Genomic DNA, 68,923 nt, shown 5'->3' on the forward strand with positions numbered 1-68,923 from the left:
GCAGAGTAAGACAGAAATTGAGAAAAAAACATGAGAACAGGCAGGAGGAGAAATGATGCAAATAAACATGAAATGTAACACTGATGGGAGGGCAGCTCGCTAATGCATTTTTCTCATTCAGAACTTTGCACATTTTTTGTGAAGTTACGTATGTCTATAACATCCCGGTCTCTAGGGGGTTTTTATAGCTGAGCTCCTAGAAATGCTGTACCGCTATAAAATGTGAGGAAACCCCGACCTGCTCTTTGTCTGCTTGTTTCCCTGTTTTTTCTCTTGTGTGCATTACCAATGAAGAAGAAAAATTACAATATAGAAGAAAAATAAGCAACAGGTCGTTCATGTGGTCCTAAAGTTTGTACTACCACCCCTCTCGCAGTTCCTTTATTTTCATCCCAATACAATGTAAAAGGTTTTGAATAATCAGGAAGTCCTGGCTTTAGTATGAATCCCAGATATTTCACTTGCTGTTTGCAAAACTGCCATTTGGACAGAGATGCACCGTGCCCCTTGTTAACAAGTCGGATACACAGATATTCAGTGTCTCTAATACAGTCATCCTTAGATTTACTTGCCCATAACAGGTCATCAACATACTGTATCAAAACAGACTTATTTGAAAAAGACAGATCTTGTAAATAATTTTTCAAAATTTGAGAAAATACTGTTGGAGAACTAGTAAATCCTTGTGGTAACCTAGCCCAAGTTAACTGCTTCCCTTGCCACGGGAAGGCAAAGAGTGACTGGCTTTCTTCCGCGACTGGGATGCTAAAGAAAGCTCCTGTAAGATCAAGCCCTGTGAAATACTGTGCCCAGGATCTGTGTTAAATCAGACTCGGATCTGGTACCACAGGGTGTGAAGCAATTACATGTTCATTTGCAGCTCGGAGATCTTGAGTAAATCTATATTCAGGATCTCCATCTTTATCTACTTTATGTTTACTAACTGGTAAAACTGGAGTATTATAAGGACTACGACATTCCTTCAAAATTCTTTTTTCTGAAAAAACGTACAGTTGGTTTTTCTATACTGGGAATGGCCTCATTTATAATGGGATATTGCCAAATGGAAGGAGGATTCCCTCCTTCTGTTTTTATCACAACTGGCTCAGCCAGTGTTAACCATCCCACTTACTTCAGAGTTCTCTGGGAACTGCAGCCAATTCAAATCGTGTATCATGCACATCCTGTGGGTTTTGACCTCCCAGTTCGATTATTTCTGAGCCCATTAAAACCAACTGAATCTCTGTTGGAGCCAAGGAGATAAACGGACCAAATTCCTGCAAAAGGTCTCGTCAAAGGGGTAGATAAATATTTTATCTGTTCCCCTGCTACTGCCCGTACTATCATTTGAAATGTGGGGAACTTCAAAATTCAGTACAGGCCCAAAGGGCCAGTAGGGGAACTGGAAGAGATCACAGATTTACCCCAAAGCAGTTTTTACCTCTGCAGAAATCTGACCGTGCTCATCTACCTTGATTCCACGGGGGCCCGTTGTTCCTGCAGTTCCCAGAGAAGATGAGTATCATTTTCTTCGCTGTGATGAGGTCGAGGAGGTCTGGCAGGGACAGATGCTCTTGTGCAGACACGGGTCTCGGCGGGCACTCTCTCTGCATGTGTCCCCAGTTCCCACAGCAGAAGCATCTGAACCATTAGCATATGGAGAGAGAAGAGGAATTCTGCCTCGCGCGCCCCTTCCCCTGATTCTGCCTCGGGGAAACCCCCGACCTCTCCCCCTTGGGTTATAGGTTTGGGTAACTGCTGCAGCCAGCAACACAATTTCTCTTTCTTTCTCTTTTTGCTCTGCCTTTTCCTCAACTTTTAGCCTTTCTCCTTGCTGCTTTTCCTTTCATCTCTCCCATCAAAAACAAAAGCAGCAATGCTAAGGATTTTAGTTAACGTTTTCCCTGTCCAGCCTGGCATCAATTTCTACACAAACACTAATAGCTGGTGGCTCTTGGAAATGGTCACGGGTCACACCCCCATAATTAAAGTAGCCTTCAGCCGGCCCCAGTAATCACCTGGGTGCTCGTTGCATTCCAAAACCTTTGTCCAATTAGTTATTCTCTTGCCTTTTTGGAAAATCTTTTCTCTTTTCTCTGCTTGACATCGTTCTCATCATAAAGTTTGCATATCATTCCAATTAGGGGTGTAATCAGTGACAACTCCCAATAACAGTGGAGCACGTTTTCCAGCATCAGCCCGTAAGCGAGGCATTTTTGCTTGCCAGGTGACTCAAGCACCTTGCTTCCAAGGTTCGTGTCCCATCGCTGCTGTTACTGGAGAGACGGCGGCGCCTGCCCCAGGGCCCGCTCCAGGCTTTGGGCTGGAATCCAAACGCCTTGGGCACACGCCAGCACTTCTAAAAGGGAATTCAGTTGCTTCAGCTTCAGGAGCTGCAGGAAGTCAACTCCCTTTAGTTTTTATCCAAGAGCTTTTCTTTCTTTGCTGACCTCTATTATACCAACTATACCAATAATCAGTATCTTGACTCTCAGAATCCTCCAAAATTATTCTTAGAAATTTTTACTGGTGGGGTTTGACTGTTCCTTTCGGAGGCCATACATCCATTGGCCCTCCTCCATCAGTTTCCTTTTCTGTGAGGATTGTGCCAAAGGTATCTTTCCTCAGTTTTCTGAAACCTCAGCAAGGGGCGTCCCCCTTTCAATGCTGAGTACTGTCCCCATCTTCTGTACATCTCTTTTATCTCTCTCTTTGCAAATTTCAGCACGAGAGTTTCCCAGTATAATTCTCTCTGGAATTACCCGTGCCCAAGTCTCTTAGGTGAACTCACCTCTCATTCCTTGGCCGGCAATTTGAGTATGGGCAACGGCTTTGTCCAGAGGAATATCTGACTCTTGCTCTCTTGTGTCCCAGAGTCCCATCGGGGTGGCCAGTTCTGTTAAAGGGTTTCCCCAGACTGCGGGTACCTCTGGGCTGGCTTTATTAACAGCTCAGAGCTGGGCCATCGCCTCAGGGAGTGGCCACAGCTCACAAAAAGCGCCCTCTCTAGACACGATACAACATAGAATACCAAGAGTCTCTGGGGATTTTCCAGGAACTTTCAGCTCTCAGTTCATCATCCATTTCAGAAGTCCACCGTATTCCACAGTTTCGCCGAGTTTCCATCGTTCCGTTCCAGTTCCTCTTCGGACACCGCTGCTCACGGATGCAGTCTCCGCTCATCGTGGTTCCTCATCTTCTGAACAGTCTTCATCATCGTTCACTTTTAGACTTCTGAGAAAAGACTCAAAATGTTCTATTTGACATATTCTTAATCTATGCCTAGCTTTTCATTGCTCAGCTTTTCTAAGTTGCTTAAACTGTCGGTATTGTTCCTAGAGCACCTGTGCTCTATTAATGAAACCACTAAACCACTGTCTCTTTATTAATTATTCCTGCTATTAATAATATCCTGAGAGAAAACAGTTTTCTAAGGCTTGTTCCTTTTACAGTCTCCCACCACTGTGATGCCCACTTCATTCATCATCTCCTTGTTCAGATCCACCAACATGTTCTTTTGGATCCTGCAGCGAGGAAAGACCTGGCTTAACGAGGTCTCCCCTCGAGCTCTGATTAATTAGGACCAGAGTGAGGTGCACCACAATAGCCACAGCACAGGTTGGGACACCACCACCCTCCTAGAAACAACTCTGATAATGATGGGGAAGCTCAGCGCAGGCGAGCAACTCATGTCACTAATTAAGGAGCGGGATAACGAGTTAAGTCCTTCCTTCCCCCTCGGGAGGGGGATCTTTCGGTGCCGTTTTCCCCACCGTGACACGGTGTAAAGGTGCCCCCTCACCTGTTATCCACAAATGTAACGTTGGGGAAAATAGCCCCTGAATGGGACCTTGAGTGATAACACCCTGCTGCAATTGATGCTGTTTTAAGGAGGGAGGGAACTGGGATGAAGTCTCCTATGCAGACATGTTTCTCACCCGCCGAGACCATCCTGAATATCAAATAGACCGTGGCCTGGCACCCCCACGAGACCCACTGGTGCTGGCACCGGACAGAGAAAATATGAAGGAAGGGAAAGAAAAAGGGGCCAAAATAAAGATTTCCCAGAGTACTATAAACCGCCGGTAGGAAGCCGGCAGGAGGAGGGTGAAAGTTTGGAGGAGCCAGAGGCAGGCTCCCCCCTCACAGCCCCGTGTCGCAGACAGAGACGGGAGAAGCGAGCGGCGGTGCCGGCTCCTCTGAGAGAGGCCCTAGGGCTGGATGGGCCCTGCCAGGGTAAAAGTCCCGTTCACTTCCTTCCATCTGGCACCTTGGAAAAGTGCAGCGAAGGGGTATCGAAGCGACTGTTGGGGTGACCAGGCATTTCCAGTTTCTAATAAAACACCCGTGCTGGAACCCCAACACAGGAGCCCATATGAGGTTGTGGATGCAGATGGAGATTGGAGTGTCAGGGGCATGGAGCGGGCTGTACCGAAAGCAATGAACTGCTCGGCCCTATATGCCCTTCGGCAGGGACCTAAAGATACTCCCTCAGAATTCCTGGGTAAGCTGCGGGTACCGTGAGGCGACACACCCCTTAGATCCAGGGTCAGGGGTGGGAATACAACAGTTAGTGTCGTTATTTATAGGGCAGTCAGCACGGGGCATTCGAAAGAAGTTGTAAAAGCTGAAAGTGCCAGAGAGTTGGAATGTGGAGACCTTGTTAGACAGAGCACAGGGAGCATATAGCAAGAGGAGGGGAGGAGATCTGCATCCTGCTGTAGCAAACCCATATGCACTGTTAATTAGATGAGTACCGGAATTGCCTTGGTTTACCGTGCTGGCCCTAAAAGACCCCTTCTTCTGCTTGCCTTTGAGCTCCAAAGTCAGTGATTGTTTGCATTTGAATGAGGAAAGATGGAGTCCAGGAGGAAGATGCAATTAACATGGACTGTGCTGCCCCAGGGGTTTAAAATAGCCCCACTCTTCTTGGAAACCAAGTAGCTAAAGACCTGGAGCAATGGGAGCGGCCGCATGGAATCGGGGGTCCTGCAGTATGTAGATGATTCCTTAACAGCCACAGAGACTAAAGAAATGTGCATAACATGGACTATTAGTTTATTAAATTTGGGGTCTTAATGGCTATCGAGTCTCTCCACAGAAAGCTCCAGCAGCTCAGCAGCGAGTAACCTGCCCTGGAGCCGAGGTCACGGCTGGGCAAGGGACCCTGGGGACTGCAAGGCCAGAGGCCCCTGTCGGAGCCCTCGGGCACAGCCAGCTAAAGAGCTCTGCGCGATCCTAGGAACGACCTGGAGGTGTCGCCTGTGGGTATGTAACTACGGACTCCTGGTACAAAAAATCCCTCGGTGAGCTATTAAAATCAAATCGGAAACCCTCACTCGGCACGGAGAGGCGCTCAGAGCATTCCGTCAGCTGAAGAAGCAGCTGATGGATGCCCCTGCTCTGGGTTAACCAGACATCACTCAGCTGTCTGGTTATTCTCCCTCGAGAAACGGGGAATAGCCCCAGGGGTCCTGGCCCAAAAATTGGGACCAGATAGAAGGGCAGTGTCGTACTTCTCTAAACAACTTGATGAAGGAAGCAAGGGATGCCAGCTGCCTGCTGCAGGCCTTGTGGAGAAATACCCTTGCACCCCGGCGCTGGAGTAACCACCCCTGCCGTATAACTCTATTCGTGTTGGAGAGTCTGTTTTCCACAAGTCACCGCACCCCTGCTGGACCCACTGGAGGACTGGGGGACACATCCCACCTGCTTCCCACCGAAGGAAACTCCCCTGCTCTGCGGGGGCTGGCTTCGGTGCCAGCTGGACCCGGTGCCATCCCTTGCTGGGTGCCACCAGTCTCGGGGGAGCCTTTAAACCCCGTCAGTGAATTTATCCCTTCACTTCGGGGCACTGACGGCCCCTCTCCATCCCAGTGCTCCCGCAGCACGTTGCTTTCCACCGTCCTCCTCAGCCTCTCGGTCCTCATCTTCCTCCTCCTCTTCAATCTCTGGCGGAGCTCGGCCCTCCGGGGCGATGCCGGATCTTGGGGTGACACGTGCCGGTAAGACGAGCTCGTGGGGGGTGACGCTCCCCCGAGACCCTCGGCATCCTGGCGCTACCATCTCCCTGTGCTGCATCCCCAGGGCCCCCCGAGCATCCCCCATCCCTGCCCCGCATCCACCTGTGACGTGCTCAGGCTCGGCCAAGCGGCCCAGGGCAGAGCTGCCCCGTAGGTGAATCCTGTAGATGTGATAACTGATACCCACCGTGCTCGTGGGTGCTGCACTGAGGTATCACCACCCGCCTGTGCTGGTGTAAACAGTGCTCAAGCACTGAAATGCTGCAGCCTGAGCAACAGGCCCCGGGCTGAAGCCTCTACCTTAGCATGTGGTCATTAATAAAGCAGGGAAACTCGCCAGGGAAAGAGGCAGCTTAGACACCAGATATAATCTGTACGGAATGTGTCAGGAGACAAAGTATCCAACTTTCCTTTCGCATCCTTGTTCAAGGCTGAGGACCCACGTATTCCGGCTTGGTAGAAATTTCTTTGGTCTCAGCCCCCGAGCCCTGGCCAGGCTTTGGGTGGAATGCAACAAGAAAATGATAACATGAAATTTACTGGGCCAGACAAAGGTGCCAGTTATTCTGGCTTGTCAATCTCTGGTATACAAGGGCGGGCCCGCTCCCAGCGACTCTGGAGGCTTCAGCTCCGGGTAGAGGCACCGCGTAGGATTTCCCCCTGCCCGGGCCAGGCTCTGCAAACCCTCGCTGGAACCGGGGCTGCCCGCGGGGCTGGAAGATGTCATCCATCTGGAGAAGGATCTTTTGTACTTGCTGCTCTGACTCTCAGGTAGTGATGATCTGACGCATTTCCCTATATTTTCCTCTCGTTGCTTTAGCTGCACTCTTCTGTCTTTTCTTACTGCACGTTTTCTGTATTGCACTGTTACATTATTTGGTTTTCCCCAGCAAAATACTCCTGCTCTTTTCACTCTGGTGACTGAGTTTAATTGGTATACCTAATCAGCAAAATAGGGGGAATCTCCCCGAGCATCCCCAATCCCTGACCTGCATCCACAGGCCCCCACCAAGCATCCCCCTCAAAATCCCCTCATAACCCCCCTAAAATCCCTACAACTCCCCAAACCCACCTTGTAGCCCCCTACTCCCCCCTAAACTCCCTACGACACCCAAACCCTCTCATAGCCCCGCTAGGACCCCCAAAACCCGCCTTGTAGCCCCCCTACACACCCCAACACGGCCTTCTCTCTCTCCCCAGGACAGCCCCAGCCCCAGCCCGGTGGTCAACAGATCCAGGACACCTACAGCCCCGCAGATGCGGCGGTACAACCGCCACACCCCCGGCTCGGGGACCGAGCAGAGCTCCAGCGACTGGGTGACCACCAACATCTACGTGAAGGTCCGTGACACCTACCCGAACAGTCAGGTGGTGGGACAGATCGGCGTCATCCGCAGACTCATGGTGAGACCCCCCCGCCCCGGTTCGGGGGTGCTTTTCGGGCTGTGAGGGGGTAACACACATGGTGATGCTGATTTCCCCCCCTCTTTTTCTGTTTTTGTAGGGCGGGATGTGCGCTGTCTACCTGAGGGACAGCGAGGAAGTGCTGAGCATCTCCAGCAGGCACCTGGAGCCTGTCACTCCCGTCTGCGGCAACAAGGTAGGGCCCCCCCCCCAGCCCCCCCTTTGTCCTGGGCCCCCCAACACTGCTCCCACCAGCACGTGCTGCTTTGGGGACCTTCTAGATCCCCTCAGGTGCTACCCCAGCTCCGCTGGGACCCTCCACCAGCCTCCTCCGGGCTCACTCTCCCCCCATCTGCACCCCTCCTCTGCCTCAGGTCAAGGTGATGATGGGGATGCACCGTGAATACACCGGGACCCTGGTCTGCAGGAACCGAGAGTACGGGATTGTCCACATGGATTTCGAGGACAGGTACAGGACCTTCAGGCTCCACTTCCTCGGCAAACTGATGGAAGATTGAGGGGGCCCACCTGTGCCCCCCGCCCCCTGCTGCCCCCGTTCTCTTTGTGTCCCCCCGTTCTCTTTCTCCACACCCCTTTCCCCTGCTCAGTGTCGGCGGTTGGAACGAGGTTTAGTTGTCAATAAACGCCTGTGGGTGCAGCCGGGGGGATGAACCAGGGCCCCGCGCCCCCCAGGGCTGGGGAAAGGGCGGTTAAATGCCCCCCCGGGGCCGAGAGAGGGTTGCAGCGGGACCCCCGGGGGTGGGGGGTGCTGAGCCGGGACCCCACTGCGGGGCGGGGGGAGAGTGAAGCGGCTTCAGCGCCGGCCGCGCTCATGCTCTGCCCTTACACCCCGCCTCCGCTTCCTGCTCCCATTGGCTCTGCCGCCGCCGGGCCCGCCTCCCCGCCGCCGCCATTGGCCAGCAGCCGCACCGCCATTGGAGACCGGCCGTCAGTCACCGCCCCTCCGGTCTTGTTCCCGCCCCGTTCCTCCCGCCCCGCCGCCGCTCATTGGCTGGAAGCGGAGGGAGGGGATTGGCTGCGGCGGCCGCGCGTGCGCCCTGTGGCGCGCGGTGCGGGAAGATGGCGGCGGCCTGTGAGTTCCGCGGCGCCCTGGGAGCCCGCCGGGCCGGGCCGGGCCGGGCCGCCAGCGGCACCGGCGGTACCGAGGCGGTGCTGCGGGAGCGGCTGCGGCGGCAGCAGGTGGGGCCGCGAGGGGACTGAACCTGGGCCTGAGGGACGGGCGGGCGGGAAGGGGGGGCACGGGGCTCCGCGGGTGTCCCCAGCGGTGCCCACCTGTCCCCGGGCTTCTCTGGGCGCCCCGCGCCTGGGCCTGTCTGTCCTCGGGGGTCCCCCGCCCTCCCCGGGAGGCGCCGGCGGGCTCTGACTGGCGCTGGGTGTTCCCAGAGCTCCCCGGCTGTCGCTGGCCATCCTCGGCCACCTCTAGGCCTCCGGGGCTGTTCCCGGGGCCCTCTGGCTGTCCCTGGCCACCCTCGGCCCCGCCAGCACTCCCTGCCTGCCCCCGAGTGTCTCTGGGGCTCTCTGGGCGTCCCTGAGCATCCTCAGACATCCCTGGGGGTCCCTAAAGGTCCCTGGGGCTCTCGGGGTGTCCCTGACCATGCCCAGAGCTTCCTGGGGGTCCCCAAGTGTCCCCAGAAGTTCTGGACTGTCCCCGGGGCTCCGCGGATGCCCCTTGCTATCCCCCACCCTCCCCAACTGTCCCCAAGCCCCTCCTCCCGCTGTGTGCCCCCCCCCCCCCCCCCCGTGTCCCCTCGCTACACAGGTGACAGAGGGACCCCTGGGACACCCCGCGGGCCTGGAGGAGGATGAGGAGGAAGAGCACAGCCCCCTCCAACCGCGGCAGCCCGAGTTTTTGTGGAGTTTGCGGGGCTGTTCTCGAGGCAGGGGGCCCTCTGCGCCGCGGCGATGGAGAGCGCCGGGCCTTTGCTGAATGCCGTGCCGGCAGCGGGAGGGAAGCCGGGCGCCCCTCGAGTCCCGGCGGTGCCAAACCCACCCCGGCAAAGAGTCAGAGGAAACGCTTGGCTGTCGGCAAACCATTTACTGGGGGATCACTGCGAAAACCGGTGCCGAGAGCGTGTGGCACAGCACATCCTGGGGCATCCCTGGCTCCGCTCTTCTCTCCCGGCGTGGAGCCGGGTGTTGCTGGTCGGGGTGGCTGAAGGTGAGGAAGAGGAGGGTCTCTGGGCAGCTCTTCTCTGCCGGGGGGTTTGCCAGGGTTGCCGCGGTGGCTCAGCAGGGATGTGGGTGTTCCTGGCTCTGTGCCGGGAGGAGTGTGCCAGGCACAGTGGGGGAGTCCCCGTCTGTCCCCTGGGGCCCATCCTTGGGGACAGGGATGGCGCTTGGCCGCTTGGGGTCGCGCCGCGTCACCGGAGCGTCCTGCGGGGAGAAGGATGGGGGGGGTGAGCGGCACCGTTACAGAGGCTCTCAGATAAACAACAACCACCAACAATAAAAAATTATCAACACCATTAACTAGCTCTCGGTGAATCACAGGTGCGGATGTCTGTGAGAGGAGAGCAGATCGACTTTCTGGGGTCTAAGGGCAACCCCAAACGCTCTCTCGCTCACCTGACAAGTGAGGGCTCTCACCCTCGAGGACCTGCTCAGGGCAGCGTCCCGACCCAGGGCCCCTCGAGGAGTTTCCTTGGGCAGCGTCCCGACCCCAGGGGAGAGGCCTCGACCGCAGCTGCTGCTCCAGGGGACGAGCTCCAAAGGGCTCCCAGGGGACTCCATTTATAGCCAGGTGACTCTGGCCTGTAGCCAACAGCGGCTCCCGTTAGCCAAAGGCCCCAGTTACCGCCAAGCCCCGAGAACAGGCAGCCAGGAGCTGCTACGCTTCAGCAGCCAAGAAGCTGCTTTCACTGGGGGGGAACCTGCCACAGGCACCCATGGGTGGCATCCCCACCCCTTGGACCCTGAGCACCCCGGGATTCTGGGCACTCGCGGTACGGGGGCACCAGGGACCCCCAGCACCCCTGTAATGGTGGCACCAGGGACCCCGAGCATCCAGGGCCCCAAAGCACCGGGGGGACGCAAAGGCCCCGAGCACCCGGTGTCCCCGAGCACCCACGCCCAGGAGCCCCCCCACGGCTGTACCTCGGCGTGGGACGAGGTGTTCGCTCTGCCAGGCAGGTTCTGCTCCACGCCGCTCCCGGCGACCACGCTGCCATCGGGGCGGCCACGCTGTTCCCGGCTGCCGGGGGCCCCCGGCACCGTGGAGTTACCGGCCGCGCGCGTTGCCCTGGGCTGGCGCTGATGCTGGGAGCGCCCGGTGCCGTGGCGGGTGGGGACGGGGGCTGGGCAGACGTCCCGCGGGCTCGTGCCGCTGCCGTACCCGTGAGACCCTGCGCGTGATCCAAGAGATGAGCAGGGAAACCCCTGAGCTTCTCCCCTGAGCCCTGGCCAGGCTCGGGGGCAATCTCCTGTGAGAGCCAAACCAGATATTCCCGCTCCAAACAAAGGCGCCGGCTCTCCTGCCGGGCTGATTTTGGGGCCAGAAGGCCGGGCCCGCTCCCAGCGCCTCTGGAGGCCTCAGCTCCGGGCGGAGGCACCGCGTAGGATTTCCCCCTGCCCGGGCCAGGCTCTGCAAACCCTCGCTGGAACCGGGGCTGCCCGCGGGGCTGGGGGCTGGCAGCGGGGGCAAGGGCTGAGGGATCTGCCTTAACCCCTGTGCTCTCTCTCGGGCAGGGATGCTCTGAGGCGTTGCCCTGTGCTCTCCTGGTTGCACTGCTCTCCCTTGTCTCACTCCGTGGGCTCTGTATTATTCCCCACACTCTGGAGTTATTTGCAGCAGAAGACGCCGGCTCTTTCCACTCTGCTGTCGGAGGTTAATCGATATCCCTAATCAGCCAAACAGGGGGACCCGGGGGGGCAGAATGTGTGGGGGCCCCCCCAACGCCCTCCCCCATAATCTCTTCCCCTCCTCCTCTTCCTCCTCCTCCAGCCGAAGAGCGTGAGGAAGGCAGCGAGAGCGAAGGGGGAGAGGGCAGCGAGGAGGAGGAGGAGGGGGCCGAAGGCTCCGGGAGCAGCAGCGAGCGGGGCGGGGGGGCTCGGCCCTCAGCGAGGAAGAGGATGAGGCCGAAGATGAGGAGGAAGGTGGCTGGGGGGACCTCCGGGGGGGGCAGTGACACCGCCCGGGCCGCTCGTGACCAGGGGGAGATTTTGGGCAGCAACAGCGACGAGGAGGAGGGAGAGGAAGAGGAGGAAGAGTCCGGGGGGGGCAGCGAGGGGGGGACCCCGCACAGCCCCCGCCTGACCCCAGCGAGGCCTCGGAGGACGACGAGAGCCCCAGCGACGCCTCCGACTCCTCCAGCGACAGAGCGGCGTGTCCCCCCTCCCCGTTTTGGGGAAAAACCAGGCACTTTGGGGGGTGTTTCTGGTTTTCTCTTTAATAACGTAGTCAGGGTTAGTAGCCACAGCCGGAACTAAAGTTATTCCTAACAACTTGTGTCTAAAATAACGTTTTCTATCGCAGAGGGCCGCGGCGCTGCGGGTACAAAGGGGGGGCGGGGGGCTGTACCGACGGGGGAGGGGTCCTGGGGCATCCCCACCCTGGGGGAGGGGAGGGAAGGGGGGGCATCGCCGTGTCCCTCAGTTTGGGCTGTAAATAATAATGATATTATTAATGTGTATTAATATACGTTAATATCATTTGGGGTACTGATACAGTAATGAAGAGAAAAGGAATAAAAACTGAAAAACCCATCAAAAGCGCAAAGATTTGGGGATTGTTAAAAATGGTGAAAACCGACAAAAATGGGGGAGGGGGGTAAAGGGGGGGCAGGGGGTGTCTGTGTTAATCCCCACCCCCCCTCCCCGCCGCTTATTTTGGGGGTGGGGGGGGTGGAACCGAGCGAGACTGGTCATGGAGGGGGTGACACCCCCCCGTGGAGTGGGGGAGGGGTCATGCTGGGGACCCCCCTATTTGGGGAGGGGGGGCGGCGCCATCAGATGGTGAGGTCTTGTCTGAGCCTGCGGGGGGATGGGGGGTGTCAGAGGGTACTTGGGGGGGGCCACATCCCCTTACACCCCTCCCCTCCCCCAAATCCCTTCCTGCCCCCCCCAGCGCCCCCCCCGTGCTCCCCATCCTCCCCCGTGCCCCCAAATTCACCCTGTCCCCGTGTGTGTCCCCCATACTCCCTCCTGCCATGGCTCTGTCTCCCCCCGTGCCCCCACCCTGTCCCTGGACCCCCCCCACATCCCCGGACCCCTCTCACGTCCCTTTGCCCCCCCCGGGCCCCCCCTCACCGCCCAGCACTTGCTCCACCATGCTGAACAGCGACTCAGGCGTGGGGCTGATCTCCAGGTCCGTGCCGGGGAGGGGACGCTCTGAGGGGGGGCGGAACAGAAACTGGGGTAAGGGGGGCCCCAAGATTTGTACCCGACCCCCCCATCCCTCCTAGGGAGGGGACCAGGCACTCTGAACCCCCCAAACCTCCCACACCACGACCAGAACATCTTCCCCCGCCCTAGTGGGATGGGGGGTGCGGAGGGGAGGGGGGGAGCACAGGTTCCTCCCCCCGCTCAGGGGGTGCCCCAAGGTTTTGTCTTCCCCCCCGCCAAGGTTTGGGGGGGCCCGTGTCCCCCCCCAAGACGTACCCTGGGGGAGGGCGAGCAGGGCCTGGGGCGAGCTGTCGACGGGCACCGAGTGAGAAGCTGCGGAGCAGCCTCTGGACCTGCCACCACCAGGAGCGGAGCCTCCTCTTCTGTGTCTCTGTGAACGCCTGCGGGGGGAAGAGGGCACATGGGGGGGTCACACAGACCTATAGTCTGCCCCCAAGCCCTACAGGCCCCCCAAAGTCCCCGCAGCCCCCCCCATACCTCGTGGCTCAGGCACTGCTCCAGGAGCTGGAGGTAAATGGTGATGTTCTCCTCGTCCGGCCGCGACATCAGGAACTGGATGTAAACTGGGGGGTGTCGGGGGTCAGGGAGGGACCCAGACACCCTGATTCCACACACACACCCCCCCAGAACCATGGGACCCCCCCAAAAATGGAACCGGGGTGTGTGTGGGGTATCTCACCTTTGCCCATGACACGGGTGAACAGCCTCGGGATTTTAGACGCCGCCGGTGACGGTTTTGTTGCCGTACGGCTACCGGCGGCGTTCCTGCGACCCGGTCGCTGGGTGGCTGCGGTGACGGGGACCGGTTTGGCTTCCGAACTGGTGGCTTCCGCCTTGACGGTCCCTCCCGGCTCAGCGCTTTCCTTAGGGGGAGGTTTGGCGAGTTTTTTTAGGACGCCAGCGTACTGGAGCACGGAGCAGTCGTCGTCGCTCTCGGAGGCTTTGTCCCCATCGGTCCCCAAGGCATCGCCCAGTCTGCTGAAGACCCCCACGGGCTGGGAGACAAGGTGAGAGGAGCCCGTCAGCACCCGCACCCCCATTTACCCTCCCCTGACCCTCTGCCCCCCGAAATCTGCCCCTGGGATGGAGACCAGATGGATACCAGCCCTCTTGGGATGTAACGATGCAAAATGCTGCCTGCGGCAATTAATGACTAGGCTATAAAGCAGGTCTCTGCATCACCCATAACATCATATTCCCTCGGATTTGTCTCGAGGGGCTGAGTCTGCAACTTGTTTTACACCCCCAAGACTTCCGTGCTGAGTTTTTTGGCTCCAGAGGAGAGAAAAAACCTGCTGAATCCCCCCCACATTAAAGGGGTCAAAATAGCAGCGCAGATGAGGATCACCCAGGGATTGGGGATCCACTTGCCTTTGGTGGCTCCCTCCTGCTTTTCCCAGGGGTTTCCCCACCACTGCCCCGTTATTTCAAGGCTCCTTCAGCCCTTCCGCGGCGAGCGGGAGGCTGCAAATCCCGATATAATCCTGGGGGAGAGGACCCTGATGCCGGGATCCCGGTGGGGTTTGGCCCAGCTGCCGAGAGCGACGGCTACACGGAGCCGCAGCTGAAGACCCACGTCCTCTCACCTTCCCTCCTGTGGCCGTGTCCGCTTTCGCCTCGGCTCCCAGCCGGTCGAAGACAGATGTCCTCTGCAGACCTGCAGTTTTCAGGAGAACGTGGGGTTTTTGGAGGTTTCCCTGGATGGGGGCTTTGAAAAGCCGGATGGCTGGGATCAGTCTTAGAGAGGCACTAAAACACCCAAACCTCGAAATGTGAAACAGGATGGACTTTGGCCAAAGCACCGAAAATCGGGCTGGTTATGATCTGCCCTGTCTCAACACGCAACAAAAACGCACCGGGAACAAGCAAAACCACAGCAACTCCCAACTGCTGTGGCTCACAGTAGAACTGGTTTAGTTTGTAGGTGGGGGTTTTTGCTTGGCTTCTTACTGCTTTTTGTCTTTTTCATGAATGCAGGTGCGGACACACACCCTACACAGCACAGAGCGCATCTGAGCGGCTGTCAGGACACTGGCTAAGCACCGAGACCCACAGGTACCATCTCAAGTACTTTGCAGCACCGTGCCCACTCGGGGGCAGCGTGAGCGCACCCTGATACGCCACCGAAGTGCAGAAACTGTACGTATACAGTCGGAGAAGCAGCGACTAGTTTCACAGTGCTAGTGGCCTGGACATACACGTTATCCCTGACCCCACACAGGGCATTAGGAAGCACCTGCCCAGGCATCCCATGCTGTCCTGAAGCAGCAACACTCAACCAACAGATGTCCAGCCCTTTCTCCATCAAGGCTTTGAATTTAGAAGCTGTCCAAAGGCAGGAGCACTCTGCCTGCCAGGCAGAGCCCGCACGGGCTTACTGATCACGCACGGGCACGACCATCCACGTTCTGCAGTGACTCATTAAGAGCAGCAGAGCAAAGTCGAGTCAGCAGCCTGAAAATTAACAGGATCTCACACAGAGCACGAGCCCCGTGGCAGGGAAGTTCTCCTGCAGCTCACCATGCACAGACACAGATGGCACTAGTTTTCTATCTCACCATTTACCAAAAAAACCGGATTAAACCATCACACTAGTGGTCTAATGGCTCCATGTCTGCATACACCGTTGAACACAAAGGCATTTTAAATATGGCATTTGCAGTAACTGCAGTAGCACCGCTCCCACCTCTCACTGGAGTTTCAAGTGCAAAGGAGAAGGGCCAAACCACAGCAAAAGCCAAGAGGATTGGAAGTTACTAGAGCAACTTCAGCTGTCCCCGAAGCGCTACTCAGGCTCACAGGCCTCCTAAAGCAACTCACTACGTCTCCTCTCCACTGGCACAAGGAAGAACACCAATACTACGAGTTTCGTGTCACGCAGAAAGCAGGAAATGGGAGGCTGAGCAGCCACACTCCGCAGCCGCTTGGGACACCGCGGGTACAGAGCGGACAGAAGCAGCTCCTGGGGCCCTCCGAAAGCCCCCGAGGTCCCTGCTGAGGAAGCCACACACACACGTGGCCATCTCCCCCCACCACAGCCCTCCCCACCGGCTCGGGGCGAGAGACGGAATAGAGCGCCAGGCGCTGAGACGAAGGAGAAGGATACGCGGCACCAGGAGCGGCAAAAGGCCACTTCAGCTCAGCTGAGGGGTTCCTGTTGCGGACGGTTCCCCAGATGTTACTCCAGTAACGGCAGCATCCCAGTACCTCCACCCCCGTTCCTCATCCAACCTCCCCGCGCGCCGAGGCCTCAATTCTCTCAGGAAGCGGAGCTGAGTCACGCTCACCACTGCTTGCTCAGACAGTGCCCCTGCACTACGCAGCAGCGCTCCTCGCTTTAAGGCAGTAAGTTCAGTTTACCCACATGCTGGACACCCACCACCATCGACAAACCCCACCGTGCAGGGCGGAACGGGTCGAGCAGGAGGAGAGATTCTTAACACACCTGCATCCTACCACAGTTTCGGTAGAGCTGCGTCACAGTAATTTCGTCCCGCTGCATCACAGCCAGCAAATCCTTGGGACTGGAGATGTGAAGCAAGTCGAGCTGTGCACAGGCACACACTCGTCAGGAGCTGGGAAAAAAAAGGGTCTATTTACATATTACATATACACCCGTGCATATTTTATATACACACATTTTGTACACATACACACACAAGTACCTCTACATGCACACAGTTCTGAGCTCCCACCACTGCGACACAAGTAACAGAAGCGACAGTAGGTACTTCCCTGTTATTTCTGCTCCCGTGAAGCACACACACCAAGTATACTCCATCTATGTATCACTGAGACGGCAGTTCAAGCCATGATCCTCTTTGGGAACAGGCAGATGTTCCTGTTCACTGTCAGACAATACTGACCCAACACCAGACTCCAGGTCTGAGGCAAATACTCCGGAAGGAAAATCATTCATACGTTAGGATGTTCAGCTTAACTTAACAGTGCCTCCTCCATCTCTGTTTGGGACTGTGTAACTGCTGCATCAATTCTCCACAACCTCAAAGTTTCATAAGCAGCCAAAACTAAAACAGCACAAGTCTCGCAGTGTACAGAAGCGCCTGTTTTCAACAACACAAAGACATGTAAAGCACGTGTAACCAAGCTGAATATTCATCTTCCTCGGGAGGAAACCAGCAACACCGAAAAGAAGCTATCCCTCCCAAAACAGCCTCTAACAGCACGGCACCGGCCGTGAATCACAACGCTCAACTAGCTCGAAACCAGATTTTATCCCCTTGCAGCACTACAACTACTTTCCCCTCTCACACCCCTGCAGCTCAGCAGAGAAATACCCTGAGTTGGCTGAGGAGCATCTTTGTACTTGGTAACGCCAGCACATCCTAGGCGGCAACTGGGTCACCCCAGTCCTTCAGAAATACCCTTCCCAGCCCACACCACCAAGCAGGCTGTTGGGAAGACCGAAGGAGCGACTGCCAGCTGTAGCGCTTCTGCTTGCCGGTCGTGTATCCTGCATCCTCAGCGCTGACACTGCTCGCAGGTCTCACGCACCGGACCCAGCCGCCTGTCACTGACAAGCCATGCTCTCACGTTCTAGGGATGCGCGCCCAGGATTTACAGTTCCTTCCTAAAAGCCACCTGGGCTCTACTCACACCCAGAGACGCCCTGCTTCCTGCTCACGCTGCTTCCACAAGGCTTAGCTGGGGGTCAATAGGAAAAGCAAGCTGCTCCTCACAGCCAGCAGAGCCCAAGAACCGCGGCGGACACAAATCGGTAATAACAGAGTGTTCTTCTCCGTACCCCCTAAACAAAGCTTCCGATCAAGATGAAACCCTTCCAAGGCCAGACGGGCCCCTCGGCACAGCCCCGCCCGCAGCCACCCGAGGCCGGGGCCGTTTCACTCCCGCGGGGATGTTCTCACCGCCGCCGCGGAACAACCCCCCCTGTCTGCGAGGGACGGAAGAAGCAGAGCGCGAAACGGCTCCGCGGACAGCAGCGCGCGGGGGAAAGCCCTCACCTGCCCGAAAATCGCACTCCCTGCAACAGGAAGAGCCTCTTCCCTCGGCAGCCTCACAGCCTTCCTCTGCCGAGGACGAGGGAGCCGCGGGCATCGCCTCCCTCCGCCCCTGCGCAGCTCCCGCCGCGGATCCGGCGCTGGAAGCGGATCCTGTTCAGCTGCCGCCGGGGGGGAGCAGAGACCGCCGGCAAAATAACTGCGAGGCCTCTTCTCTTCGGGCAGAGCGGCCGTCGGGAAGACAACCAGAAGCAGGAGGAAGAGGAGAGGCAGCTTCTGGAGCGAGGCTGACTCGAGCGCGGGCTGCCCGGCGTCTCCAGACGACTTGTCACCTCGCCCTCGGCAAAGCCCCGCCGGGCGGGGGCTGCAGCCGGCGGGGCGAGCCCGGGGACACCGGCCCCCGGGGGAACGGGGGAGGCCCGCGGCAGCGCCACAGGCGGGAGCGGGGCCGGGAGGGTCCTCACCTCCGCCGCGTTTCTCCTCCCTTCCGGCGGGAACCCGGCGGGTCACGGCGCTGGGGAAGGGGGAGGCGGCCGGGCCGGGCGGGGGGGCGAGAGCCCCGCCGCCGCGCCGCCGTTTTCCAGCCGCGGGGCGGGAGGAGCTGCCGGCGGAGCCCTGCGGTGCGGGCGGAGCCAGCGGCCTGGAGCCCCGGCCGGCCGCCGCGGGGGAGGCGGGGGCTGAGGGGCGGCCGGCCCCGGCGGGAGCAGCGGGGGCCGCCCCCGCTGCAGCGGCCGCCCGGGCCCGGGGGGCGGAGGCGGCCGGGGGGCGCCCCGCGAGGGAAGGGGCCGGAGCCCCCAGCCACCCCCTCGTCCTGCCGCTCGTCCCCGGCGCTCCGGAGGGGAAACGCCGGCCGGCTCCCGCCTGGCTGCCGCACCGAGGAGCGCGGGCCGGGGCGGGGGCTCCCTGGCAGCCTCCCGAACGCTGCTCCCCGATCCCCGCTCCGCCTGGCCTGGCTCTGCCCCGGAGCTCCTTCGGCTGCGCAGAACCGGCTCTCTGGAAAGCCGGCGGGAGCTCCCCTCAGTGCCGCCTTGCCAGGCAGACCCAGCAGGAGGACCCCGCTCTCCCTCGGGACGCTCCTGCCCAAGGAATCGCCGCTTGCTTGGTTGGTTTTACCCCCGGCCCCGAGCCCTTCAGCCACCTGGCCCTCAAGGATGTCTGTCCGCGTCCTTCCCGGAGATGCGGCACTCAAACGAGGCCTCTGCTAAGGTTTAAGGGCAGCCGGCTCTCCGCGTGTGGGAACTGCCGTGCCGAGGAGCGCACCGTTCCGAGGAAATCCTCCCTCGGCCGTGAGGGTTAGAAAGCTTCCGATGTCTAAACCCAAACCCTAGCCCAAGCTTAACATCATCACCGGGCTGATCCGAGTGTGGGACAGGCGGTTGTGGGGGAAAGGAGCTTCCCGATCCCAACCCTCATACTCCTCCTAATTCACAGTGCAGAGATATCCCAGTGCTGGTTGTCTAGAGCTAGGGGAAATGGGGGTGGGATAGGACTGTTACATCGAGAAAAGAAAAGACTTTTCTTTTCCCCCAGCAAACAGAATATACGTTACCCACACCTCCTGAAAAATATTCTTCATTAAACCCTAAACGGTTCGGGCTGACACGTTTCACGGACCTCAGGCACAGTGTGTTTCTTCACACTGTGCATGTATGCTTTTCATTTACAAAGAGGAAACTGAAAAATGCTCCTTTCCGTAAATTCAGACAGTTTTGTCATCTTGTCATCTCTTTGGGTTCTCACCTTATTTTTTCAGTGCATCCCATCACTGAATCGGAGGCACTGCTCTTGGAGCAGAGAAACATTCCTTTTCATAACACGAACTCCGAGAAACCCAAAGGCAGTATTTGGCCATGAATGAATTGGAAATTCTTGTCACAGAGACTAGGAGTATCGTCTGAAGAGGATGAATGGAGACAGAACTGTTACCTCGCATGAAATACATTTGCAATAAATAAGAGATACTCCCCAAAATGTACAGATGCAATCCAGTTATATTTCATACTTGCTGCGTATGACCACAAAAGAGGAATGTGGGTTCCATCTCACTTAAATATCACCGCTTTCTGTAATTTTTTTTTTTTTTTTGTCAGGCCCTGTTGGTAAATTCAACATTTTCAGTCAAAACATATCCGTAGTTATTCTACAGACACAAAGCAAATCCCTCTTGGAAATATTCCTCCCAGGAGGTGATGTGGAGGGCTTATAAATTATATAATAAATAACTGGTTTGCTTTTCTATTTCTATTGAAGATATTCTGTTAGAAATGTTATTGCTTCCATTTCAGATACTCATCATCTCTTTTTTCTGTACAATTTTCATTTGGGGTGAGTGACCTCTATGCTCTAGCTCATTTCTTTGAGGAATGGCTTCCTATGTTCCATCTTTGGGTATATGTTGGAGAAGGGCTTGCAGAGAGCAAGGCCATGGGTCTCTGCAGGAGCTGATTGCAGCCCCCTGAGGTAAACAGAGGAAAAACCCAGGGTACAGTTATGCCTAACAAAGGACTGTTATGTTAACAAAGAGAGAAACTGAGGTACACAATGGCCTCGATGGTAAAAACAACCTTGGGAAAGGAGGCAGGCCAGAAGAGGGAAGATGTTGTGACATGTCTGAGATGCCACAGGGGGCTGGGACATTATAATGTAGCCTGTTACATGTACCCAACAGATTTGTGAGTAGTGTGCGTGATTATTGTAGAGTGCTTATGTAAGGGGTGATTTCTTTCAATAAAGTTGAAGCTTGCTCTATCATTCACATTGAATCGGCTGCTTGCTTCCTCCGCCCGTCGCAAGTGGCGCACCGAACAGGGTTACCCGAACGCTGCTTTTCCACTGAACGGAACCTGGAAGCGGCGGAACGGATTTTCGGAGCAGGAAGGCGAGAAGGTCACTGCCTGGTGCAGGAGACGTGTGCCGTCTCCTGAAGCGCCGGGATTTGTAAGTCTGACATTGGAGCAGCGGATCCACAATATTGCTTCAGGAGATATTGCGGACCGAGAGGGCTACTGAGGAATAGGCCGAAGTGGTATATCCAGGAAAGGCCATAACGAAGGCTGAATTTGGGGAAACCTAGGGAAAGCCAGCACTGGTCGTTAGCTACTGATCGGATACTGCTGAAGGTCGTCAAGCTACGATACAGGAAAAGGAATCAAAACAAGTCTGCCCGGGCAGGACAATGGAACAAGAGGTAGCCCTCAAACTTTTACAGTGCTTTTTAGAAAAGCGGGGAGTAAGTCCGATAAAAAACTTAGCCGCGCTGATTGGTCTGGGCAAGGCTAAGGGACACTTTAAAGAGCCAAATTTATTGTTTGAAGAAGCAGAACGGTGTGATAATCTTTTAGACCCTGATGCTGTAAATCCTGAAAAAGAATCTGAACTGTCTGGTCTGTGTCCTCCCTTAATTGGGGATGATCTGTAGATAAAAGTGAGGTGAAAAAAAACGTAAAAGTGAGGCGAAAAAACTTTGGCGCAAGGGAATATGGACACGGCAAGAAAAATTCGTACTCCTGTAAGCTATGAGCCGAGTCATCAGCCACGTTGGGAAGAACGGCATTTTTCTGTTATTAAAGATTTAAGCATTAATAAGAACGGGCTGCAAAACCTCAGACCACCCCAGCTGTACTGGAGGCGATGGCTCAGGGATATCGATTGCCCCATAAAAACTGGCTAACGCTTGTAAGGAAAAGAAGGCATTCACGCCGGCACAGCGCTCTACCTGGAAAACCGAGCGTGTAGATCTCGATGTTTAACGTTCGGAGCTGGCGGCGGCGGCCCGGGGCCTCCCCGACCCCCCCGCGGAGCGGCCGCCTGCGGCTGAGCCCGGCACCGCGCGCTCGGCACCCCGCCAAAAGCGGCAGGGGGATGCGGCCCAGGCTGGAGATGTTCTTATCGGAGTCCTCGGATCGGTAATAGCTGTCACTGCATGGTGTGTGTGTGTGTGTGTGTGTGTGAGTGTGTGTGTGAGAGTGTGTGTGTGTGTGTGTGTGTGTGTGAGTGCGTGTGTGTGTGTGTGTGTGAGTGTGTGTGTGTGAGTGTGTGTGTGTGTGAGTGTGTGTGAGTGTGTGTGAGTGTGTGTGTGTGTGTGTGAGTGTGTGTGTGTGAGTGTGTGTGTGTGTGTGTGTGTGCGAGTGTGTGTGTGTGAGTGTCTGTGTGTGTGTGTCAGTGTGTGTGTGTCAGTGTGTGTGTGTGTGTGTGAGTGTGTGTGTGTGTGTGTGTGTGTGTGTGTGTGTGTGAGTGTGAGTGTGTGTGTGTGAGTGTGTGTGTGTGTGTGTGGATGCTGCGGTTGGTTCGGGCTCAGTGTTCTCAGTGTTCCAGGTGAAATTCCTCCTCTAGCAGGGGGCAGTCATTCTGTGTTGGTTGTTGTTTGGAATTTAGGTGCACACTCTGCGGGGAGAGTGCACCTCTGAACCATCTGCCGAATGGAAATATTGTCAAAAGGTCATCTGCAACCTGACAGGGGTTGTTTGTTTTACCAGGGGTCGTAGATGCTGATTATGAAGAGAAAAATCAAAATTATGGTCTGTACCCCTGTGTTCAGTAACAAAAAAAAGGTAAAAAAATGTTCACTTTGTTAAAGAAGCTGCAATTACTCAGGATTGGGATCAGCAGGTACCCCTTAAATACTTTTGGACTAAAACAGTAACACAAGGTTAACTTCTGGTAAAATGTACTCTCGTTAAAGCTAAAAAATCTGCCGAGCTGACAGGCATTTAGATACTGGTGCAGATGTGACCATAATATCTGTGAGCAGATTGGCTGTTAGCCCTGGTACCTCAAATGCTTTTCAGGGTTGGTGTCATGCTGTAGCAATTTAAAGCAAGGATCTCATTCATGTAAGAGGCCCAGAAAATTGGGGAGCAAATGTTCATCCATTTATATTAAAAAACCCCTACTACATTTTGGGGTCATAACTGTATGACTCAATGAAGAACTCAAATTGGACCAAATTTGTCTTAATCACCACTGTAGCACAACCCACCCTGAAACCCCCCTGACACTCACCTTGTGAACCGAATCACCTGTGTGTATTGTCCTGCAACAACTTAAACTGTTATTAAGACTTTAAAAGATTTACAGACACTGTTAGGAACCATAAATTGGATACAGCCGTTGTGGGCCTAACTCATTATGATCTGCATAGCCTTTCTGATATTTTGTGAAAAGATCCTTCACTGACATCACCAAAGTACTTACGGAGACACCAAAACAAGATCTTCACCGTATAGCTAACAAGCATCGCAAGTACACTGCATTCCCCCACGGGACAAACCATCGTAGAAAGAGCGCACCAGACCTTGAAAGTGCTTTTGCAAAAACAAAAGGGGGGAGAGAGCTTGGCTCCAGGTCAGCCATTTGCTCTGCTGTAAAACGCATGCATTTCTTCCACCAGAATGCCAGAGCAACACAAAACCAGTTTTCTTTATCAAGGCATCCAGCTAAAAACATCCCTGCAACTTGCCCTGAATACCAGACAGACTCCATCTCTTCAAACCTTTTAAACATCTCCCCTGTGTTACAGGTGTCACCAGTATTGTGTCGTCTTTCATCACAGATACCAGATCGACAAGAAGTCCAGAGCAAAGCTCAAGTGTTAACAAAAGCCTAGAAAGGGGGAACTGGGAAGGACCAGTTCCTTTAATACCCTGGGGAAGAGGTGATGCTGGTGTCTGCACAGGTCTCATCTCCGATGGTCACCGACAGGGTGTGTGCAACCACAGCTGAGGGTGAGAGGCAGCCAGCACTCAGGATCCAGCTGTGGGTGCTGTGGGTGCCCCTGTGCCGACAGTTTGCGGTCTCTTCGACTGATCTTTTAAGCAGAATGTCTGAGTAATGTTTGCTACTGCAACAGGACAAACTACACCACAGTTGCCAATTCTTTTGGGAGAAAATGCTAACAGTAATTGTAACTCCTTAAAGAAATACATAGGCTTACTAGTCACTTGTGCAAAATGTAGTTTCGATAAAATATAGTTATTAGTAAGGATAAGATGCTGTAAGAATGTGTGTATTCCACTTTCTTTGTTTAGTAATGTTAAGAATTAAGAGCTCAAGTGTTTCACCTTATTAGAAACTCCCTTGGTTTTCCCCCTGGAGTGCTGGCCAGGCTCTGGGTGGAACCCAACAGGAGGATGGAATCAGATGTTCCCGCTCAAAGAAAGTTGCCAGTTATTTTGGCCCGTTGATCCAGAGGCCGGACCTGCTTGCAGCGACGTTGGATGCCTCACCTACGGATGGACGCATCGCGTAGGATCTCCTGTTTGTGAGGAAGGGCACTCTGAATCCTCGCTGCATCCAGGGTTCCCCAGCGATTGCGGATCTGAATGTTAGTACCGTATTTTCCTTACTGTTTATTTTTGTACTATTTAGTCATATCCCTTAAATATGGATAGTGAAATTAGTCTACTCTTTTTAATTAGAACTATTCTAAGTAGGCTGTGTTTTGAAGTTTGTCTAACCCTTAATTGATACAGCTCTCAAACAAGTCTTGCAGGTGCCGCAGCAAAACAAAGAAAGGGGAGGGCTGGAAGGCACCGGCCTCACACAGCTCCTGACAAACAGCTAAGCTTTGTGAAGAGCAGGCCTCGTAAGATAGATAAGAAACTGCTGAGCTGTGCCAAGGTGGCAGGGAAAGATCAATCAGGACAGCAGGCATTTTGCCTGGGCTTAGCAACTGCTGCCGACCCATCCCAGCCCTGTTTGGTATGCCGTTTGTACTGGTCATTATGGTTGGTATAATCAGACAATCTGGCTGAGATGGCAAGATGTGACTCCTTCAGCAGTACCGGTGAATAGCACTAGGTTTTGTAGTGATGTTTATACAATGAGTTTACATCTTGAAGAAGGAAGAAGGTTTAATAATGATTTGACTAAAAGGTTACCAATTATTAGGTGGTTAAAAAATTTTTGTTTTTACATGGAATACCAGTTTAAATTGTCATTGTAATCCTTTTAATGGTGTTAACCTGTGTGTGGAAGTGTTTTATGAGAACGACGGACTGAACAATAAAAGGGGTCTGGATCACTCAAAACCAAAAAGGGGGATCTGTGGAATGCCTGGGAAACAGCGGACACGTTATGAGTGATCCAGACTGAGTGGTGTCACTGTCATCAGGCTGTAGCTGTTGGGAAGAACACCGGCAAGGCCGAGAGGATGAGAAACTGCGTGAGTAGCAAAGAAATAAGGATGCTGGGCTGTGGGAAATAAGATGTTTGCCTAACAGAAGAACTACGTGTGAACGCCATAACGGGACCAACCACAGAGGGCGTGAAGGCTTGTGGACAGTAGTATAGAACCAATCCTAGTTTGTTGGCTTTCATGTGATTGCTCTTCGATAGTATGTGGGATGCTCTGTACTCGATAAGGTACCTTCGACAGTTTAAGGCGCGCTGTATTACAGAGTCGAGCTGCCATAGACTTTCTTTTGCTTGCCCAGGGGCATGGATGTAAAGATTTTGATGGGATGTGTTGTTTTAATCTATCCGACCACAGTCAATTAATTCAAAACCAATTACAATGGATGAAGCAACGTTTACAAAAAACACAAGGGGTTGTCAATCCTTGAGACAAATGGTTACAATCTGTGTTTGGTCTGTCCCTATGGCTGCAAGGTCTGTTACAAGAAGGATTGCGGTGATTAGGAATAGTACTATTGATTGTAGTAATTATTAAAATAGCATATAGTTGTATGATGAGAAATATTAGTAAATTTATGCTTGTGCAGCCTGCACAAAAAGAAAAAGGGGGAATTGTTGGAGAATGGCTTGCAGAGAGCAAGGCCATGGGTCTCTGCAGGAGCTGATTGCAGCCCCCTGAGGTAAACAGAGGAAAAACCCAGGGTACAGTTATGCCTAACAAAGGACTGTTATGTTAACAAAGAGAGAAACTGAGGTACACAATGGCCTTGATGGTAAAAACAACCTTGGGAAAGGAGGCAGGCCAGAAGAGGGAAGATGTTGTGACATGTCTGAGATGCCACAGGGGGCTGGGACATTATAATGTAGCCTGTTACATGTACCCAACAGATTTGTGAGTAGTGTGCGTGATTATTGTAGAGTGCTTATGTAAGGGGTGATTTCTGTCAATAAAGTTGAAGCTTGCTCTATCATTCACATTGAATCGGCTGCTTGCTTCCTCCGCCCGTCGCAGGTATACACAAAGGCAAAGATTTTTATATCTGAAGGAAAGACTCTTTTAAAAATTACTATTTTTTTACAGTGTGTTGCTCTTAATCAGAATGGAAAGAAAAGTTTATGCATTTCTGTTACAAAAATGACTTCAGCCTTAGGCTTACATGTACCCGATACACGCATCATCATCTTGGGGATCTCTCATAGACCAGTGTGGACAATTTTCAGAGAGACTTAAGAAGCCAAAACTGAATTTCCTTGGACGTTCCTCTTGGCTTCAGCCAGCCAAGGCGTGGCTTTTAGAAACCTGGACTGAAGTTTGGCAAGAGCTAGAGGGAAGTTTTGTTCCCTTCCAGGCTTTGCCCAGGTGTTTCTGAAGTATGCTCAGCAATCTTTAATCTTCCTCTAACTTTTATTTTGATCACCTACAGGTGCGTCTTAAGCCTTTCCTCCAGTAGGATGACATTTGGGACAACAGCATGCTGGATGCAGGACTCCAGTTGCCAGCAGAGGTATTCAAAGGCAACATCTGAATTTATAGAGCTGCTGTGACGTTTACTGCATCCATTGCACTGGTGTAGTATCTTTCCGAGGGGTTAAAGAGAGCGCCTTTCCTTCCCTTCTGCTGACTCTTCATCGGCATTTACTTCCTTCTTGCATCTGAATTTTGTATTTACAGATTATGGGACTATTAGGAATATAAAGGCTGATTAATTACTTTTGAGTTCAGAAAGGAGATAAAGATTCTCAGTTCAGAGAGGAGATAAAACTCTTAATTTATTACATGACATTTTTTAATTAAACTGTTTATGTTTTAGCTTAAAAAATGTGGCTTTCTTGCATGTACTGAAAGTGGTTGTTTCCTAAGTTATGTTCCTTTGGAAATACTTCAGAGTGTTCTTGCTGTGTTATACTGAAAGTGATACAAGGAACAAGACAGCTTCCCTGAGCTTGATGTTTAAATGCAAATGTGTGAACATCTCCCAGTTACTCTGTGTAAATACCCAAGGGTTGCCCAAGTGATGTGTTTTAGGAGGGGTATGATTATCTGAAATAGATGTATGAAGCGGAGTTATCACCCAAAGGCCATGGGATCGTTTGTGCCAGCTTGTTTTGGTTTGGATCGTGGGGTTTTTTACAGGGAATTTTCCTTACACTCTTCCCCTCACCAAAAACCCCAAATGTTTAAAATGTCATCCTCTTCAGCTTCAATCTCCCTGCTCTCTAAGAACCTCTACATCAGTCAGAGGAGGAAGAGAAACCCATTAACGAGGTGAATGAAGCAGGACGAGGCCTTCCAGGAAAGGAGCTTCCCGCCTCCGCAGAGGCGCGGGTGCCGGGGCTCAGCCCCTCCTCGAGCGGTGCGGAGCCCCTGCCCTGCCTGCTGCAAAGCTGCGGAGCTCTGCGGGAGGCCACGGGGCTGGGCTGGGCCACCAGGGGCCTGTGGGAGGTTGCCAAACCTGGTAAAGCATTTAGAGGGAAAATGTTTGGCGAGACTCTGGTCATGCCAGTAAGTGCCTGCGGGCGATCCCGCCTGGAAGGCAGCAGCCGGCTCCGGAAGGCTTCTTGGGTCCCAGTTGTACACCACGGGCACCTGCTGGGAGGTTTTCAAGGGCGTACCCCAGATGCCATCACCAGCGGCCTCTGCTTACACAAGGGAGAACGGTTTCCACAGCCACACTGCCAGCCCCTTCATCCCACCGCCTGCAAATACCACCGCTGCCTTCAAATGCAAAGGATGAACGTTCCAGTCTAGAAAGGGCCGTGCTTATGCGCCCACCAAAACATTCTGATTGTTCTTTTAATGCTTTAGAAACGGAACTTCTAATTCAACTTCAGAGTAAGAAATAGCTTTCCCTGAACTCTTTATACTTCTATAGCTATCTGTCTTTAGATTGGGCTGTCAGATACAAGAATTGTCCTGTAAAACTGTAGTTCCCCTTTAATAAGCCGCTCTGACGGGCAGTTATTCATGCAGTCTGCTCCGTGCCGAGTGTGTTTTCACGCTGGGCAGCCCTGTCCCTTGATTGCAGGAACGCGCTCCTGGGAATCCTAAGTAAATATGAACTGGTATGTATGAAAGGATTTACTAGACCTTCCGCTGCTTCATGGATTGATTCTGTTCTTCTGCACTGTAAAGACACAGGAGTTCTAACAAATAATATTTCACTCCCTGGATTTTTAAGATTGCTGTTAGTATTTACTGTAAGTTATTCTGACAGAAATTGGAGACACCATGCATAAAGAATTTCTTCAGCAACAAATTGTTTGCTAATGTTTAAGTTTCAGGACAAAATTCTAAAGAGGTGTTAAAGTTCCGTCCTGGAAAAATGAGTATATGATACGGATGTTAACGAGGTGAATCCAATTCACCGTTCTAATTATTGCATTTTCAGCAGATACTTTCAGACAAACAAAAGGCATCGTGGTACTGAATGTTGTCTTCAGGTCTGGCAGCTTTCAAGGAGCAATTCAGATTATTTTTATTTTTATTAGATAAGAGATTTCTCTCAAACTGCTCTACTTGTAAAGAGTTGGAGCCTGGTTGAAGCTAGTCATCTGGGACGCTTGTGGCCAGGGGAGAAAGAAGACAGCTGCAGAAAGCACTCATCCCACTTATCTCAGATGTATCAGGACGGGATAAATCATCTCCTAATGGTGCCCTTAACTGGACAGCCTATATAGACTGTACAGACTCTAGAGCAGACAACTCTTCAGGTAGGGACACTTAGCAGTAACTGGAAATCCTACGGCATGAATGTCTACGTCTAATGGTAAAAGATTTTCTGCTGGGGGGAGATTTATGCAACCAGCATGTCATCTTTAACTTAATAAAACAGACATTGACTCATGATTAAAAACAGTCTGATCTCACTCTATATAGACCCGTGTATACTTAGGCCATACCGAGTTAAAATCTAAAACTATGTAAAAACTATGTAATAATGAAATGCCATTTTGCTCTTAGGCTTCAGAAATGAGCTGTGTGATAGAAATGCACCAGGAAAGCACAAACATAGAAAGAACGTTGGGGGTGGTTTAGGATATAAAGTATATTTACTCTCGAGACAAATACTGTTGACTGAAATGTCATGCTTCCTCAGAGACAACATGGGAGGTTACGTAAGGTTCACAGTTGTCTTTCGTTTTACAAATAGTATCACTTACATGAGTATGTAAAAAACAAATCATGCCAAGCAGAAATGATTGTTTTTAAAATTAAATTCTAAATTAATGGAAGAAGGGAAGGAAGTACATGAAAACATCTGGAATTTACTAAAGCATTTGACACTGAAGCGTGTCTCAAAATTGTGTTTGACAAATGAATCAAAATGGATTATGTAGAAATGCAATTATGAGTACAAGTAATTGGCCGAAGAATGGACTAAGGACTAATGTAAACATGAGAGTGAGACCCTGGTCCCACGCAGGACTTTATTAGGGTTTCCCTACACTGTGCGGAAGGAGGCTTCTGGTCATGTGTTGCAGAAACAATTAACTTTACTGCTTTGTGTCCCTGGCAGAAATGAAGAGTCAAGAACAGATATATTAGACAAATACCCTTCCCTTAATTCCTGCAGCCATTGCTACCTGCTCTAGCTGAAGGCATTGGTGGGCAGCAGAGATCTAGAACTTGGCTGCGATCGCAGATAAACTATTTTACATCTGTTTAACCTTACTGATTCTGCAGAATTATTTCTCTGATTTACAGTGTGCAGGCAGACTTCAGTGCCCAACACCACCTCCTCTGCAAGGTCGTCATATCATATCACTCATGAATATACTAATTAAACCATCATATTTGCTCAGGACAGGGCAGCAGTAACTTACAGACCACGTAGTTTTCTGGCCAAGCATATCCCTGCTGAGTGGACGCTAGGAATCACGATGGAGAAGAACATTTCCTTGCTGTAAGGCTAGATGAGAAATAAGTATAAGGCACTTTGTGTCAGTTTAGTGATTGCCTTCACAGTGAAGGGCAAACCTGAGTAAAACACGAGCTGGGATTTCGTGTCAAGGAACGAACAGGCTGGGCTGAAGGTAATAATTGGCCTGTTTTGCCATTTCACCCTCTGTGTTTAGTTATAGCCCTACAAAGGGAGTGAGAAGAATTGCAATGTGGGGTTGTGGTCTCAGTTTTCCCTTGATACTGTTTTGCTCTAGTGTAAATGGTTACACAGGTGCAGAGGTGGTGAACTTGGGCCGGCAAACACAGTGCAGTTTTGATGAGCAAAATGGGATATAAAAAAACCAGGTCCGCTCTCTGGAATATATAAAGAGATAAAAATGTAACAAGAGCTATATCTTAGTGCTCAGGCTACAGCATCGCAGTACAGAACGCTGTGAATATTTATTTTAGTGCTCCATCAGTCACAGGGGATTAAAAACTGAAATACTGCATCCAGTATGGGATAGGGTGTGGATTCTAGACCCTATGTTCTGCTACAAGGGCTAAATATTCTCCTTAATGGGAATTTACCAGCATTTATGGCAGCAACTCTGACGTGAGAGGAAGGGCTAGGACCGATCTGACTATTTCTGTCAGAACGGTTTGGCTCGGGTAGATCTCATCTTCCTAAAATAGTTCAAATGGTGAGTATTTACTCTGTGTTTTCATCTGGTGTCCCTCCACGATCAGTGAGGGGAGGATAATTCATCTCATTTTAACAGATGTGCAACATAGATCCCATGGGTAGTATAAGCCAACCCATCTTTTCCTATTACATAAAGTTAGCCTGAACAGCTGCACCCAACAGGGAGCTACTCTACCCGCCAACGGAGGTGCCTGTGGTTCTCAAAACTGCTCAGTTTTGTTACCCACCTCAGCTCTGGTTTACTTACTAAGAAGGTTAGAGACAGTGGTACATGCTATTCTGGTTCCCCCCCAACCTGTTTTTTGTCCTACCTGCAGACTCCAGCTCTGTCATTCACCCCTTCTGTAGTTCAGGGATCTACATTTGAGGTCTTGAAGTAGACTTGGCTCCACCTCTACTGTGCAAACGACATTCATCAACACATACAGTTAAACCGGTCAAACTCTAGAAACCAGGGATAACTTTTCCAGGACATAAAAATATATTTTTCTCCTGTAGGAAAATCTTTCCTGTGCTTTTGTCAAGAGAGCTTGGACCAGATGATCCTTGTGGTCCCTTCCAACCTGGGATTCTATGATACCTTCCACCAGCATTAACCTGGGAGAAAGAGGCCTTTCTTTCAGCTGAGAACGTGTCATATATAAAAGGAACGCATTTGTCCAGGAGGTTTCAATCAATTAAATTAATATATTTCACTCTAGTAATCCCAGGTAGATGGAACAGCGTTAGGTTTGGGGAGCTGCTGTAAGTTTTTAATGATTCCCACAAGTGAAACCATCTCCACCTGCCCCCAGCTGAGGCCGGCTGGGCTGGTAAACTGCAGAGATGAGGCCGGAGCTGGCTGAGGTAGATGGGTATTGCCATCGATAGTACTTCTGAAAAATTAACTGCCTTAGTATTTGATAATCAAATAGTATAAGGACCTCTAATGCTCCAGTATTCTTCATTTTTATTTCTAGATCAAGTAGGCACCAGCGCTGAGTAATATATTGTTACAGTCGTGAGTAATGCCCCTGAAAACAGTGGACACTTTCCTAATTTGCTAAAAATAAGATTTTAGATCTCTGTGGGAGCGGCCTCTCTTTCCTTTGGAGGATGAAATACTGCACTGAGATGTTATGTTCCATTAACGCGCAGCCTGGAGAAGGCTCTATTTAAACAGAGCAGAGAGAAAGGTGGCTGAAGAAACCAAACTCAGCGTGAGCCCGTCAGGAGGGGAATGCAGTAACCACCTCAGACAATTCTCCGGGTGCATTGGTGCCACAGAGGGACTGTACCCTCGTGCCCACAGAGCTGCAGGCGGCAACGTGTGTGGCCGGTGGTCCAGCTCTGGGCTCCTACATCACCTCTGCTGTGGCTGAAGAAGGTAAAACATGAAGCAGGTAGAAAGGTCAACGTGGGGAGATGGCACTAAAGGTTCTAAGATCATGTCATAGGTGCCCTCGAGGCTTTCAAAAAGTGGTATTTGGAAAGTTCACTTTGACACAAGGTGATTCACTGATAAAGGCAGAAGTTCAAGAGTGTGTCTCACCGGTGCTGTGGCCAAGGAGTGCAGTGCTTGCAAAGAGCATCAATTATTTCCTCAGAGAGATCACGTGGGATTGTTTCATCTCCATTCGTGACATCAGAAATCCTGCATGACTTCATCCTGACTGCAGCCTGGAATACCTGCTTCTAAGGGAGATACTGGGTGAGAGATTCAGCCCATCAGTCAGGATAGCCACTCTCATACTAGAGGCGTGAAGGAAAGTAATAAAAAGCAAGAAATCTAGCTGCTGGTTGTATGGAAGCTCTTGCAAGTGTTATGCTGCCCTGTTGGTAAATTATCTAGCACAGATTAATTATAATGGGGTTACGGTTTAAGCTAAAATTGTCCCACCCTCTGGTTTTTCATGTCTCATGGCTTTTGTGCAGGATATGTACCATGTAAAAAGATAAAATCACACTGAGCTCAACTTGGACCAAAACCCTGCTTTTGTTTCTTTTATTTTCCTATCTTTTAAAATAAACTCAGTGTTGTATTTGGTTTTATCTGGAATGACTTCCTCTGAAAGCTTTCTGGGGGAAAATGGGTCATAAAGTCAGTAGACTTCTGAAGAGAAGAAAAGGGAGATGTCTTTTATCCGAACAAAGCTACAGTTAACTTCTTGGAAGTTAAACTGAAATTTTCAATTTGGAAGTTAAAAACTGCTTTCTTCAGTTAATGGAAGGTATTAAGCATGACAGACCCTGGGAGAAACCTTTATGGGCTGCTGCACCGTTGTCTGAGGATTTTGTTAGGCACGGTCAGAAAAAGAATGATGGCTTTGCTTTCCTCTTCAGGCAGTGAGATGTCACGATTCGCAATTAGAGGGTAAGAAACCTCAGCTTTCTCTCCTGACTGTCCTAAAAGAAAATCAACAAACAGGAATGTCACATTCTGTCTTCACAGTTAAACTTCAGTTCTCTCCTTTGCTTGAGAGTTCAGCAAGGGACCACTGTAACATTCTTTCCCTTCCTCCTGTTTCAGGATCTATTTTGACTAACCACCTTAGAGCAATTTGCGGTTGTCTTTGGACTCATGCTAAATGATTTAGTGCTGGGTTTCTTGGTAGCCTGTGCCTGTATCAATGTGCTATAGAATGATACAGCTCCTGGAGCACATTTGTAATTGAACCGTAGAGCGTTTTGTGAACACTGAGGTAACGTTTGGAAGCCTGTGAAACTCAACAGGGTTCTGATCAGAGAAAGTTTACAAGGAGAGTGTGTGCTTCAGATAAAACAGGAAAATTAAGGCAGCCAGTAGGAATCAGCTGGGCCGTCTAAACAGGGCACTGTTCTGTGGAGGCAAAAGCTGGCTTTTGGAGTGCACTGAACGTGCTGGAGGGGAACATTAGGATGGTGAAAGCAAGAGTCTGTTATGGTCGAGAGCGTTGGGGTTGTTAATTATAAGGACTGACAGAATCCCTCTCACGATGGCAAGAAAGGGACAGAAATCCCAGGGCGAGGGGAGAGAACCAGTGGGACAACCAGCAATGCTATCAGTGGGAGGCCTGGGGTAGGAAAGAGAGCTGCGAGCAGCTAAGAATGGAGCCCTGATGACCTCAGCATCCTGGCAAAGAGGGTGGCAGGTCATACACTGACAAGCTAATGACGGCTACTGATGGAATCTTAAGCAAAGGCTGGAGAGAGAGGGCTCGGGGAAAAAGCTCCAGGGGAACAATTCCCTTGCTTCCAGGTTTATGGTCAGTGATGTAACCCTCTGCTCTGGCAGTCCTGGCACTGTGAGCAGGATTGGCGCAGCCCTTCAGCTCCGTGCAGCATCTGCCTTAGCGTTCCTGCCGGACCGTCACGGACCCTTGGTGTGACCTACCCTCCTTCCCCATTTTCACATTAGTGGCATTACTTGTTTTCCTTCACTACTGAAGACATTTTTCTTTCCCAGTTTGGTTTGTGCTCTTTACTGCTGAATCTTTCCGTGCTACTGCCACTCATGGCAAGTGCTGAGATGACTTTTAATTCGTGCTGTTAAGTACATACTTGAATTTGAGTGTATGACTGAGGGTTGTGTGGAATGGAGATGCTGTAACTCTCCCGTTCCAGGGCGCTGTTGCTCCAGCGGGCATTACCACATGCAAAGAGACTCTGCAAGCAGGGCAAATATGACTCTAGAGTCCAGAGCAACCATTTACTTCTTACTGTGAACAGCAGACAGCGAGGATTAGGAAGTTACCAGGCTAATCATCTGGATGTGCATCGCCCTGGTAAGACCGTGTGTTTCTGTTCTCTCTGCATGTTCCACTGGGCTGGGAAAGCAGGGAAGGGGTGCCTCTGCCCCTCCTTGAAATGGGCTGGTCCTGGCTGATACTCAGTTGCCATCTTCAGATTCTCTTTCCCCTCCCCTCTCCCTTTTATATAGCTTTTTATATCATCCTATCCCTGTAGGTCCCTCCTCTCCACACAGAACGCGTGCGTTTGGATATGGGTTCATCGTGCACGGCTGAGGGGCTCTCTGAAGGAGTGCTGTTACTCTCCGTACCTGTAAGGGCTATGCACGTTTTCATTCAGTGCTGCTGAGGTGCTTGGACTGTGCTGTTTCAGCCTCAAATCCTCTGAGGTTAGGTGTAAGAATTAGTTCTGTATTGTGAGGGGAAAAAAAGACCTTAAAACAGTAAGGGGGAAACCCCTCCTTGCTTCTTAATACTTGACACCATCTGGAGTGTCCCCAGTGTGCCTTGGCTGTGAGGATTCCAGCTTAGACATGACGCTATTTCATGTTCTTTTCCTTTGTTTTTTTCCACCCAGCACTGGAAAGAATAATAAACAACTTAAGAAGGGTAAGTTTTGAATCTATCTTCATATAAGAATGAGCAGCTTCCAAAACCTCCACATATTCCAAGGTACACCGTAAAAGTAAGGATACATGCTACAGACTACCACTCTTTTTTAGCTTCTCTCCCAAAACAAGAGCTGCACCCTTGAGGGCTTATTTCTTTCAGACCACATTGTGCACTTTTCATAATTTCTTGTACAAACATGTCCTCCACAAGCACAGCCGCCGGTGATTTGGCAAAGGACTAGGAGGCTGGTGTTATCTTCTCAGGAGTTTCCGGCTGCAGTGCGGGCATTCTGCAGTTTGGCCCAGCCAGTTCTGGTACACATTTTTCAAGAGATGTTTCCCAAAGCACGGCTGAGAGTGAAAGGCTTCCGTGCATATTTTGTTCAGCTCGGTTCAGTCAAAGTGCTGCTCCTGAAGCCTGCAGAAGGAAGGCCTTGGCAAGTGCTTCAGCCTTCAGGTCTGAAGTGAAGCCTTAGATGGGCACAGCGAACCAAGATCTCTTGTGTCCGGGGGTGGCTGAGGAAGGCTGAGCAGGCAGTGAAGTTGAGTACACCACACTTACTTACAGCACCTTCACTGGAAGAAGGGAACTAACTGGGCAAGCAATGGGTGGATTTGAGAATTTAAGTCTTCCCTGTCTAGGCAAGGGCACGGAACCAAGCACAGTGTTCCTGGTGGAACTGGCTGGCATCCAGCCTCACCACCCTGACTGTGCCAGCTCTACCGCACAGAGCAGTCTGCTCTCCCGTGTCAGAGATGCTGCGGCATTTGCCACAATGGGGCCCAATAGCCAGGTAAAAGTCTCAGGGGAAGAAGATAAATTTGAGGAATCCAAATGTTTGCGCTCTTTGTTCTAGTGCAAGTGGGTGCTGTCCAGAACGTCCCGAAGTTGGGAGCGGTCTCATGATCATTAACAACGGCCTCAGGAAAGTAGAGACAATGCCAAGGCAGGGAAGAAAAAACCTGGAACTCCACTTTCTTTAAAGGAAGAAATGAATTCTTTTATTTAGCAGGGTGTGCGTTTTTGTGACTTCCATGTGAGGGACCACAGGGACCTGCAATGGAAGTTATGAGACATTATTCTGAAGGGATGAATATTGTCTCCTCCAACACAGCTAAACAGGACACTACTAAAGCTATGCTCTATCAGCTACTGGTGCCTTATCATCTTAAGGGGGAAGGTTGGTAGCCAGCCCTGTTTACTGTGGTTCTGCGCTTGTAATACACGCTGGGAGAGAAAGACAACCCATACAGTAATAGGGCCTTCCCCTGAAAGTGCCTCCATCCTTGACAAGGGTTGGCTGGCAGAAAGGCAGTTTGAAAGAGTCGCAATAAAGGGAAATGTGTCATCACCCTGGAACTTAATCACGGTAGGTGTCTGAGCTGGAGTTGGGGTGCCTGTAGCTGATCTTTCACTGATGGCACTCAGAGTCCTTTGCTATTCTGCCAAGCACTGGAAGGCCGCCTCGCCAGCCCTCTGTTTTCAGAAGCACCCGGAGATGGGAGCCCACTGCCAGCCTCAGCAGTGGTGTGAAAACGACATGATTCCCTTCACTGATGGCTCTCCAGACCTCACCGTGCTCCTGAGAGACTCAGAGAAGGTGTGTGTCCCTCTCCATCTCTGCAGGCTTTGTTACCGGCTTAGAAAGCTAACCTACAGCCTGTGCATCTTGCTGCAATAATGAAGCTTGGCGCTGCCTGTGGTCCTCCTCCTCCTCTTCCTCCTTCTCTCTGTGCCTGGGGCTGGCCACGGCCCGAGCTAGGAGCATGCTTCTGCTGCGGTGCCAAGCAGCCCCAGGCTGCTGCCAAGCAACGGCCTGTTTTGTCTTTGGCCACTGCAAAGTGTAGGGTGGCAGATCTAATGAGACAACGTGGAGCAGCTGGTTTTGGCTGTTCAGCTGGCCCAAGGGATCACTGCCCGACGTTGGGGTGTGACGGATTTGTACCTTGTCCTGGCTCGGCTAGGCTGGGGTGGTTTCCCAGCAGTGGGGAGAGGGCACTAGCCGGGTTATTCAGACCCTGCTGAGGTCAGGTCCATGCGCCAAGACCCTGACCAGGGTGTGTTGGAGCAATCTGTTAGGTGCAATCTTTCTGGGTTTCTTTGTATTCTTTGCTAAGAAAATATTTGCAGTGCTGGCCCACTTGCTTGCGTGGTGGGGCTGGATTAATCTTCATATCCACTGCGTGTTCCCAGTGCTGGTGGTTGCTGGTGGTGGAAAATGTGTCAAGGGTCTTTTTTTGCTCTACTGGCTCCTGACAGCTTATAATGTGCTGGTATCGCTGGGGGGGCGGTACCTGTTTGCTGCCTGGGCTTTTGTGAGGGGTCTCACCCCCTCTGTGGGTGAGCCAGGGGAAGAGATCCTCTCGGCTGGGGAGAGCTTTAACTGTCCTGGGAGCATCCAGGCCAGTGTGGTTGCGGCACAATGCTCTCTGAGTGGCTGCCTGATTTGGGTTTTGGCCAGGCGGTATTTCTCCAACAATAGCAGTGCCCGGAAACCTGCCCCGAGGTCAGGTAACAGTGAGTGGCAAGGGCTGTGGGAAGAGATGGGCAAGCACCTGAGTCAGTGGGCACCCCCAAGGCTTTGGAATTGCACCCCCGAACAAATGCAGAGCCCCGATAAACTGGCAGAGTGCTTAGAAAAGGTGTGTCGGCAACCTGGCAAAACCCGGGAGACACAGCTCGCTGCGACGTGCTGGGGACTTGCCCATGCCTGCCGTGTCCTTTTGAAGGCCACTCACTGCCCTCAAGGGGGAGGAAGGGCTGCAGGGTCTGAGAGTGAACTTACTGGGACAGCAGCTGGGCCGGGGGCACAGGCAGAGCCAGGCTCGGTCGCCTCCACCAGCACAGCAGCTGAGCCAGAGAGACAGCCAGGGCCGGGATCAGTCGCCCCGATACAGAAACCAAATACACCAGAAAGTCAGCTCGCAAAGGGGGGGATGGGGACGGGCCCGGCACGGGAACAGGAGGGAGGGCCCGAGGTGATCACCCCATCTCTGTCCCCGACTGAGCTGCCAGAGATGCGGAGAGAGTTCGGCCGCCTCCCAGGCGAGCAGATGTGCACCTGGCTCCACTGGCATGCCTTGCGGAAGATCCTTCTCATCCCTCATTCCAGCTTTCTGTAGCAGTTCCTTCAGATCCTCGCCCTGGTCCTCCTAACCCTTTATCCGAGTCATCTCAAGGACACCAATTCAATTCCGTCTGTGTGCTGACAGCAAACGAATCTGCCTGTCAGCTCCTAAATCGCACACTCTCTTTACACCTAGCCTACTCTAAGGTGCTCCCGATCTACTTGCACAGCCAAAACTCTTGTCTTTTGACAACATCCTTTCTTTCCTCACAAGAAAAGAAATCGGTCCCTTTTACCCACGTAGAGTGCTGCTGGTCCTCCAAGGCTGCTATCTGAGCTGTCTTTTCACATCGTTTAGTTAGCTTACCTTTTCTTCATCACCTTGAATACAAGTTGCTTCTTTCCATTTTCAAGGATCTGTATTGCCCACCCCTTCCTCTTCCCCCATTCTCTCTCATTTACCCGTCAAGGACAGACAGTGTCCATTAAGACCCTACTGACCGCTACTGCTTTCCTGTTTCTTTGTCTTCCCTATCTGACCATATTAGCCCGGCGTCTCCTGCCTTACGTGCCGCTTTGGGAGCTGCTCTAGCTCAGGATTTTCTAAGTGCACAGCACAATGGGATCTCACTCTGCTCCTCAGGCACCGATAGAAAACCAAATTATAAACAAGCAACCGTACAAAAATGATCATCATTTTTGCGGGGATACCTCTATCTAGGAAGTCTACCCACAGTAAGAACAACTTGAGGGCAAGCTCTGCCCCCTGCTCTGTGGAAACACAGCACTGAAGAGATACTGCAGGTCTCTGGGTACTTAATAGCTACCTTCAGGATTCACAGGGAAATCTTGTACCCTAAACCCAAACCAACACCCCGGAGACAAACTGCCATCGAGTGTATCGAACCATATGAAGTTAGGACCCTCAGTGCACCGTGCTTCTCCCCTCTGCCCTCTCAGCCTCCCAGGAAAGCACAAGAGAGCATGACTACCTCTAACTGAAGATGCTTCCCCCCAGTACTTCTCTTTGGACTGCGTCCTGCTGCTCTGCTTTTCCCAAGGAACTCTGCAGTAAAAGCGTAGCAGAGCCCTTTCTGTCCTCCTCCTCGCTCAGAACTCTTTTCTGAATTTGGGGTACTGCAAATCTAGGGCCTCAACACAAAACACCTGTCTCCAGAAACATAAATCAGGGGGACAGCCACTAAAATCAAGGCGTTGCTGAGGAATACAGAACAGGGAATGAGAGGTCTGAGGTTTATTTTTCTGGAAGAAACAACGTTGATCTTGGAGTCCCCAATTCTTTCCAGGGATGCTTCCTTCCTGCCGGTGCTTTTAGACTCTGAGCATGGAAGGGAAGAAAATACTGTGCAGAAAGGAAAGGGATCACTGCACAGGAAGAGGTTTGAAGGCAGATGTTGGGTTCTATTGCTCCCTGACTTCTCAGCATCTTAATTCCCTCAGCAATGAAATGGAGAGAACTTTACTTAACAGATATGGGGAAATCTTAATTAATGGTTGTAGAGCACGTTTAGATGGCAGGATGATACAAATCATGGGCATGGAAATCATTATTTCTACTCGATAAAGTCACAGGTGCTTACTTTTTTCCCGCCTTTTTTTTTTTTTTTTTAATGTAGCTACACACAGAATTTCTTCAAAGGCTCTCTTTCAATCTACAAACCCACCACAAAAAAAGGTAGTAGTAGTAGAACAAGGCTGTTCTGCTAACCAGCCTTGAATACCTTTCAGGAGAACACGAGAACATCACTGACTAAAGTATCGTGACAGTCTTTCCTCCATAACACAAAGGAATCTTTTCCTGTCTTCTGTACTCTCATTAAATACACGGTGCTTTTAACAGCAGCGTGAACAAAGCAAAGTGAATGAGCATCTTCTACCACTTTAACGCATATCAAAGCAGCTGGTAAGGCGAGGAAGGGGAGGCATGTGCAACATGAGAATAAATGATTCCCGTTGGAGGTTGATCCCCCTGTGCTGAGCCCCTGTCTGTTTTACAGGGGAAAGGCGCGGTTGTTGACATTTCAAACCATTCTAAAGCAGGACACACGTCCCCCACTCGAGTTGGTTCTGGCAAACCAAATGCACCACCGGAACTTTTATATTAGTCCCTTGTCATCACATTGCTTTCTGAAAATTAACCACAGCAAATACTTGTCTCCTTGCACTGACCTGAAGCACTTTGTCATGACGAAACCCAACTGATATTTTTAAATTGTGAATCTGTTCTTGCATAAAATGGATTCCACCTCCAAAGGCCATAATTAAAACCCTGGAGAAGTACGTCAAATCGAGAACGAGCCATTTATCCAGTCAGTTTTTCATCTGCGAGCTGAAGGAATAAAGCGTAATCAGAAACAGCAGCTAACGTAGCAGATGTAATCTGCTTATAGAGATGAGCATAAACTACTCAGACCTAAAAGGACCCCTTGATTTCAGCAATTCTGCTGAAGCTCAGCAAGTCATCCAGCTCTGTACCAGAAACTTCTGAGTGTCTGCCCCTACAGTCTCCCGGCAACTGTAAACGAATCTACATTGAAAATTCTAGAGGAGAATTTTTAAGTCCTGAACCTGACTTGAGTTTCAGCCTCTTTGTCACTGAGTTTTAAACGGGAAAAAATAATTAAGTTTTTAAATGAGCCTTGCAGACTTCTTTCTCCAATAAGCCAGTCACAGCCGATAGTTTCTAATTCAGAGCCGAGAGGCCACACTGAAATGGTGACCTGCTACTTCAGTACCTTTCTAATAGTTTGTTCCTTCTGAGACAGACACTGCACTTACCATTATAAAACACACTCTTCCAGAGATTTTCACGTGGGGAATCACAGGACCTTCATTAAGGGAGACAGCAATGATTCACCTGCTGTATCTGGTTTCAGACGCCTGGGCACATCTTCCTCTTAGTCTACATGACACTGTGGTCTCCAAGGGAACCATTTAGTACCTGTGTGGCTTCTAAAATTCATTCTGCTTTCTTCCTTAGGAACTTCAGCATTCTTACCTTGCTGTGGGAACTAAGTGCACTGCGTACCCTCGCCTTTATGGGCACAATCAGTAAACAAAACAAAGCAAAGCAAACCAGCACAAGCCTGTGAGAAATAAGTGCTGAAACAGAGAGCAAGTTTACAAACTAAGTTCTCTGTTGCAGGCTGCAGAAAAGAAATGAACTGCTCATACAAGCGCCATGTTTATTCTTGCTTCTAAGTGCTGTACAGATACTAGGGTTGTACTCCAGGTTCTACATTCAAAGCAATGTTTAAGCACTGGTTTTTCCAATTCTTTCAAACTTGCAAGGATTTTTCTAGAAGCAGTTCTTCTCTTCTATCTAACTAAAGGTGGCTAGGAGCTCTGTCAGCTGGCAGCTTGACAGCTCAGACCGGGACAACTCACCCAGGCCTTAAGGATCTCTCCTGTCCCCTCGCAGTGCCGTGGGAAACCATCAGAAGCAGCACATGCAGTTAAGAGAAGCTCTGCCTCGACAGTCTCTCCTGTCTCCCTGAAGACAATATGAGGAACCGTCAGCTAGTCGCACAGGAGGGTAAGTAACCTGGATTTGCGGTGTTACAGTATTACCTTGTTGGCTGTTTAGACAAAACAGGCTCCAGCATGGGGCAGCACTCAAATGTTTTTTCACTCCATCTGATCAAAGGTTCTGAACTCATATTCCAAAGTATATCAACAATCCTTTCCTTCACAAACTGCAGGAGCAAGAGAAATACAGCTCTCCTTACATTTTCCTCTGTGCCTGATGAACAGAATCTTGATTTTACTGGAATTCTTCTGTTGCCACCAGTCAACTATTGATTTTAAGGATACAGGATTATCCCTGATATTCACCCTTAGACGACAGCTAGATTATATGCCCTGAATTTATGGCTATTACCAGATTCATATACTTATCTATTGTGGGCTGGGAGGGCAGAAAGAGAGACAGAGAACTATTGTGGGGTGAGAGGGAAGAAAGAGAGATAGAGACAGAGAACGTAACAGGCCAAGGAACTAGGCCCACTCTCCTACGTAAAATAAACTTCACAGTATTTAAAGGCCTACAAAAATTAAATGATGTCAATAAAGATTTGGTCGCATTTTAAATTAACTCCTGGAGAAATAGAGTCCACTTGACTCGGGTCAGGAGGAAGGACGATAGAAAAAAATGGGGCTTGTGTTCATTTAAAGCACAGCCTCAAAAGTAAAACCTGCTGGTTGCAAGTGCTATGAGTCTGAGCTTACGTGGTCGTAATCTTAACTTTACAAATCAGGAGCTTTATGATGAAATGGATCTCTCTGTTAGAAAATCCTCAACTGCTCTGTGGTCTGTGCAGACGTTATCTGATCGTTCAGTGAGGTCCTTGTGGCCTGTAAAAGTGGGGACCCTGAAGATCATCAGAGCCAAGTCTCTTCCCTGGGGCCTTTTTGCTCTGCTGACACCTACTGCAAATCTACCAGCACTACGCTCCCAGAGCAGCAGTCATTGACTCCGTCAAAGTCACAGGTCAAGGGTCTGGGGCGAGCATCTAGTAATTAGTGTCATTATTCCCAGGATGACAGTTACCAGCTGCAGGATCCACTCAGCATCTTCTCTCAAAACTTGTCTTTCTGCAGTGCTGAGGGTTCAGTAGGCTCAGTTACCACCGTTTCCCGGTTACGTTCGCTAGGGTATATTGTTTCAGATGCACAGGACGGAAAGCCAATACCTAATTCTGACCTTTACAGTAGCCTGTGATTAGAGAGGCTGCTCCTACAGCCATTAGCCACAGCATTCTGCTGAAAAACATCTGTCCTGTTTGGGATAGATTTGGGATATTTCTCCTCTTTCAAATATCCTTACAAAACTAATTTCCTGGAGAAATAACATGGTTTCTTTCAAGCTATATTCTTCAACAACAGCCTTCTTCAAACTAATGCACTGCATATATTAGTTGTACAATGTGATGTGTAAGCCTCTTTCAGCTAATGGTGATATGCACTTGGTAAAATTTCAAACCCGATTCTCCAGTTTTCATTAGAAAAAAATAACACCGAGAAGAGGTACAAGGCTACGGCCTGTGTTTGCTCGGCAGTGTCCAAATCCTGCATGGTGCTGAGCCGAGCTGAAGTCCTGTGCAGTTCAAAGAAACTAGAATGCTTGGCATGTATTTGAATCAGACCTACGTCTTTCCTAAAGGAACGGAGAAAAGAAATAGCATAAACGTACTTCCACTTGCTCGGGAAATCTAACACACCTCTCCTGTGAGCAGGGGGATAAGGTGTCCACAACAAACAAGGCTTTGATAGGACCTACTGCGAATTCATTTAATAACAGAGGGAAGCAAGCCTTTGATGGGAAGATTCTTCTCTACACTTTGAAAACTGGAGGTGTTTTAAATCCATGATGGGACGAGTTTCCCCAAAGGCTCTAATAGAGCCTACTGATTCCAAAGAATATTAATCTTCTGCCAAATCAGAGCCCTACATTTCAAAGGGCGTAAACGACGATAAATCAGGAGGTGTCATACGGGGAGACTACAGAAGGAGGGTTATGTCAGAAGGTAGGACAAGAGCTCCTCTTTCCCAGAGCAGTAAAGTCTGGATTATTGAAACAGGCGAAAGATTGTCTAGTACAAAAGCAGGAGAAGAGTGCGGGGAGCGTGGCATCATGTCACTCTGACGTATTTCTCTCCCTTCATTCTCCCCGAAGCTGACAGCAAGAGCAATCGGGGATGTCCTGCACTGAACAGCAGAGTTCAAAGGGTCAGAGGAACAGATAGATGTGTTCTGGAGAAGCTTTGATTCTTCACTCCTACTGTGCTGATGAGGCACAAATCAGAAGAGAACGTATTTTTTAAACTCTGTCAATAAACTGTGTTTCCGAGTGGTAACCTGCCCTTTCAGCAGATATTGCAAAGGGTCCCCGGGACAGTGCCTCAGCCGTGCCGGGGTCAGTGGAAGCAGCAGTGTTGCTTTGAAATGTGCTGCTAGACTGTATCTGTGAGCACTGGATGTTCTTCTTGAATAACCTCAAGTAAAAGGCTGAATCAATTCAACGACAGCGGCTGAAAAAAAGTGCAATGAGCCACATTATAGGAAAATGGGGAAAAGGATGCAGGATCTCCACTGAACACAAGCCGATATTGTCGGCAGTCTGCGGCAACACCCTTTTCATTTCAGTTCAGTCCCATAAAATTACCACTAACATTACAACTCACGCAGAACACAGATCAATGTAAAAATGTCAATCAATTCCTCCAGATGGGACTTTTCAGTTCCACCAGATCCCCATCTACTTTTTTACTTGTCTAATATTTCATTACAACCTTCCATAGGTTAATTTTCTTTCCACTGACCATGTAAATCACAGATCAATTTTCATTTCAAACCCCTGACCACAGATTGCTCCTGAAAGCTCAAAGCACACGCTTCAGTAAGCTCTCCAACATTCTTAATGCACATTAGAAAAAGGTTGTCTTCTCTTTAAAAATCTTTTTTAAGGAGTTAATTTTACCTTAAAGTCTGGCACGAGACCCAAGTAGTTGGTACTCCTCCCTTCTCTCCTTCCCCCGCCTCTAAAAGCAGGTACATTTTTGAAATGTAACCGCATGTAGAACTCAAAATCTTTCATGACATTGTTCTGAAACCAAAAATTCCGGCAAAAATAGAAACTGCTTTAGATTTGAAGAAAGTGGACAGGATTGCTTAATCCCCACCCCCTACTGCAACCATGTCCTGCTCTAGGGAAAGAAGACAGAAAAGGAGGAAAAGCATTTACACTTCATCCGTCGGCTGTGCTTTCTCTGAACCATTCTTTTTCTCCTATTCTAACAGAACCTTTGCTTGGGCTAAAATACAGTATTGCTGATTTTACTTACAGAAGCAGCCACCCTAAAGCCAGTGAGATATGCCTGCGAGACCAGCAGGATTCAGCCTTGAAAACAATCTGTAAGAAAGTTTTGTGGGAATGCCCGGAAAATACCCTGCAATGTATTCTCTGACGCGTTCTCTTCTGACGTTAATTTAAACGCAGCGCTCTCGTGCTCTCCCCTACAAATCTGTAAACGGACCCTTGGCAGACGGGACCTGGGAAACATGATTTCTAAGGCTGGTGTTGCTATCGTCCTGCTGAGAAACACAGGGCAGTCACTTCGCCACTCTGTGCCTCAGCTTCCCCATTAGCTGACGGGATCATTACAATGGCCATTTTTTATATTTAACAGGACACCCCAGTGCTTGAGCCGACATATGCATAAGCATCTGCTGAATCAGTAAGAGGCAGGAGGGACCCCGTGGCCATTTACCTCCTTTTACAGGCAGGCTGCGCTTCCTCACACCAGGAATTTCTGCTGTTTAGTCTCAGATTGTTTTCACGGGTTCTGGGCACTTGAGAACCGCAGCACCAAACCTTGAAGGACAAATACTCCAACAGAGCCAGCTGGTGTGGTCGGAAAAGGAAGGGTTGTGGTTTTCTCTTGGAACACAAAGGAATGGGAACCCTTCCTAAGGACATGACCCAGATCACTCAAGTCTTACTAATTGATTAAGTGCAAGGGAAGAGAGAAGGGTGCGTCCTCCAAGTGTCTATTCTTTGCATATTCCTTGTGCATATGAAATTTGCTTAATAGGAGCCAGGAAAAACACATTTTTGTGCAAATGTCACAGCAGGAATTTACACATTCACATTGACTTAGTGGGGCATCACGACCATACAGCAACTGAACACTTTAACACAAATGTATTTGGGGAAAAAAAAATCTTATTTCGAGGTAACTGACAACTGAGGAATCGGTAATTTCACTGAATAAGTTGTACTGGGTAACCTCCGTATCATTAGTCGCTCCGTTTTACCTGTGCCTTGGATTCCTAAAGAGACTCATTTTCTCATTTTAAATGCTTAACATATCTCCTCTATGATTCCTGTGATTCCTGTCACTGAAGGCTCTTTTCTCTTTCCACAAGCAAGAGGTGTAATTGTTTTATCCAATCACCCTGAGGTCTGAAAGCCCCTGAGAAGAAAATCAGTTAAACGCATATATGGATCACAGAAGATTTAGTGGGATTATTCCCTTGATCAGCGTTTAGTATGAATTCAAGTACTCTGTTAGATCAGGACTTTTCTGAATTCGTACGTTAATCAAAAACTCTTCAGGGTGTTGTCTTCTGAGTGACCTAACTGAGGTAGTTTGTGATGAAAAGGTTTAGCAGTTTACTGATGAGAGAAGAAGTAAAAGACAGCAGGAGAAGCTCCAGCTCACAGACGCTGTGGACACCTGGCTTGGCTGCGCTGGCAACCCAGGGACAGCAGGCGTGACAACAGGAGGAGTGAGATAGGTCAGAGAACAGCATGGAAACACGTCCCCCACTCCTCTCGGCCGACCAGGCCCGGTGAGGTTTAAGAGAGATGAAAGTTGAGGAGTATCGCCTGGTTTCGCTACGTTATGGAAGGTGTGGTGGCATCCACAGGTAGGGAACTGCCCCGGATGCTCCAGCAAGGCCCTGTTTGATCCCATGCTTCTATCTGCCAGCAACGGTTATAGCGGGAAACTTCTCACCTGGTAAGGTCACTGCTTGCAGAAGTTGTTTGGCAGCAGAGCTGCACCTTTTAGCTCGCAATTAGACGCCCCTGGCTAAATAAAGAGCAAAGGTTTCCCAGCTTAATCCCTACCCTCCAGCTCCGCACCGTGGGGTGAAGAAATGATGTAAGAACGGCACGAGTTGATGTTCCTGCAGAATACTACGTGCCCAGCCACTATAACCTGGAGCACTCCGCAGTGGAAGGATGCATTTTTGCAATGCCTGTTTCTTCATTAAGATTTCATCCCCCACCCACCCTAAAAAGCCACTTGCCCTTCACTCTGTTATATCGGCTTTTCCCCGCTCCTGTTCCCGCATTATTTTTTTAATCTCCAGTTCCCTGCTTTACCTGCACTCTCAAATTTTAACGCAGCAGAATTTGTGCATCAGTGTGTCCTTTTCCTCTGTGATTTAGGAAGGACAGGTTCTTCGGTGCAGCCTAATGCTCTGAGAGAGACGGTATTTTAAACACTAAAGCGAAACCCGTTTACAACTGTGAGAAGAGAGGTGTGTTGACACTAAACTTTAAAGCAGGCACAAGGTAAAGGCAAGTCGCTGCTCCAGCAGGTGAGAGTACTATGCACGCGGTTTGTAAGGGAGTTTGCTCGACACACGAGCTGTCTCCTCTTTTTTCTGCTTGACAACCTGTAGGATTTGGTGCTTCACACAATTCACCTGGTAACCAGTAGTCACCAGAGCTTAATAACTAAACAGTACTTCAGGCACAGTGCAGAGAATTTATTTTTTAAAATTAATATTCCACCTGAGGAAAACTTTTCCTACCATTTCCATCCACAAGAAATAAAAAGAAACAAGGAAATTAACTGAAAAAGCTGAAGCTTTGATACTTCCTGCTCACCCCTTTATCACTTTCATACCGGGCAGTCCCTCCGCATCCTTTTCCATTAAAGCTGTACAATTCAATTGTAACCTGCTGGCTAATACTTATCTTGCCATACTTGGTTGAGTTCTGTTCAGCAGCAGCGGCTTTCTGAGAAGCAATCAATGTAATTCTGAGGAGTAAAAAATACATCTGTATTTTATATCCTCTGTGTTTCGATTGAGTACTGTTTCTAACAGGGTGAGACCCAGAAGGGCAGAGAATACTGGGGAAGAACAGGGGTAAGGTGTCTCGCAGAACTGCTTTGCAGTCTGATTTGAGACCCCAGGGAGGACGCAGCAGAGGTCTCAGGGTAGAACTCTTGCAAGCATGGTACAGCTGAGACAACGGGGAGGATCCATACAGAGATGAACTTTTTGCCTGTGACTCTGGAGTCATGTAACTCCCTCAACAGCTTGGATGAGGATGGCACAACCTGACTGATAAAGCAGACCTTCCACAGCAAGAACAAGGAGGCACGTCTGGGGCACTGGTGGCAGGTGAGAAAACTCTGATTTTATAATAAAAGGGTTTTTTGAAAGTGATTTTGATGCAATACTGTGGGTTTAGTTGCCCCTGTTCATTCAGCTACCCTAATCAGCGGCGGTGAAACCTAATACCTGTCTTCATGTTGTCATCTGAAATTCTAAAGTGAACCGAGTAGGGAAGATTAATCACTGACGACAGAAAATCCTACTGAGTCATTCAAGTACTTTACATTACTGACCCACAGAATCTAAGATGCAAGCTCCAACCTGTTTCTATAAAAATGTGAATATCCCTTCAGTACCAAGTATTTAGAAACGATCCAAGTATTAACTTCCAGTATGCAGCAAGAGCAACATTTCATTGGAAAAGAGATCACGCGGTTTAAAAGAGAGATGAGGTGGAACAAACAGGCAAAAGAACCTATGAGAAAAATTCTAAACGTGACTTACCTTGCAGCTTTGGCAGCGGCAAAGTCATGATGCCTCCTGCTGCAGCTGGTGGTACCAGCCCTGGGATGCTGGTGAGATTCGCTGTAGGGAGAGTTCGGCCGAGTCCTTGTTGCCCCCCAGCTGCCCAGCCATGTTGAAGGGACTAAGGAGCGGCTGATTCAGGGCTGGAGTGCCTCCTGGCATCACGCCCGCTGCTCTGAGGCTAACTGTTGGGCTGTCAGGGACGGCTGTAACAAAACTCAGACAGCGAGCCTGTTTTACTGTGCATGGCTCAGTACCACACCCTTGGTAAGTCTCCTGGCTCGGGATCCCCTTGTGTTCCAGCCTAGACACGCACTGCTTCCCAGATCTGAAAGCGTAGGTTCTCACCGACGCAGACAGTTCTGACAGGCTTGGCCGGCCGAAGCTGTAAGCGTCGCAGTCATGTAGCGCGGCAGCAATCCCACTGGAACCTAGACTGGAAAATCCATCATGCGCTGAAGGTAAGTAATTCTGAACACAGGAAGGCCCGACTCAAATCAGCCTGCAAGTACCTAAATGCCCGCATATCCCAGATTTTTCCCATTGTATAGGGACTGGTAAAAGCTGAAAATGCTGCAGTGACAATTACCAGAAACTGTATGGACCTGCAAAGCGGAAAAACATTGAGTATCTTCTTAGAGCGTGGCTGAACCTGGATAAAACTGTTCAGTGATGTGGGAAATCTTTTAAAATGTTATACAGTGACATACTGTTATGCCCCCATTTTGTTCAAAAGAAAATAAATACCTGGCCCAAAAGATAGAGAAATGCCTTTACTAACGCAGTAGCTGTGTGCGACAGGCAGAGCTGTCAGAGCCAAGAAGGCTGCATTAAAAATGCACAAGCTTTTTAATATTAAATTATGGCATGTATTGAAAAAATAACTTCTGTAAGAAATTCAAATAGTTTTGCAAATAAATATGCAAAACTGCGTGGGTTTTGTTTTAGGAAAACAGACCAAAAGCTCATCTCTCCAAACAAATACCTTCAAAAACATACACATGATACATACATGCTCCCTTTCTGCAGCCAAACAGAATCACATTTTCGGCATTACGCAGGTCAAAGACGATCAGTCGCAGTTTTTTCTTTTCATCGAATCGCACGTCTTGATTAGTCGATAAGGAAGACACTGACCTGAGGCCCAGCAGGGAACGCAGGATGGGACCGGCTGGGTTGGGGCTGGTCTGTGGGCTTGTGTCAGGCAGCACTGGGTTTCCTCTGGCCTCTGAAATCCAAAGAGCAGATTGACTTTAATATCAAGCCTGAGGACTGGCACGTGGCCTTCTGCTGATGTCACGTAACATCAAGCTGAAAATGGTACGTTAAAGCGCTTCGCCAGTCACTCAAGCACTCACATCGCTTATCGGCTGCATACATTACGCTAACATTCATTCAGAGCAGCCAACTCACTCAGGGAGCTGCAAAGCTCTGACAGCAGTGAAACTGAAGCTGCCATCAGCCCAGCTCATGTGGGCTGCATTATACACCCATGTACATACAGCACAGGAGCACTCCGCCTGCGCGGGACCTGCCTTTGCTACGCTGAGGTCAGCATCAGCCCTTCTCATTTCTGAAAGCAAAAATTATCTGAAAAACAACCAAGTCGCATCTACTTTGTATCTTAATCAGGTATTTTCCTGTGGCGGTTCCCGAAGCAGCAAAGGCTGTGCTATGCACAGTCAGAAGGCACTATGAACATGGAAACAGGTACGCTTCCAAACGGCAGCTTGTTTTCTAGATCGCATGGGGGGTGAGCAAAATTCTGTGAAACCGAGGCTTTCCAGCATTTATTTAGCTGGTCAGTATCCAGCAATGGCGCTGTATGCCGGGCACTAACGACTCGTGAAGCACAGAACAGAGCCCAGCCCTGCTGGACTCTGCTGAGGCCTGCAACACAGACTGGCAAAGGGAAAAGAGAAAGGAAAAGGGCCTGTCAGTTACCGGAAAGTACCGAGATGCTTTCAGAACGACATCCCAGTCCTCCATTTCCTTCGGGTGAAGGGCTCGCATGGATTCACAACGTTTGTCAGCGCTGACGGCACGATCGGGCCCGCATTTCTCTTTGAAGCTGGAAGAATGACAGCAAGTGTCCAAAGCAGCTGCAAGGATACTGTGGTCCGGTCCCGGGGCGGGCAGCGCAGCACCGGGGTCCGGTCCCGGGGATGGCAGCGCCGTCGGGGCCCGGTCCCGGGGATGGCAGCGCCGTCGGGGTCTGGTCCCAGGGATGGCAGCGCCGTCGGGGCCCGGACCCGGGAAGGGCAGCGCCGGTCCCGGGGATGGCAGCGGTTAAGCTCCTCCAACATACACTCTCTAGGAGAGGATTATCTTACGATGAGGGGAACCTGAGGCAGTTGCTGCCATGGGCTGGGCAGCGCGGGCTAATCCCCACAGCGAGCGCAGCCTCTGAACTAGTTCCTGGGGAAAGGATCGGCGCGGCACGGTGGGATGACCTGAGTTCAGGTGCCAACGGCAGCGGGAAACTCCCCGGCGTGGCGACGGACCGAGAGGCTCCGGGGGAGACGGCGGCAGAACGGCAGAGCATCGCCTCTGCTGTCGCTGCCTTGGCAGCAGCGGCACAAGGCGCCGGCCTAAGGATTCCGCTGCCGCTGTGGCGTTGGGGGGGTCCCTGTTCCCCGGGGCAGCTCCTAAAGGGAGGGGTGGGGGCGCCTCACGCGCAGCGCCCGCGCGGCAGGAGGCTCAAGAGCAAAAATCCGCAGATTTACCGCCGCTCGAGTCTCCCCTTCGACGCCCAAGGGAACAACCCCGGGGCGCCCCCCCTGCCCCGCTCCCGCCCCCCCCGCCCTCGGCCCCGTCCCCCCGAGCGGTGCGTGAACCATGTCGGTGCGGCTCACAAGAGCCACAGCTGCGAGAGCGACCGAGAAAACTGATCGAGCGACCTGGAGTGCGAAGGAAGGAATCGGCTCGGCCTATTCCTACGGCACCGCTGCCCCCCCCTCCTGCTGCTCACCCCTTTTTCACGGCAGTGCGGGGGGTGTCAGGGGGAAACGGTGGCCCTCGGGCCGCTGCCATCGCCGGCTCAGATGGGAGGGGGGCACCGGGAGGCGCGGGGGGAACGGTGACCCAGCACACCGATGGCGGGGAGTTATGCGGGATGCAGTGGTTGAGGGGCAGTTTAACCAGCTTGGACCAACGGTGTTTCCAGTGACAGTGACCCCACACGGCGGGGATGGGAGGCCTTGGGTTGGAAACGAGTAAGGAGGCGTGAGAGCCACCGATGGACGGAAAATCACCCGGGAGAGTCCTCTGAGAGAGGGATCACTCAGAACGAAACCTCCGTGCGAAGGGTCCTCAACCGGTGCGGAACCCACGGCATCCCGCCGATGCCGTCACAGCCCCTGAACCGGCAACATGGCTGAAATAGGGGAAGGGCTGCGGGATGCAGTTGCCCGCGGGGATCAGCCTGCCAGCGAGCCAGCGACCACTGGGAACTTGGTTTCGGACACTCTCAAAGTGCGGAGCTGGCGGCGGCGGCCCGGGGCCTCCCCGAGCCCCCCCCGCCGCGGAGTGACCGCCTGCGGCCGAGCCCGGCACCGCGCTCTCGGCCCGCGCCCGCCTTCCCCCCCCTCCAGCCTCCCCCCAAAAGCAGCAGTTTTTGCACAGAGAAGGTGCTGACGCTGTCATGCAGCGTCCCTTGTCTGTCAGCACCACATCATCAACAAGCAATGGCTTTATATGTTCTGAGAGGGGTTTTGCTGTTTGTAGTATTCGCCGTTTCACGGTGTGTCAGTATTTTAGAGCACTGGAAGGAGATAGGGGGACCTCCAGGCCCAAGTGTGAACAAAAGACACTAATGAAATATTGCAATCAGTGGCGGTTTGTCATAATTTAGTCACTATCAATCAGGCGTGGAGCTGGCAGCCTCCGAGTCAGTAACATTATTAGAGACCACGGTATCCTTATGCCAACAGGAGTATATGGACCGCTGGGAAATGGGAAAAGTGCATTATTACTGGGAAGAGCATCTAAACCTGACAGGGGTTGTTCGTTTTACCAGGGGTCGTAGATGCCGATTCTGACGGGGAAATCAGAATTATGGCCTGGACCCCGGTACCCCCGTGTTCAGTAGCAAAAGGGTCAAAAATTGCTCAGCTTGTTTATCTTACTGCAGCTCCCCCCAGCAGGATGCCGAGAAGCCGGGGTGACTCAGGATTTGGATCCGCAGGTACTCCTCCAATATTTTGGGCTCAGGCAGTGGCACCAGGTCGACCTCTGGTAAAATGTGCCCTCACCAGAGCAGAAGAACCTGTTGAGCTGACAGGCATTTTAGATACTGGCGCGGATGTGACCCTAATATCTGCGAGCAGATGGCCGCAGCATTGGCCGTTAGCTCGGGTAGCTCAAGCACTTTTCGGGGCTGGTGTCACGCTGTAGCGTTTCAAAGCAAAGATCTCATGAGGGGCCCAGAAAACCGGGTAGCAAATATTTGTCCATTTATATTGGAAACCCCTCTGACATTTTGGGGTCGTGACTGTATGGCTCGATGGGGAACTCAAACTGCATCGATTTGTCTTAATCACCACTGCAGCACAACCCCCCCTGAAACCCCCCTGAAACTCACCTGGGAAACAGAATCCCCTGTGTGGGTGGGTCAGTGGCCCCTGCCAAGGGAAAAGTTGTGCCACCTGAATGATTTAATTCAGAGACAATTGTTATTTTAAAGAAAAGTGGTAAATGGTGACTTTTACATGATCTCTGACACATTAATGATGCCGTGGAGGATACGGGTGCGTTACAGCCAGGAATGCCCTCCCCAGCAATGATTCCCCAAAACTGGCACCTTGTAATAACTGACCTAAAGGACTGGGGTTTTTACCATTCCCTTGCATCCGGATGATGCACCTAGATTTGCCTTCTCTGTTCCCAGTGTTAATGTCAGTGAACCTGCAAGACGGTGCCACTGGGCTGTTTTACCACAAGGCATGAAAACTGTCCCACGGTGTGTCAGGGTTTGTTGCAAAGGCTTTGAGCCCTGTTACACTGCAGGTCCCCCAGGCTGCTCTGTATCATTGTATGGCTGACATCCTTACGGCCCAGAAACACGGGAGATCATGGAAAAGGCTCTCGCTTTAACCAAAGGCTCACTGTCTCCAATGGGGTGGCAAACAGCACCTGAAAAGGTACAGAGATCATCACCGGGCAGTACCTGGGCTGGAGACTTTGTGAACAGACCATTGTCCTGCAGCAGGTTAAACTCAGAACTGATGTTAAGACTTTAAGTGACTTACAGAAACTGTTGGGAGCCATAAATTGGATACGGCCGTTGTGGGCCTAACTAATGATGATCTGCATAGCTTGTTTGATGTTTTGTGAGGAGATCCCTCACTGACATCACCCAGAGCACTCCCAGAGAAAGCGAAACAAGATCCCCACCGTGTGGCCAACGCCGTCTCAGACAGACAAGCACTGGGATGTGTGCCCGGCCACCCGCATCAACTGGTGTTATTGAACCCTCCAGGGCAGCCCTGTGCTCTGCTCTTTCAGTGGGGTGAAACACTTCGGGACCCTCTTGTTATTGCTGAATGGATTTTTTTGTCACACCGAATGCACGAGACGGTCACTACTCGTCCAGAAATGTTTGCCAAATGATCACGCAGGGCCAGCAGCGCCTACTGTTACTTGCTGGTCAGGAACCCGTGTGTATCATTGTTCCGGTTACTATGCACGTGCTACAGTGGCTCATACAAATGCCTTTTTGTAATGAATTCCAGACAGCGATCTGTGACTCCCTCGGACAGCTTTTAGTACACAGCCCATCACGCAAATTATTACAGCACAATTTTTTATTATATGCCATGCCAAAGTGCAGCGACGTACCGTTGCAAGCCTTGACTGTGTCTCCTGATGGATCTGGAAAAACAGGAAAGTCAGTCATAGTACGGCAAGACCCGCATACTCATATCTGGCAATCAGACATTGCCCGATCCCTGGGATCGCCACAGATCACTGAGCCAGCTGTAGCAGTCCCTGTATTTCAGCGCTGGGACACCCCAATGAACACTGTGACTGATTCTGCTTATGTTGCCAATCTTGTACAGTGCATGGAGAACTCGTGTTTGAAGGATGATAATAATCCACTGTTATATTCACTAATGCACACCCTTTTACAATTATTAAATAATCACAAGACTTCTCATTTTATTGTACATATTGGAGCGCACACTGTACTGCCTGGATGTTTGGTTGAAGGCAACTGACGTGCAGATGCATTGACTCCGGCAGCTCAGGTGGTACCTGATGTCTTTGAGCAAGCTCGGCTTTCACATGCATTTTTTCCACCAAAACTCCAGAGCAATACAAAACCAATTATCTTTATCAAGGCGTCAGGCTTAAAGACATCATTGCCCCTTGCCCTGAGTGCCAGCAGGACTCGCTCTCTTCAACAGCCAGTGGTGTCAGCCCTCGGGGACTCGCCTCCTCGGAATTACGGCAATGTGACGTCTCTCACTTGGCTGCATTTGGAACGGTAAAATATGGACCCGTGTCTGTCGATGCCCCTTCTGGAGCAGTGTTTGCATCCGGCCATACAGTGGGGGTCAAGCCTCTGCCCGGCATTCCCCACTCACCGGCCAGACAGGCCACTGTGGAGCGTACGCCTGGCACCTAAAGCCTCTGTTACAGCCACAGAAAGGGGAGAGGGAGGGTACCCGTCTGCGCCTCACGAGAGGCTAAATCAGGCATTGTGTGTCATGGACTTTTTAAACATCCCCTGTCTCACGGGTGCCACCAATATTGCGTCACTTCTCGTCGCAGATACCAGATCAACACGAAGTCCAGGGCAAGGCTCAAGTGGTAACAAAAACCTGGAAAGAGGTAACTGGGAAGGACCGTTTCCCTGAATAACCTGGGGAAGAGGTGATGCTGGTGTCTGCACAGGTCACGGTCCCCGGGGGTTACCGGCAGGGTGTGTGCGACCACACCTGAGGGTGAGAGGCGGCTTTTGGTGGGTGCCCAGGAGCCGGCTGTGGGTGCTGTGGGTGCCCCTGTGCCGACAGTTTGGGGTCTCTTCGACAGGTCATTTCAGCAGAATGTCTGGGTAATGCTTGCTACTGCAACGGGACAAAATACACTATCTCTGTCCTTAAGCATGCTATGGTTGCCAGCTCTTAAAGGAGAAAATGCTAACAGCAATTGCAACTCCCTAATGAAATATCTAGGCTTACTAGTCAGTACTGAAAGATGTAGTTTAGATGAAATATAGTTATTAATAAGGATGAAATGCTGTAAGAATGTGTGTATTGAACTTCTTCTGTTTAGCAATATTAAGAATTAAGGGCTCAAGTGTTTAACTTTGTTAGAAACTCCCTTGGTTTTCCCCCCGGAGTGGTGGCCAGGCTCTGGGTGGAACCCAACAGGAGGATGGAATCAGATGTTCCCGCTCAAAGAAAAGTGCCAGTTATTTTGGCCCGCTGATTCAGAGGCCGGACCTGCTTGCAGCGATGTTGGATGCCTCACCTACGGATGGACGCATCGCGTAGGATCTCCTGTTTGTGAGGAAGGGCACTCTGAATCCTCGCTGCACCCAGGGTTCCCCAATAACTGCAGATCTGAATGTTAGTACCCCATTAAGTAAGTGTGCTATTCTGTATCTTCATACTGTTTATTTTGTAGAATTTGGTCATATCCTTTGATTATTGGTAGTGAAGTTAGCCTACTCTCTTCAGTGAGTAATTGTAACTGCTGTATTGTTTTTACCCTTCTGTGGAACTATTTTAAGTACGCAGTGTTTTTGAAGTTTGCCTAAACCTCAATTGATAAAGCGCTTAAACAAGTCTTGCAGGTGCTGCTGCAAAACAAAGAAAGGGGAGATGTGGGAGGTATCGGCCTGTCACCCTTACACAGCCTCTGAGAAACAGCTCGGCTTTGCTGAAGAACAGGCCTTGGGAGAAAGATCAGAAACTGCTGAGTTGTGCCGGGGTGGCAGGGAAAAACAACGGACAGCTGCAGCACTGAGCGGTGGAAAGTCCTGAACTGTGAGAAGTTACCCAGCGCGTGAATGAGCAGGTGAGCGTGTTAGAGGGGTCTCATGCTGGCAGGAGAAAAGGTTGATGGCTGTCTAATTGCTGATTTTCTAATTATGAAGTAAGAGCTTTGGCGAGAGCATAAGTATGTGCTATTGTAATAATAAAGGGTCTTTCCTTCTGCACTTCAAAGGAGAGTCCGTGCCTCAGTTGCCACAACCAGCACCAAAGGGGGTAGCAGTAATCAAACAATAAAAGTTTATTGTGTTGCCCATGAAGCGGCACATGATAGTTAGAGATGGGTGAAAGAAAGGGGAAAAGTAAAGTTCAGAGAGAGGAGGGAGAGAGGTTATAGCTACCAGCGCTGATCTCACGACGCCCTAACGGTCCCGGGTCCAGCTGATGCTGCGTCGTCGGTCGTCATGGTCCTTGGTGGGGAAGCTTCCAATTTGCATTGTCCCGAAGTCATCCTTTTATGCTCAGGAACACACTTTGCTCCTCCTCTGCCTCGGGGGTCTCCACCCTGCTCAGAATTCAGTTGTCATATCTCCCCCTTCTCCAGCGAGGCCAGCGCACATGGCAGGGGGGAGCGTCCAGGGCGTGGTCAGTCTCGGAGGCGGGCAGCCTTCCACCAGGAGGGGCGTTTTGGGATTATAATGAAGCAAAGTTCGTCTAAGATTCATGATTTCTTCATCGATGTTATGGCAACAGTTGCGATCCATCTTTTCCGACAGTGGCTCTGCGGTTATCTCTAACAGCTCCGGCTGGGCCCAGGTACTGAACAACAGCCCAGCACTGCCTGCACCGCCCGGTCAGCGCTCAGGGGAACAGCCCAGCACCGCCTGCACCGCCCGGTCAGCGCTCAGGGGAACAGCCCAGCACCGCCTGCACCGCCCGGTCAGCGCTCAGGGGAACAGCCCAGCACTCGCTGTGCCACACCGTTCTGCTTCTGGAGCCGTTGCACCACATCCCACCCCAGGGATCGCAAGGCCAAGCAGGCCGTGGTCGGGTACCTCACTGTCCATGTCCCTGGTGACAGTGTTGACACAACGCTGATCTCCTGACCGACTCTTACAATGGGGGATGCTCGGGGGGCCCTGGGGATGCAGCACAGGGAGATGGTAGCACCAGGATGCCGAGGGTCTCAGGGGAGCGTCACCCCCCACGAGCTCGTCTTACCGGCACGTGTCACCCCAAGATCTGGCATCGCCCCGGAGGGCCGAGCTCCGCCAGAGATTGAAGAGGAGGAGGAAGATGAGGACCAAGAGGCGGAGGAGGACGGTGGAAAGCAACGTGCTGCGGGAGCACTGGGATGGAGAGGGGCCGTCAGTGCCCCGAAGTGAAGGAATAAATTCACTGACGGGGTTTAAAGGCTCCCCCGAGACTGGTGGCACCCAGCAAGGGATGGCACCGGGTCCAGCTGGCACCGAAGCCAGCCCCGGCAGAGCAGGGGAGTTTTCTTCGGTGGGAAGCAGGTGGGATGTGCCCCCCGGTCCTCCAGTGGGTCCAGCTGGGGTGAGGGCAGGGAAATGGGAAGAGTGGGGGGGAGACCCCAAACCAGGGTGGGGGCTGCTCTGGGAGAAAAACCCCTCACCAAAATGCCCAGGGCCCCCAGGGAAAAGTAGAAACGGGGGGCATGGGGTGCCCCGGTTTGGGGTTGTGGGGGGCCAGGATGGGGAGGGAGCTCCACGGCCCTGCTTTGGGGTCTCGGGGTGTCGCCAGCCCCGGAGCTGCTGGGAGGTGCCGCTGGGCTTCATCCCGGCGTGACGCTGGCACAGAACAAACCCATTTCTCCTGACGTTCCCGGACAGGCGAATCCCCCCCGGGGGCAGCACAGCTGGGACTTTTGGGCTACGGAGAAGGGAACAGAGCCCAAACCCGGCCGGGGCAGAGACGTTCCCGGCCGGCTGACGGGATCGGGGTGTTCCCGTGCCCCAGCCTGTTTGGGGCAGGGAGGGGAAGGGTCTGCTCCTCCCTCCTCCGCCACCGGGGCCGGTACCCCCGGCAGTAGGGCGGGACACCCCAATTCTGGGGCGCAGAGCCCGCCACCCCTCGGGGACCCCACCCTCGCGCCTCAGGGCCCCCCCAGAAAGCGGGTGCTCAGCCCCAAGGTTCCGCTCCCCCCACACCCTGCCCTCTCTGGGGGAGGGCGTTAGCGCTGGGGCCGTTGGGTCTGGAGGGGCATTAAGCTCGCTCTGGCGTCACCCCCCCGGCCCGGCCGGATCGGGGGCTCAGGGCTGATGTTTAGCGCCGGGTTTAGCGCCAGGGGCAGGGGCAGCGGGATCTTCAGGGCTTGTTCAGGGCCAGGGCCATCTTTAGGCCCGGGTTCAGCGCCAGGGACATGTCTCGGGCCAGGTCTGGGCCCCGCGCAAGGCTGCGGCTGCCGGGGGTGCCCGCTGCGCCCCGTCCCCCCCCGTCCCGAGGGCCCCGGCGTCCGCGGCGGCGGCTGCCAACAGCCCGCGGGGGCCCCCCCGGTCCTCCGGCGCTCGAGGGGGCGCCCCTGCCCGTTCCCCTGCCCGCCCTCGGCTGGCGGCGCCGGGTGAGTCCTGGCGGGGCCGTCCCTTGCGGCGCTCCCCGAGGGGGGATTCCGGTGGGGCCGGGCCCGGCGGCGGGAGCGGAGAGGTGAGGGGCAGGGAGGGGGTGTGGGCCGAGGGGCAGGAGGGAGAGGAGAGGCCGTGGGGCGGGAGGAGCGGGCAGGGCTGCGGGCAGGGGGGCGGCAGCAGCCCCGGGCCTGCCTGCCGGCCCTCAGAGGGGCCGCCCCGCCGCTCTCTCCCCGCAGGCTGCTCCCGGCCCCGCCGCCCGGCCCCGCGGCCGCTGGCTCCTGCGCCACGGGCTCCGGCACGGTGGGGAAGGGACGTTTCCCTCTCTGCCCTGCCGCCCTCCTCCCCCTCCGCCGCCCAAAATGGCCCCGAGTTGCTCTCAGCCCCCCAGCTTGGGTATTTTCCTCCGGGAGACCGTCCCCTCCCCGCCCCCGCCAGCCCGGGAGCCGTTTTCCTCCCCATCCCGCTAACGGCACGGCGACAGCTGCGGAGGCCCGGAATGAGCCTCTCGGCCGGTGCCCGCCCAAAGCCAGGCGGCCGCCCACCCCCTCTTCCGTGGCCACCTCGTTTTCCCTTTTCTGGGGCTTTTTTTCAGCGACATCCGAACGGATGCAGTTTTCCCCGGAAGCCGGGGTGCCCCCAGGCCGGCCGTCGCGTTTGTGGATAACAGGCGAGGGGGCACCTTTACACCGCGTCACGGTGGGGAAAACGGCACCGAAAGATCCCCCTCCCGAGGGGGAAGGAAGGACTTAACTCGTTATCCCGCTCCTTAATTAGTGACATGAGTTGCTCGCCTGCGCTGAGCTTCCCCATCATTATCAGAGTTGTTTCTAGGAGGGTGGTGGTGTCCCAACCTGTGCTGTGGCTATCGTGGTGCCCCTCACTCTGGGCCCGATTAATCAGAGCTCGTAACGAGGGGAGACCTCGTTAAGCCAGGTCTGTCCTCGCTGCAGGATCCAAAAGAACATGTTGGTGGATCTGAACAAGGAGATGATGAATGAAGTGGGCATCAGAGAGGTGGGAGACATCACCGCCATCCTCAGACATGCCCGAGTCGTGTGCAGGCAGGTACGGGGAAGTCCTGCCGGCTCGTTCAGCAGCAGAGTTTTGCCTCGAGCCTTCTTGTTCGCCTCCCCACAGCCTGAGGGGGGAGAACCCTTCCCCGTGGTTTTTTCCTCCGGGAGATGCGCAAGGCGGCCACCGAACGGCTCTGCCCCAGCTCCCCCGACGTTCAAGCCGAGCTGCGCCGCAGCGCCGGTAGCGCTGAGTGCGGGGGGGAGGTTTCTGGGAGGTGAAATCCCCTTGCACGATTAATGTCATTCCCTTCCAAAGGAAGGGCTCAGAGGATGGCTGCCCTCCGCGCGCTCCCGGGGCAAGGACCCCTCCTGAATTCAGCTGACGAGATGGATGCTTGTCCCGCTCGCCCAAGCCCCCGGGGTCCCAGAGCTCGCCCTCACTGCGCTGCCCCCCTTGCAGCCGCCAGCCGGACGATCGCCGCCAGCCTGAGCAGAGACTCGCCTCCCGCCGCCCCGCTCCCGCAGCGGCCCCACGCCTCCTCGATCTCCGTCCCCGTCTCCAACGCACCGGCCGCCGCGAAGGCAGGTAGGGAGGGGCGACGGATCCCGGCGGGAGCAACGCCACAAGCTGCTTTTTGCTTTGTGTTTCCTGCTCAGGGGCCCCCCAGTCAAATTTTAACAGCCCCTTTGGGTCCGGCGGTGGGTTTGTGAGCCAAGCACGCAGCACCCTTGTCTCTGAAATGGAGAGACAGGGATTTGAGGGGTGGTCCCCTCAGCGGGCGAGGCCTCGGCTGCCTGGCTGCGCTCCAGCAAGGTATCTGGGGGCAGAGTCCCTCAGTGGTCCCTACTGGGACCGGTAGGATTTAACAGCTTTGCTGCCCAAACAAAGAAATAGACTGGAACAGCAAATCTTTGTACTGTTAAGCAGGTATTCCTGGTTAGTGGCACTGGGATCGCCCCGGGGATTGTCCACCATGAGGCCTCCCAGAAATTAGTAAGGGGCATCGGTTTATATGCACACAGATCATGCATATTCATTAGCTTTCCTGGAAGGGGGTGTTTTATGTTAATGAGTGCCCAGAATTCATTCACATAGTCCGAGCATGTGTAGGGAAAACAGGGTGGGGGTCTTTGGCAGTCGGGGGAAGAAGTAAGTAGTCTTCTTCACGGTGTTTGAAGTCAAGTCCAGGTGTCTCCTTCCTCAATCAGCAGAATCACCCTCCCTAGAACAGGGTCTCTGTGTCTCTTTGTTCGAGCCCCCTTATCTTAGTTTGCCCATTCTAGGAGTTGCGCAGGTGTCCACTGAAGGCCTTGAGTCTGCTCTCAGGGATTTCCGTAGGGAGCCTAACGAGCGTCTCAACCTTACCTCAACAGACCTAAACCTAAACCTTACCTAAAGGGACCTCGGGAAGCAGCTGAGGAGAAACTCGACTTGAGAATCAAATGAAGCAAATCACAAGCAAAGATTTCCTATATCACATCCCAGTTTAGTCTCAATAACTGTCAGAAATTCATTTGTTTGAGCCCTGTCAGTGGGGACGCAGAGAGTGGGATCAAGTGCACCCGCAGCCAGTTTGGGGGTGACCTCAAGCTGAGCGGGGGAGGTTGATGCTCCAGAGAGAAGGGATCCCAGGCGAGCGGGGCCAGAGGAGGCTGTGAGGGGGACTGGGGGGGCTGGAGCACCTCCCGTACCAGCACAGGCTGAGAGAGCCGGGGTGGTTCAGCCTGGAGAGGAGGCGGCTCCGGCCAGAGCTTAAAGCAGCCTTTGCGTGTTTGCAGGGGGCTGCAGGACAGGGCGGGGGGGCTTTTTATCAGAGGGTGCAGAGACAGGCCGAGGGAGAGCGGTGTGAAAGTGGAAGAGGGGAGTTTTCCATCAGAAACTCTTGCCGGGGAGGTTGGTGGGACACAGAACGGGCTGCCCGGAGCAGCTGTGGGTGCCCGCGCCCAGGCTGGACAGCAGAGGGAGCAGCCTGGTCGAGTGGGAGCCGTCCCTGCCCACGGTAGGGGGTGGGTGTCTTTAAGGTCCCTTCCAGCCAAAGGGTTCTGTGATTTTGCGGCTGGGGGCAGCTAGAGGCGGGGGGAGGGTGTTTGCAGAGCCCGGTGCTGGGGGAGCTCTGTTGGTGCCAGGCTCAGAGCTCACTCCAGCCCAGGATGGTGCCCAAGCGCTCGTAAAACCCTCCCACCCCCTGAGGCTCCTTGCGAGGAGAGCTCTCGATTCGCTTTTCCTTCGTCCCCCCAGCATTATGCGACACGGCAGGAGAACGTCCAACGGTCCCGGTAAAACGCCGGCGGGTGACGGCGGAAATGGAAGGGAAATACATCATCAACGTGCCCGGGGCACCACGCCGAGGACGAAGAAAATCCCGCAACAGCAAGCGGCCAAAGGTACCAGCCTTTGGGGGGGTTGATGTTCATTTTCCCTTCCAGAAGCCCAGCTGAGCCCCAAATTAGCCTGTCGTTACGAATCCCGTGAGGATTTTCGCATCCAGAGAGCGACTGGGCAGCAGTTGTGTTATGCCAAGGAGATATTAACTGACCACAAGCTGTAAAGGCTCCACTCGCGCCCGTTTAAGCCTTAGGAAGGAGGGGACGGGTGGCCATCTGCACGCTTTTGACAAGTGAATTTTATTTTGCCGGTGCCCCAATGGTAGGACGGGGCTGAAAAGCCGAGAGCTCTCGGCGCTGACCCGGCACAGCTTCATTTTCCAGGGAAACCTCCAAAACCCCACGTTCTCCTGAAAACTGCAGGTCTGCAGAGGACATCTGTCTTCGACCGGCTGGGAGCCGAGGCGAAAGCGGACACGGCCACAGGAGGGAAGGTGAGAGGACGTGGGTCTTCAGCTGCGGCTCCGTGTAGCCGTCGCTCTCGGCAGCTGGGCCAAACCCCACCGGGATCCCGGCATCAGGGTCCTCTCCCCCAGGATTATATCGGGATTTGCAGCCTCCCGCTCGCCGCGGAAGGGCTGAAGGAGCCTTGAAATAACGGGGCAGTGGTGGGGAAACCCCTGGGAAAAGCAGGAGGGAGCCACCAAAGGCAAGTGGATCCCCAATCCCTGGGTGATCCTCATCTGCGCTGCTATTTTGACCCCTTTAATGTGGGGGGGATTCAGCAGGTTTTTTCTCTCCTCTGGAGCCAAAAAGCTCAGCACGGAAGTCTTGGGGGTGTAAAACAAGTTGCAGACTCAGCCCCTCGAGACAAATCCGAGGGAATATGATGTTATGGGTGATGCAGAGACCTGCTTTATAGCCTAGTCATGAATTGCCGCAGGCAGCATTTTGCATCGTTACATCCCAAGAGGGCTGGTATCCATCTGGTCTCCATCCCAGGGGCAGAATTCGGGGGGCAGAGGGTCAGGGGAGGGTAAATGGGGGTGCGGGTGCTGACGGGCTCCTCTCACCTTGTCTCCCAGCCCGCGGGGGTCTTCAGCAGACTGGGCGATGCCTTGGGGACCGATGGGGACAAAGCCACCGAGAGCGACGACGACTGCTCCGTGCTCCAGTACGCTGGCGTCCTAAAAAAACTCGCCAAACCTCCCCCTAAGGAAAGCGCTGAGCCGGGAGGGACCGTCAAGGCGGAAGCCACCAGTTCGGAAGCCAAACCGGTCCCCGTCACCGCAGCCACCCAGCGAGCGGGTCGCAGGAACGCCGCCGGTAGCCGTACGGCAACAAAACCGTCACCGGCGGCGTCTAAAATCGGCGGCGTCAGCGTTGTGGCAGTGCCGGTCGAAGCGCGGGGTGGTGACGGCACCAGCACGAAGGATAAAAGCGAACCCGAATTTTGGGTGAGAGTCAGAAGGACTTGGGGTCCCTGGTGCCCCAGGTAACAGGTACTTGGGGGGTGGACTCTTGGGTTCCCCCCAGCCAGAGGGGGCTCGGGGGGGCTGACGGAGCCGCCGGGGCCCTGGCAGGCAGCCGCACGCCGCACTACGGCTCGCAGACGCCGCTGCCCGACGGCAGCCACACGCCCGCCCAGAGCGGCGCCTGGGACCCCAACAGCCCCAACACCCCTCCGGGTAGGTCCGGGGGGTCCCCCCGTTTACCGGTGTTGCCTTTAGGGTAAGAGCTCACTTGGTAAGAGAGAAATCCCCTTGCGTTCTGGCCGGTCCTCAGAGATCAGAGGGGCGAGGGGCGGCTGGACTTGTCCCTTAACAGGTGTGACATGAAATTGGTATTAATATACCAGTCGGGACTGGGACCCTGATCCGAGCCAGCCCCAGCGGGCACTCAGGAGAAACAGTCGGATTCACGGATAGCACGGTTTGTTTTCATGCAGCGTTGACAGGTTCCCTGAGGCTGCCTACGATAAACGCACAAGCTGCAGGTTGGCTCTAGAGCACTACAGCAACCGAGAAAACCCAACCCGGAACGATTGCAGTCCCACACACACAGTTCCCGCGGATGCACTGGGCGTAGCCCCCTCTGGGGGGGCGAGAGCACGAACCCGTGGGTCTGTCCCTCCGCTTTGGTGTCGGGTGGTCGTCCCTCCAAGTTGGGTGCAGGCTTGGGGGGCTATTTGTGGTGGTAGGTCGGGGTGAGCGGGTGGGGCTGGAGTCCAATCAACATTCTGTCAATACTGACCCAGTTTCGTGGTGCCAAGGGGCACGGCGGGCTTCTGTGGGAAAAGGAGGGAGGACGGGAAGCAAGATGGACTTGGTGCAGTGGGTGCAGGAGAGAAGGGAGGCTGAGCACAGAGTTGGCAGGTTGCCACGAAAAAATCGTGTTTCGAGGGAACCCAGCAGAACAGGAGATAAAATCCCGAGTAAAAGCCTGGCTGGCTGGCCGGGCCCAAAGAGCTGTGGGGAAGGGAGTTAACTCCAGTTTACCACCAGTGGCGTCCCCCAGGGCTGGGTGTTGGGGCCGCTCCTGTTTAACACCTTCACTGATGAGCTGGACGAGGGGCTCGAGTGCCCCCGCGGTCAGTTTGCAGGTGACACCCAGCCGGGTGGGGGTGTTGGTCTCTCGAGGGTGGGGAGGCTCTGCAGAGAGACCTGGCCAGGCTGGAGCCATGGGCTGAGCCCAGCTGGGGGAGTTTCACCGAGGGCAAATGCCGGGGGCTGCCCTTGGGCCACAACAGCCCCAGCAGGGCTACAGCCTGGGGGAGGAGTGGCTGGAGAGCTGCCGGTCAGAGAGGGACTGGGGGGGTTGAGAATCAGTCGATCAATCCATCAGGGTTTAGCCCCGCGTTCCCCCCACCTCCCCACACGATTGCACAGGGACGCAGCCTCAGTCTCCTCCCTGTCCCCTTTCTTTTGCTGCAGGTGGCATCAGCCCGTGGCCGCAGGAGCCGGCCGAGGCAGGAGTAGCTCTCTCTGGCCCCCCGCCCCCTCCTGCGCCCTGGCAGCACCAACGTCAAGGCCAGCGACATGAAACGGTCACTTTTATCTTGGCGTTTGGGATCAAGAACAAGCTCTGCCTGTAGGAGAGCCAGCCCCTCTGCGAGGCTCTCAGACACACCCTGCCACCCCCCGGGACGGCCGCAGAGCCTTGGCTCTCCGGCTGCGCCAGTAAGGAGCGTTTGCCCGGTGCCGGCGGCGACCCCCCGATGCGACGTTCTCGCCCCGGTGCTGCTCGAGGGCCACCACCTCCTCTCGAGGGGCCCGAAGATGCAGCCACCGAGTCGGGGCCGTCCCGGTCCGCGGCGGCTCCTGAGGAGAACAGGCACCCGCCCTTGTACCCCCCCACCAGCAGCAGCAGGCCGGGGGGAGCAGGTGAGTGGGGCCGGCGGGGGGGCGGGAAGGGGTCTGGGGGGGAGTTGAGAGGACAGAGGGGGCAGGAAGGGGTCTGGGGTAAATTGAGAGGACAGAGGGGGCGGGAACAGGCCTGGGGGGGCACATTAAGGGCTGAGAAGGGACATTGAGGGTGAGGAGGGGTGGGAGGGGGGACAGGGAGGTGCTGGGCAGGGACAGGGGTTAAGGATGGGCTGGACGGGTTGCGGGGGAAATGGAGGGGACAGACAGAACTTTGGGAGACATTAAGGGGACCCAGGTGTCCACAGGGGATTTGGCATGGGGGTGTCCTTCAGAGGGGACCCCTGCCCACGCCCTGACCCCCCCCCCTCCTCTCCCCCCAGCTCTGCCCTCCCAGCTGCACCCCAGCCCGCTGGAGCCCTCCCTCTCGCTGGTGCCCAGCAGTGCCCAGGGAGGGGCATCGGAATGGTGTGGGGGGGGTGACAAAACCCCTGTCCCCGTGCCCCCCCACCTCTCTTTCGGGGCCCACACCCCCCCGTCCTCCCAAAGCAGCGTGGCCTCGTGGGGCAGCGAACAGACCGAGGAGCCGGCCGGCAGCCGCAACACCTTCAAGGAGGAGGGCAGCGGCATGAAAGGTGGGGTTTGGGGGGCCGTTTGGGGGTGGGGGGGCTCATAGGGACCTGTCACCCCATGTCACACTCCCATCCCCCCCAAGATGTCCCCTCCTGGCTGAAGAGCCTGGGGCTGCAGAAATACACGGCGCTTTTCTCCCAAATGACGTACGAGGAGATGATGACGCTGACGGAGCATTGCCTCGAGTCGCAGGTGACACGGGGTGTCCCCCGACATGTCCCCCAATGAAGGGGGAGACACTGTCCCCCCCTCCCCGGTCACTCTGAACCTGCTTGTCCCCTCCTTGTCCCCACAGAATGTCCCCAGGCGCGTGCAGCAGAGGATCCTCCTCAGCATCCAGAACCTGTGGGAGCGGCCGAGAATCCTCAAGGTCGTGGAGAAGGTGGGACGGTGACAGGGTGGCCATCGGGTCCCCTGGGGTGGCCTCGGGAAGGCCCTCAGGTCATCAGAGCTGGCCCCGGGTGGCCCATGTCCCCTTCTGCAGCCCAAGGGCTGGCACGGGGTGTCCTTGTTCTCTTGTGTCCCCAGGGGTGGCACAGGGTGTCCTCCATTGTCCCAGTGCCCCAAGGGTGGCACAGGGTGTCCCCAAGGCTGGCATAGAGTGTCTCCCATGTCTCTCATGTCCCCAGGGGTGCCACAGGGTTTCCCCCGTGTCCTGGTGTTCTTGGGGGTGTCATAGAGTGTCTCCCATGTCTCTCATGTCCCCAGGGGTGCCACAGGGTTTCCCCCATGTCCTGGTGTTCTTGGGGGTGTCATAGAGTGTCTCCCATGTCACTCACGTCCCCAGGGGTGACCCAGAGAGTTCCTCATGTCCCTGGGGGTGGCACAGGGTGTCCCTTGTCCTCAGATCCCCAGGGGTGTCCCCACATCCCTGACACCCCTCTCCGTGTCCCCGGCAGTGGCACAAGATGTCCCTGGTCACCCCTCCCTGTGTCCCCAGGACTGGGGGTGGGGTGTTTGGGGTGTGTGTCCCTGATCTCCCCCTCAGTCCCCACGTTTCCCCCCCCCTCCTTGACACTCCCCCCCACCGTCCACAGCACATCATAGCGGGGTGCAGCCTGTGGCTGGCGCTTCAGGAGCTCCAGAAGATCATAGTGACCCCCATTAAAGCCAGCAACGCCGCAGCCCCCGTCCCTTACGGGGACATCCCGAGGCTGTTCACCCGTGTCATGGGCAAAGGTGAGACACCCCCCCCCCACACCACAATTCCTTTTTTGGGGGGGTCCCATGGTTCTGGAGGGGGGTGTGTGTGGAATCAGGGTGTCTGGGTCCCTCCCTGACCCCCGACACCCCCCAGTTTGGATCCAGCTCCTGACGTCACCGCCAGACGAGAACTTCACGAGTTACCTGCAGCTCCTGGAGAAGTGCATGGTCCATGAGGTACGGGGGGGGGCTGTGGGGACTTGGGGGGGCTGTAGGGCTTGGGGGGGGGGCTATAGGGCTGTGTGACTCCCCCATGTGCCCCCTTCCCCCCCCAGGCGTTCACAGGGAGACAGAAGAAGAGGCTCCGCACCTGGTGGTGGCAGGTCCAGAGGCTGCTCTGCACCTTCCCAGTCGCTACCCGTCGATGGCTCGCCCCAGGCCCTGCTCGCCCTCCCCCAGGGTACGTCCTGGGGGGGGACACGGGCCCCCCCAAACCTTGGCGGGGGGGGAGTCCAAAACCTTGGGGCACCCCCTGAGTGGGGGGAGGAACCTGTGCTCCCCCCCCTCCCCTCCGCACCCCCCATCCCACTAGGGCGGGGGAAGATGTTCTGGTCGTGGTGTGGGAGGTTTGGGGGGTTCAGAGTGCCTGGTCCCCTCCCTAGGAGGGTTGGGGGGGTCGGGTACAAATCTTGGGGCCCCCCCTTACCCCAGTTTCTGTTCCGCCCCCCCTCAGAGCGTCCCCTCCCCGGCACGGACCTGGAGATCAGCCCCACGCCTGAGTCGCTGTTCAGCATGGTGGAGCAAGTGCTGGGCGGTGAGGGGGGGCCCGGGGGGGGCAAAGGGACGTGAGAGGGGTCCGGGGATGTGGGGGGGGTCCAGGGACAGGGTGGGGGCACGGGGGGAGACAGAGCCATGGCAGGAGGGAGTATGGGGGCACACACGGGGACAGGGTGAATTTGGGGGCACGGGGGAGGATGGGGAGCACGGGGGGGGCGCTGGGGGGGGCAGGAAGGGATTTGGGGGAGGGGAGGGGTGTAAGGGGATGTGGCCCCCCCCAAGTACCCTCTGACACCCCCCATCCCCCCGCAGATGGCTCAGACAAGACCTCACCATCTGATGGCGCCGCCCCCCCTCCCCAAATAGGGGGGTCCCCAGCATGACCCCTCCCCCCATGACCCCTCCCCCACTCCACGGGGGGGTGTCACCCCCTCCATGACCAGTCTCGCTCGGTTCCACCCCCCCCACCCCCAAAATAAGCGGCGGGGAGGGGGGGTGGGGATTAACACTGACACCCCCTGCCCCCCCTTTACCCCCCTCCCCCATTTTTGTCGGTTTTCACCATTTTTAACAATCCCCAAATCTTTGCGGTTTTGATGGGTTTTTCAGTTTTTATTCCTTTTCTCTTCATTACTGTATCAGTACCCCAAATGATATTAACGTATATTAATACGCATTAATAATATCATTATTATTTACAGCCCAAACTGAGGGACACGGCGATGCCCCCCCTTCCCTCCCCTCCCCCAGGGTGGGGATGCCCCAGGACCCCTCCCCCGTCGGTACAGCCCCCCGCCCCCCCTTTGTACCCGCAGCGCCGCGGCCCTTTGCGATAGAAAACGTTATTTTAGACACAAGTTGTTAGGAAT

General features: G+C 53.2%; 3 protein-coding genes across 3 annotated transcripts in view; 2 read left to right on the top strand and 1 right to left on the bottom strand.

Moving 5' to 3' along the window:
- Positions 1-7,280: 7,280 nt before the first annotated feature.
- LOC141972714 (transcription elongation factor SPT5-like) lies at positions 7,281-8,244 on the top strand. Its single transcript, XM_074930666.1, has 3 exons — positions 7,281-7,427; positions 7,528-7,623; positions 7,802-8,244. Exons 1-3 carry the CDS (start codon positions 7,281-7,283, stop codon positions 7,943-7,945), a joined length of 387 nt encoding a protein of 128 aa, XP_074786767.1. The 3' UTR covers positions 7,946-8,244.
- Positions 8,245-11,578: 3,334 nt separating this feature from the next.
- Positions 11,579-15,189, bottom strand: LOC141972715 (uncharacterized). The gene is made up of 7 exons (XM_074930667.1): positions 15,167-15,189; positions 14,375-14,537; positions 13,468-13,783; positions 13,266-13,351; positions 13,044-13,168; positions 12,693-12,773; positions 11,579-12,416 (listed from the first exon to the last, which is right to left on the bottom strand). The coding sequence occupies exons 1-6, from the start codon at positions 15,187-15,189 to the stop codon at positions 12,728-12,730; spliced, it is 759 nt and encodes a 252-aa protein (XP_074786768.1). The 3' UTR covers positions 11,579-12,416; positions 12,693-12,727.
- Positions 15,190-62,077: 46,888 nt separating this feature from the next.
- Positions 62,078-68,923, top strand: part of LOC141972800 (protein Smaug homolog 2-like) — a 6,911-nt gene continuing 65 nt past the window's right edge. The window contains exons 1-10 of the mRNA XM_074930799.1: positions 62,078-62,199; positions 65,073-65,522; positions 65,885-66,136; positions 66,217-66,326; positions 66,430-66,516; positions 67,172-67,313; positions 67,432-67,514; positions 67,613-67,737; positions 68,011-68,091; positions 68,367-68,923. The exon at positions 68,367-68,923 is cut by the window's right edge and continues 65 nt beyond it. Of these exons, the coding sequence (XP_074786900.1) occupies positions 65,357-65,522; positions 65,885-66,136; positions 66,217-66,326; positions 66,430-66,516; positions 67,172-67,313; positions 67,432-67,514; positions 67,613-67,737; positions 68,011-68,056 (1,011 nt within the window). The 5' untranslated portion in view covers positions 62,078-62,199; positions 65,073-65,356 and the 3' untranslated portion in view covers positions 68,057-68,091; positions 68,367-68,923. The remainder of the gene's footprint in view (positions 62,200-65,072; positions 65,523-65,884; positions 66,137-66,216; positions 66,327-66,429; positions 66,517-67,171; positions 67,314-67,431; positions 67,515-67,612; positions 67,738-68,010; positions 68,092-68,366) is intronic.

Source organism: Athene noctua, chromosome 35 (genome assembly GCF_965140245.1).
Source record: "Athene noctua chromosome 35, bAthNoc1.hap1.1, whole genome shotgun sequence".
Lineage (NCBI taxonomy): Eukaryota > Metazoa > Chordata > Aves > Strigiformes > Strigidae > Athene > Athene noctua.

What these genes read in the sequence shown, in the direction of transcription:
- LOC141972714 (XM_074930666.1), top strand. Translation starts at nt 7,281, where the DNA reads ATGCGGCGGTACAACCGCCACACCCCCGGCTCGGGGACCGAGCAGAGC. An exon ending in GCGTCATCCGCAGACTCATG is followed by an intron (nt 7,428 to 7,527) that starts GTGAGACCCCCC and finishes CTGTTTTTGTAG; the next exon opens with GGCGGGATGTGCGCTGTCTA. An exon ending in CTCCCGTCTGCGGCAACAAG is followed by an intron (nt 7,624 to 7,801) that starts GTAGGGCCCCCC and finishes CCTCTGCCTCAG; the next exon opens with GTCAAGGTGATGATGGGGAT.
- LOC141972715 (XM_074930667.1), bottom strand. Translation starts at nt 15,189, where the DNA reads ATGGTCGTGCCCGTGCGTGATCA. An exon ending in CACCCGTGTCATGGGCAAAG is followed by an intron (nt 13,352 to 13,467) that starts GTGAGATACCCC and finishes GACACCCCCCAG; the next exon opens with TTTACATCCAGTTCCTGATG. An exon ending in AGCAGTGCCTGAGCCACGAG is followed by an intron (nt 13,169 to 13,265) that starts GTATGGGGGGGG and finishes TTCCCCCCGCAG; the next exon opens with GCGTTCACAGAGACACAGAA.